A 66735-nucleotide genomic window follows, 5' to 3' on the forward strand; every position below is an offset into this window, starting at 1 on the left:
TTGCATACATTAGTTAGGACTGCTCTGATATGGGTATACCGTGAAGATTGGTAGAGCAGCTTAGTATATATTTTTTGCAAAAAACGTATCAACCAAATACCCTGTTATTTACATCTTTTACTAGCACTTGCGGATTACTGCAAACATTTTTTCAAACTGAGTGTTTTTGGTTTTACCATTCTCTTTTGTGTCTTCAGGTTTCTTGGTGGTGTGTGAACATGTTCTTACAGACTTGTTCACTGTGCAAGTAGCCCATGTGTTCCTGTTTCCATGATTGTTCTCTTGTGTCTACAAGACTGGGGAGTTCCACCACTCCTCTTGGGCTAGCTGCACAAAAGCTGTTCTGCCCTGTATGCACACATGGATTTTTCCTCTCTGAACCCTGTTCACACAGGTAATATACAGATGATCAGGTTTTTAAATACATCAGATAGGGATTGCATACATTAGTTAGGACTGCTCTGATATGGGTATACCGTGAAGATTGGTAGAGCAGCTTAGTATACATTTTTTGCAAAAAACGTATCAACCAAATACCCTGTTATTTACATCTTTTACTAGCACTTGCGGATTACTGCAAACATTTTTTCAAACTGAGTGTTTTTGGTTTTACCATTCTCTTTTGTGTCTTCAATTTACATCATAGGTAGACCTCAACTATGGGAGACAAACTGAGAAAAAAAAATCCAGAAAATCACATTGTCTGTTTTTTTATCATTTGATTTGCATATTATGGTGGAAAATAAGTATTTGGTCAGAAAAAAACAATCAAGATTTCTGGCTCTCACAGACCTGTAACTTCTTCTTTAAGAGTCTCCTCTTTCCTCCACTCATTACCTGTAGTAATGGCACCTGTTTAAACTTGTTATCAGTATAAAAAGACACCTGTGCACACCCTCAAACAGTCTGACTCCAAACTCCACTATGGTGAAGACCAAAGAGCTGTCAAAGGACACCAGAAACAAAATTGTAGCCCTGCACCAGGCTGGGAAGACTGAATCTGCAATAGCCAACCAGCTTGGAGTGAAGAAATCAACAGTGGGAGCAATAATTAGAAAATGAAAGACATACAAGACCACTGATAATCTCCCTCGATCTGGGGCTCCACGCAAAATCCCACCCCGTGGGGTCAGAATGATCACAAGAACGGTGAGCAAAAATCCCAGAACCACGCGGGGGGACCTAGTGAATGAACTGCAGAGAGCTGGGACCAATGTAACAAGGCCTACCATAAGTAACACACTACGCCACCATGGACTCAGATCCTGCAGTGCCAGACGTGTCCCATTGCTTAAGCCAGTACATGTCCGGGTCCGTCTGAAGTTTGCTAGAGAGCATTTGGATGATCCAGAGGAGTTTTGGGAGAATGTCCTATGGTCTGATAAAACCAAACTGGAACTGTTTGGTAAAAACACAACTTGTCGTGTTTGGAGGAAAAAGAATACTGAGTTGCATCCATCAAACACCATACCTACTGTAAAGCATAGTGGTGGAAACATCATGCTTTGGGGCTGTTTCTCTGCAAAGGGGCCAGGACGACTGATCTGGGTACATGAAAGAATGAATGGGGCCATGTATCGTGAGATTTTGAGTGCAAACCTCCTTCCATCAGCAAGGGCATTGAAGATGAAACGTGGCTGGGTCTTTCAACATGACAATGATCCAAAGCACACCGCCAGGGCAACGAAGGAGTGGCTTCGTAAGAAGCATTTCAAGGTCCTGGAGTGGCCTAGCCAGTTTCCAGATCTCAACCCTATAGAAAACCTTTGGAGGGAGTTGAAAGTCCGTGTTGCCAAGCGAAAAGCCAAAAACATCACTGCTCTAGAGGAGATCTGCATGGAGGAATGGGCCAACATACCAACAACAGTGTGTGGCAACCTTGTGAAGACTTACAGAAAACGTTTGACCTCTGTCATTGCCAACAAAGGATATATTACAAAGTATTGAGATGAATCTTTGTTTCTGACCAAATACTTATTGTCCACCATAATATGCAAATAAAATGTTAAAAAAACAGACAATGTGATTTTCTGGATTTTTTTTTCTCAGTTTGTCTCCCATAGTTGAGGTTTACCTATGATGTAAATTACAGACGCCTCTCATTTTTTTAAGTGGTGGAACTTGCACTATTGCTGACTGACTAAATACTTTTTTGCCCCACTGTATATACAAAATCTGTCCTATTTTTTGATAATCTCCTGCCGCTGCAACAATAACAGGACCAAAAATATATGGACTGGTCGATAATTAGCATAAACATGAGAAGGGGATGTGGAAACCACAAACATAAATGCGACCCAGTAAGTCCATTAATGCAAAAATAATACTTTATTATAACATCAAATTCAATACAGGTACGACAAGGACGGAAAACACACAATGCAGCCACTGTGAAATTCGTGCGGCTACTGTATTATAACGCAGATGCCTCAGCCCAAGTAGCAAACAGGCAAATATCAACGTGAATAATCTTAGAACTATGATATAAATCTAATTACAAGGAGCCACCACATACATTGCATTAACTTATCCAATCTTGGATGTATGTAGAAGTCTCAATTATTTTTGCCACATGGGCACAAATTATGGCTAACCGGAGCCAGATGGGATCACTTGTATGGAACACGGCAAGAAATAATGCCTAGGTATATATGCCGAATAATAGGTGCCAAGCTGTAAATAGTTACCTCAAGTGAGTGGCATAAAGTGTGCTACCAGTGCTGGCGCGTCGCCCCAACGCATATTTCAAATGTCCTTCATCAGGGTCAATGACAAATGAACACCACCGGAGATATAAATATCTTACCGGACTGGTTGTGGCAGGGCTGCAGACCAGAAGTGACGCATCCACTGCCATAGCAACCCGGGACTCAAGGCAGCATCGACGTCATGCATAGGAGGAGCCCAGTTTAGACACCATGGCAACTGCCCACACATATAGAAGCCAAAAGCAGCCCAGAGTCATGGGGCAGGGATGTGTGCAGACCCGCAGTGATGTCACAGGAAAAGCCAAGTATCACGGTCAGCTGCAGCCGCAGATGCGGCCCAGCCCATAGACGCCCCCAAGCCAACCAACCTCAGAAGGCATGGGGAGCGCGTCCCCCGGGGACACAATACGGACCCTTTGTACCGCTGAGGGGGACCTGGGCCTACCCGATCTAGGGGAGGGCAGAGACCGGGGTTCCGTGGCAGCTGAGCATGTGGACAAAGAAAGAGACACGTAAGACTTGATTACACCGCACAACTTCAGGTATAGAGAAAGTAAAGTTTACTAAAGTAAAGTCACACAGTACATAAACAAAACATGACAATGTCAGGCTCCCGATTCCACACCTCCAGATGGGTACCACCCAGTGGACCCCAAGGCACCAACGGATCACCGAGGCACACATAGGTGGGACATCAGGACCCAGGCAGGACATCAGGGTACAAACAGGACATCAGGATTCAGGAAAGACATCTGGGACACTGGCATGGCAGCCCAGGTCATCAGCTGGGACACTGGTGTTCATACATGCTCAGCTGAGTCCGATTTCAAGAGACTGAAAGTCACTTGGCGTGGGGCTCCAGATGCAGAGGGATTCCAGGAACATAATCACAGCAGACAGGTTCAGACAGGTTCAGGTACAGGACAGGTACAGGATCAAGGATTCGGGCCTGGATATACCGCCTCCAGGACAGGCGCCAGAACAAGACAAAACAGGAATCAAGGCAAGGACTTTGGTACCAAAACATAGACAGGACAGGTGCAAAAACACAAACACACATAGCAAAGTTCAGGAGCTTTGTGAGTAGCTCAGGCCCCGCCCATGGGGCAAGGGAACTTTATATAGGAGCTGCCCCTCAGCAATTGGCTGGGGACAGCATTTGAAGTACACATCCTCACCCTGATAAAAGCAGGGGAGGTGTGGCCGAACACGCCCTAAGCACAAACAGAAACCATTACAGCACAATCAGTGCAGGAACTTAGGCTAAGGGCACCTGGCTGTGACTGCAAGCACTGACCCACGTGGAAAGTCATGCACCAGCTGCAAATGACCTCACAACCCGCGGACAGCTTCTACAGCAGCAACCAAAGACCGCACATGCGGATGGTCAAGCAATAGAAAAGACCTAGCTACCCATATACAGCTGCGCAGCAGAGCAGGGAACTGAGAAGGCTCCATCCAGGTAACAGCCAACAGTATCCCAGCTCAAATTAAGAGGGAATAGAGTAAAGGGTTAAAGCAAACATATGCATTGTTATGCCGAAAACCAGAAACAGACAGAACGGCATGACACCAAGTCTTGTATGAGATATAGTATAACATTATGCTGTTATGGTGATCCTAACCAAGGTAGAAGTTACGTCTGCATCTTAAAATGAACATGGCAGTACGCTGACCATAAGTTCAGCCACATGTTGTAATATTTGCTGCCAAAGTAGCATCATATGATCGGCTATGTGTGGCAACAGCTGTTGATATAATGGATATGTACCACCAATTATTGGAGAACTGCATGTAATTTAGTATGCCTAACACAATGGTGTCCCCTATTGGCCACCATAACGGATAGGATCCTACTTCCAACTATAGCTACACATAAAAAGACTTCTATATACATCAAATGCCTGGCTACATTAACCAACTAAAACTAGATGCACATGATGTAGTTAGATAGTCACCTCGCCACCATTAGATAATTCTGTGACTATCAAACAAGAGGTTATAACAGTAATGGATTCCCATACATATAAAACATCACATTATATAAATATGCCTTGATTAACAATATTCATAAACTAACCATAATCACCCTTAACCCCTGGTATGTAAACGGCACCCAACCCACTCCCTAGATGGTACATATCTATATCTCTATAAAGACATTCGAGTATATCCTATATAACAATATAACATTGTGGGCTTAATGGAAGATCCTAATCAAAGTTACGGTAGCTCTTGAACTCGACATCCCAGTCCGGAGGAAATAATGGAATCAACAAACCCGAAATAGAAAACACGATTATAGATATACCTAAAATATAAAAGAAAAAATTAAGATTGTATTAAGAACTGGTTAAAATCAATGCAGCGTGAGTGCCAATGGGTGTATCTACACACAGCTGGCTGCAATCACAGAAATGAGGCAAAGTAGAAATTTTCGTTTAGGCCGTTTGGATGGACCGTGTTAAGAGTCCAAATCCAGCGTGCCTCCAATTGAGCCAGACGTTGGGTGTTCTTTCCACCACGTATCCCTTCTTCCAACATGCCGATGCCCTTAACCCTAAAACCCTTGCTATCCCTTTGATGGTGTAGTTTGAAGTGTTTGGGCATAGTTTTTAGTGTGGAAATGTCATCTTCTTTCGCTGCGGCCTGAATTCTCAGCACGTGCTCCCTGAACCGGACCTTCATTTGGCGTGTAGTGAGTCCTATATAGATCAGGGAGCACTGGCAAGTGGCAAAATAGATCACGTTTCTACAATGCTTTGCAAAAGTATTCGGCTCCCTAGAACTTTTCAACCTTTTCCCACATATCATGCTTTCAAACATAAAGATACCAAATGTAAATTTTTGGTGAAGAATCATCAACAAGTGGAACACAATTGTGAAGTTGAACGAAATTTATTGGATGTCTAAAATGTTTGTGGAAATTCAAAAAGTGAAAAGTGGGGCGTGCAATATTATTCGGCCCCTTTAACTTAATACTTTGTTGCGCCACCTTTTGCTGCGATTACAGCTGCAAGTCGCTTGGGGTATGTCTCTATCAGTTTTGTACATCTGAGTTCCAGTGAGCCGAATACTTTCGCAAGGCACTGTAGATGTACAAGTAATACATTTCCATATCTTATAGTTTTTAGTCCCTAGGGAATCCATAAATGAATCTCCCCGATCTATATTTGTACATGCCGCAAGTAGAACATCCACCCCTAATTTGCTTAATATTTAGGAATGTTAGTGGGGGGTCACTGACATAATGGCTCCGTGTTATATGTTCACAAAGGTTTAAAGAGCGAAGATAGGTCATGAGTGGCTTATCTGGTAGTAGTTTTGCAATAATGGGATCTGTCTTCAAAATTGGCCATGATTAACAGAGTGCCTTTCTCACCCTCTCTGCTTGAGAATGAAAGTTGGTAATAAATCTGATTAGTTCAGATTTATTCGTATTTGTATCAGTTTGATATAGCAACCTATTCCTAGGGCTATATTTGGCCTGATTGTATGCTTTTTTGATTGTCCGATGACTATATCCTCGCTCCAGAAACCTTTTCAAATCTTTGGCCTGTTCCCCATAGTCTTTATCCGTCGAACATATGCGACATAGACGAAGAAACTGGCCTGTTGGTACTGATCTTACCATGTGTAAGGTAGGAGGAGGAAGCATGCAGCAACATGTTCGTGGAAGTTGTTTTTCTATAAATCCCTGTCTGCACTACCCCCATGGAGTCTCTCTTTAAAGTAACGTCCAGAATCTCAATTTTGTTCTGGTCATATGTAAATGTCGGGCGTATGTTCTGGTCATTACTGTTCAATTCCTGCATGAAATTCTAAGGTGAATCAGAGGTGTCCTGCCAGATCATGAGGATGTCGTCTATGTCAGGGGTGTCAAACTGCATTCCTCGAGGGCTGCAAACAGGTCATGTTTTCAGGATTTCCTTGCATTGCACAGGTGATAATTTAATCACCTGCAGAGAATGATTCCAGCACCTTGTGCAATGCTAAGGAAATCCTGAAAACATGACCAGTTTGCAACCCTCGAGGAATGCAGTTTGACACCCCTGGTCTATGTACTGCGTCCAGAGTAGGATGCGGTCCATAGACCCCCGCACATCTGACAGGACGAGGTCCCTCTCCCACAGCCCCAGGAACAGATTGGCATAGGGGGTGCAAAGGCCGCTCCCATGGCTGTTCCCTGGAGCTGTAGGAGGAAGGTTCCCTTGAAAACAAAGACATTATGGGTCAATGTAAAATCTAATAGTTCTAGTATGAGAGCCCTCATACCTACAGAGATGTTAGATGTTCCCAGGAAGAACTCGATGGCCCGTAGGCCATCACAGTGTCTTATACTGGTGTACAGCGACTTGACGTCAGCTGTTACAAGCATAGTATCAGCATCAAGGGATAGACCATCCACTTTCTGCAATAATTGATTAGTATCCTTGAGGAAAGATGGCAATTCCTCAACCAAGGGTTGCAACATGGAGTCTATCCACCGGTTGACGTCCTCCAACTAACCCGAGATAATGGGGTGACCTGGTGGAATATTTGTATTTTTGTGAATCTTAGGGAGGAGGTAGAACGTGGGTGTCGTGGACAGTGTCTCCATTCAGTGATAACAAGGGCAACTATTTTGGCATTACTCATCCCCACATAGCACAAAATGTACCACAATTTTAGCAGTTACAGTACTTCTATTTGTTTGGCCTCTATTTCAACCAATAGCCAAGCCCTTGAGGGGCATCTCCTAATTTTCTAAATATATCAGAAACATTAAAAATCACTGGCTATTGTGCATGGACACTAGGCATTTGTCAAACAGAGCAGACTATGTAACCAAATGAACCCATGTCTAACATTTACCTTCTGATGTTAAAATACAGTCTTGACATTATCACTTAGGAGTGCACAGTTTTTCATATCTGGTTATCATGAACTTTGAGCACATCATCAACCATTCGAGATATGCCGTATATGATATGGGCTGGAAATGAGTGTTGACTAGTGTTGAGCGATACCTTCCGATATCGGAAAGTATCGGTATCGGTTTGGATCGGCCGATATTCAAAAAATATCGGATATCGCCGATACCGATACCCGATCCCAATGCAAGTCAATGGGACCAAAATATCGGAATTAAAATAAACCCTTTCTTTCCTTGTAGGTTCATTCTACATGAAGGAAAACAACTAAGAATAATGTAGGATGTATGGGGGAGGTGGCGGAGACATTAAAGGCAATGAGGATTAGTCCAATCAAATAGAATAGCATGATTTTTTTTTTTTTTAAAGACGTTCGGATTGAAAAAGATATTGACTATGTAAATTTTTTTTATTTTGTCAGATATTGATGTTTCACTATTCCACGACCTTCCCCTTCTTTTTTTTCCTTTTCCCACACTTTCATCTTCATCATCATCAGCATCTTTGACATCAACTTCTTCACCTTATTCATCTTCTTCTTCATCTTCTACCTATATTTTTTTTTTTATTACATTCTTCATATTCATTTTCTTCAACTATTATTATTCTTCCTATTCTACATATTCTTTTTATTCCACTGTTATTATTCTTCCTATTCTACTTCTTCATCATATTCTCATTTGTGACAGGCATTCCCGTAGTTGTTATCTATAAAAGTTGGAAGATTACACCTTCCGTTCTGCCAGTCACAAAAGTTACATTTGTCCGCGTTCAGTTTGGCCTGCAGCATCAGGCTTTATCCAGGGGCACCATGAGGAGGAACGGACTCACCCCCATACACTGCTTAGTCTTCTTCTGCATATAATTTAGATAATATCTTTTGCTCTGATATTAAGTCTTATGCTTAATGTTCTTCTGCTCTTTGTTCTGCAGCCTCTTGTTCTTCTGCTTCTCGGTCTTCCATGTTGTCGTCTCCAGGGTCGTCGTCTCCAGTGTCGTCATCTCCGCCGTCATCGTCTCAGCCGTCGTCGTCTCCGCCGTCGTCGTCTCCGCCGTCGTCGTCGTCGTCATCGGGGTGGTCTTCCGGGTCGTCGTCATCGGGGTGGTCTTCCGGAATCGTCGACGTTAGGGTCTTCAACTTGGAAATGTAGCAGAAGGTACAAGAAGGCTGAGAAAATGCCAAGAACCAGCTGATGGAACTGGAACTCGGATGGCTACCCGAAGGTTCAAGAGCCTATGGAACTACCGAGGACCAGCTGACGTTACTGGAACCCGGTTACTAAGCAGGAGGTACCCGTGCTAAAAAGCACTACCAAGGACCGCCTGACGTTGGCGAAACTCGGATACCCAGAAGGAGGCACCTAAGCCAAAGGCTCTGCCCGGAACCAGCTGACGTTACTGGAACCAGGATGGGGAGCAGAAGGTCCAAGAGCCAATGGAACTACCGAGGACCAGCTGACGTTACTGGAACCCGGTTACTAAGCAGGAGGTACCCGTGCCTGAAAGCACTACCAAGGACCACCTGACGTTGGTGGAACTTGGATACCCAGAAGGAGGCACCTAAGCCAAAGGCTCTGCCCGGAACCAGCTGACGGTACTGGAACCAGGATGGGTAGCCGAAGGTCCAAGAGCCAATGGAACTACCGAGGACCAGCTGACGTTACTGGAACCCGGTTACTAAGCAGGAGGTACCCGTGCCTGAAAGCACTACCAAGGACCACCTGACGTTGGTGGAACTTGGATACCCAGAAGGAGGCACCTAAGCCAAAGGCTCTGCCCGGAACCAGCTGACGGTACTGGAACCAGGATGGGTAGCCGAAGGTCCAAGAGCCAATGGAACTACCGAGGACCAGCTGACGTTACTGGAACCCGGTTACTAAGCAGGAGGTACCCGTGCCTGAAAGCACTACCAAGGACCACCTGACGTTGGTGGAACTTGGATACCCAGAAGGAGGCACCTAAGCCAAAGGCTCTGCCCGGAACCAGCTGACGGTACTGGAACCAGGATGGGGAGCAGAAGGTACAAGAGCAAAAGACACTGCCGAGAACCAGCTGACGGTGCTGGAACCAGGTGGTGGACCCGAAGGCCCACAGGAGAGGAGAGAACAGCTAGGCCGCGAGGCAGCCGCAGTTACCGAACCCCAACAGTCCTACAGGGGGAGCTGGGCCTACTGGCACTACAGAACCAGCCTTGACTACCAGTTCACGCAGCCCACATAGGAAGCTCCTAAACTGGAGGCACCCTGGAGTTGGCTAACCCGACCGCACCACGACGAGGCAAGCATAGGTGTCTCAGTGAGCTTGACACAACCCGGAAACAGCTGACGGTGCTGAAACCAGGTTTGGCACGAGGGAGTACCTGTGACAAAAACACTGCCGAGAACCAGCTGGCGGTGCTGGAACCCGGATGCGTTGCCCCAGTGTGCAAGAGCCAATGGCACGACCGAGGACTAGCTGACGGTGCTGGAACCCGGTTACTAAGCTGTAGGTGCCCGCGCTTAAAAGCACTACCAAGGACCGCCTGGCGTTGGCGGAACTCGGATACCCAGGAGGAGGCACCTAAGCCAAAGGCTCGGCCCGGAACCAGCTGACGGTGCTGGAACCAGGTGGTGGACCCGAAGGCCCACAGGAGAGGAGAGAACAGCTAGGCCGCGAGGCAGCCGCAGTTACCGAACCCCAACAGTCCTACAGGGGGAGCTGGGCCTACTGGCACTACAGAACCAGCCTTGACTACCAGTTCACGCAGCCCACATAGGAAGCTCCTAAACTGGAGGCACTCTGGAGTTGGCTAACCCGACCGCACCACGACGAGGCAAGCATAGGTGTCTCAGTGAGCTTGACACAACCCGGAAACAGCTGACGGTGCTGAAACCAGGTTTGGCACGAGGGAGTACCTGTGACAAAAACACTGCCGAGAACCAGCTGGCGGTGCTGGAACCCGGATGCGTTGCCCCAGTGTGCAAGAGCCAATGGCACGACCGAGGACTAGCTGACGGTGCTGGAACCCGGTTACTAAGCTGTAGGTGCCCGCGCTTAAAAGCACTACCAAGGACCGCCTGGCGTTGGCGGAACTCGGATACCCAGGAGGAGGCACCTAAGCCAAAGGCTCGGCCCGGAACCAGCTGACGGTGCTGGAACCAGGTGGTGGACCCCAAGGCCCACAGGAGAGGAGAGAACAGCTAGGCCGCGAGGCAGCCGCAGTTACCGAACCCCAACAGTCCTACAGGGGGAGCTGGGCCTACTGGCACTACAGAACCAGCCTTGACTACCAGTTCACGCAGCCCACATAGGAAGCTCCTAAACTGGAGGCACCCTGGAGTTGGCTAACCCGACCGCACCACGACGAGGCAAGCATAGGTGTCTCAGTGAGCTTGACACAACCCGGAAACAGCTGACGGTGCTGAAACCAGGTTTGGCACGAGGGAGTACCTGTGACAAAAACACTGCCGAGAACCAGCTGGCGGTGCTGGAACCCGGATGCGTTGCCCCAGTGTGCAAGAGCCAATGGCACGACCGAGGACTAGCTGACGGTGCTGGAACCCGGTTACTAAGCTGTAGGTGCCCGCGCTTAAAAGCACTACCAAGGACCGCCTGGCATTGGCGGAACTCGGATACCCAGGAGGAGGCACCTAAGCCAAAGGCTCGGCCCGGAACCAGCTGACGGTGCTGGAACCAGGTGGTGGACCCCAAGGCCCACAGGAGAGGAGAGAACAGCTAGGCCGCGAGGCAGCCGCAGTTACCGAACCCCAACAGTCCTACAGGGGGAGCTGGGCCTACTGGCACTACAGAACCAGCCTTGACTACCAGTTCACGCAGCCCACATAGGAAGCTCCTAAACTGGAGGCACCCTGGAGTTGGCTAACTCGACCGCACCACGACGGGGCAAGCATAGGCGTCTCAGTGAAGTTGACACAACCCGGAAACAGCTGACGGTGCTGAAACCAGGTTTGGCACGAGGGAGTACCTGTGACAAAAACACTGCCGAGAACCAGCTGGCGGTGCTGGAACCCGGATGCGTTGCCCCAGTGTGCAAGAGCCAATGGCACGACCGAGGACTAGCTGACGGTGCTGGAACCCGGTTACTAAGCTGTAGGTGCCCGCACTTAAAAGCACTACCAAGGACCGCCTGGCGTTGGCGGAACTCGGATACCCAGGAGGAGGCACCTAAGCCAAAGGCTCGGCCCGGAACCAGCTGACGGTGCTGGAACCAGGTGGTGGACCCCAAGGCCCACAGGAGAGGAGAGAACAGCTAGGCCGCGAGGCAGCCGCAGTTACCGAACCCCAACAGTCCTACAGGGGGAGCTGGGCCTACTGGCACTACAGAACCAGCCTTGACTACCAGTTCACGCAGCCCACATAGGAAGCTCCTAAACTGGAGGCACCCTGGAGTTGGCTAACTCGACCGCACCACGACGGGGCAAGCATAGGCGTCTCAGTGAAGTTGACACAACCCGGAAACAGCTGACGGTGCTGAAACCAGGCTTGGCACGAGGGAGTACCTGTGACAAGAACACTGCCGAGAACCAGCTGGCGGTGCTGGAACCCGGATGCGTTGCCTTGCCTATTAAAGATTGTCTTCCTAGAGCCCCAACTAGCGGTGTTGGAGCAAAGGGTAAGCAGGGGGAGATGAGTGTAGGCCGAAGCCTGCACTGGAGGCAGCTTTGTGTCTGCGTTGCGTTTGCAGGACACTTTGCCGGCTACACACTGGGGGAACAGCTGGCGTTGCTGAACCCCACTAACACAATGGCGTGTGTTTTTCTCTGTGCAGCTAGCACTTGCGGGCAAAAACTAGCGATGTTAGAGCCCGTGTTGAAGCAGGAGGAGGAGAGGAGCAGAGTGTAGGCCGAAGCCTAGTTGAACCAATTTCAAAGGAAACCTTTAACCCCCCCCTCAGGTGTTACAAAGTACAAGAGACACACCTTGTGCAGTATTAATGCTGCACAAGTTAAAGGTTGCTCTATTAATTTGTCTACTTGCACACGCTGAATGAAAGACATACACAATTTACCCCATTCTACAGTCAAACTGTAGTGGATGCGTGACTTGGTTTTTTGATGAGACGCAGCACAGGTGTCCAAAATAACGCCTTGGTGCTTGGCACAGCTTCCTGAGCGTTGTTATTTGCTGTACAGGAGTCTGCGCTCTTGTGTTATCCCTTGGCAATGCCCTGTTAGCGCTGCCCATCTTATGACATCATTTCATGTTGGCCGGTGCGGTTAACGATGGCCATAAATCCCAGACCCACAGTGTCTTTTCATAAAGCCACACTGCGGTGCTGGGATTCGTGGCCTTGAGCAGTAAATATTTTGGCCGCTCACACACGTCCTTACACCTGCTTCAGACTGGGCGGCCTCTGCTGATCCCTTCTCGCATGCCGCGGCCATGAGGCTGCACAGTCTGAAGAAGGCGGAAGGAGATGAGTTAAGACAGGCGAAGATATGCACTGCTCGTGCCCATCAATCACACCCTCGCAGTCAAACTAATTAAGACAACGAGGAGCATTTTATTCAGGCAGGGCGGACGAACAGGCGCAAGTAGCCAACCAATGATGTCAGAAGACGGGAAGCGCTACCAAGGGGGGTGCTGCGTATCATTAGAAAGGAAAGTCACACCTCAGGGACAGTGGAATGGTCTCAAAGAGACACATTTTGTACGTGTTGAGTTCCACGTGGGCAAGGAGAAAACATCAGCCACCTTGTACAAATGCAGCAGTACTGCTGTACAAGGTGGCTGTTATACATAGAAACACCTGTGGGTGGGGGGCAGGCTCCCTTCAATTTCAGTTCATGTGCCTGCGTGGCGTTTGCAGGTCACGTTGCAAGCTACACAGCAGGGGAACAGCTGGCGTTGCTGAACCCCACTAACACATTGGCTGGTGTTTTTCTCTGTGCAGCTAGCATTTCTGGGCAAAAACTAGCGGTGTTTGAGCCCAGGGTCAGCAGGAGGAGGAGGAGAGGAGCAAAGTGTAGGCCGAAGCCTGCACTGGTGGCAGCTTTTGGTCGGTTGTGCCAGCGTGGCTTGTGCTGGACACGATGCCGGCTACATAGCGGGGGAACAGCTGGCGTTGCTGAATCCCACTAACACATTGGCTGGTGTTTTTCTCTGTGCAGCTAGCATTTCCGGGCAAAAACTAGCGTTGTTAGAGCCCAGGGTCAGCAGGAGGAGGAGAGGAGCAGAGTGTAGGCCGAAGCCTAGTTGAACCAATTTCAAAGGTTACCTTTAACCCCCCCTCAGGTGTTACAAAGTACAAGAGCCACTCCTTCTGCAGCATTAATGCTGCACAAGTAAAAGGTTGCTCTATTAATTTGTCTACTTGCACAAGCTGAATGCAACACGTAGACTATTTAGCCCATTATACTGTTAATCAGTAGTGGAGGCGTGACTTGTCTTTTTAAAGAAAAGCAGCACAGGTGTCGAAAACAACACCTTTTTGCATGGGCGCAGCTTCCTGAGCGTTGTTAGTTGCTGTACAGGAGTCTGCGCTCTTGTGATCCTTTGGCCATGCGCTGTGAGCGCTTCCTGTCTTATGACCTCATTTCATGTTGGCCGTTGCGGTTAGCGATGGACATGAATCCCAGACCCACAGTGTGTTTTTAAAAAATCACACTGCGGTGCTGGGATTCGTGCCCTGGTGCACTAAATATGTTTGCCGCTCACACATGTCCTTACACCTGCTTCAGACTGGGCGGCCTCATCTGATCCCTTATCGCCTGCCGCGGCCATGAGGACACCCAGTCTGAAGAAGGCGGAAGGAGATGAGTGAACACAGGCAAACATATGCACTGCACATGCCCATCAATCACACCCTCGCTGTCCAAAAAAATAAGACACCGAGGGGCGTTGTTTCCAGCAGGGGAGATGCACAGGCGCAGCCAGCTAACCAATGATGTCAAAAGACGGGCAGCGCTAACAAGGGTGGTGCTGCGTGTCATTACAAAGGAAAGTCACACCTCAGGGACATTGTAATGGTCTCTAATGAGACACATTTTGTACGTGTTGAGTTCCACATGGGCAAGGAGAAAAAGTCAGCCACCTTGTACAAATGCAGCAGTACTGCTGTACAAGGTGGCTGTTATACATAGAAACACCTGGGGGTGGGGGGCAGGCTCCCTTCAATTTCAGTTCATGTGCCTGCGTGGCGTTTGCAGGTCACGTTGCAAGCTACACAACAGGGGAACAGCTGGCGTTGCTGAACCCCACTGACACATTGACTGGTGTTTTTCTCTGTGCAGATTGCATGTCCGGGCAAAAACTAGCGGTGTTAGAGCCCAGGGTCAGCAGGAGGAGGAGGAGAGGAGCAAAGTGTAGGCCGAAGCCTGCACTGGTGGCAGCTTTTGGTCGGTTGTGCCAGCGTGGCTTGTGCTGGACACGATGCCGGCTACACAGCGGGGGAACAGCTGGCGGTGCTGAACCCCACTAACACATTGGCTGGTGTTTTTCTCTGTGCAGCTAGCATTTCCGGGCAAAAACTAGCGGTGTTTGAGCCCAGGGTCAGCAGGAGGAGTAGAGGAGCAGAGTGTAGGCCGAAGCCTAGTTGAACCAATTTCAAAGGTTACCTTTAACCCCCCCCTCAGGTGTTGCAAGGTACAAGAGCCACACCTTGAACAGCATTAATGATGCACAAGTCAAAGGTTGCTCTATTTAATTTTGCTCCTTGCACACGCTGAATTAAACACGTACACTATTTAGCCCATTATACTGTCAAACAGTAGTGGAGGCGTGACTACTAGTCTTTTTAAGGAGACGCAGCACAGGTGTACAAATTTACACCTAGGTGCTGTGCGCAGATTCCTTACCGTTGTTATTTGCAGTACAGGAAACTGCGCTCTTGTGTTATCCCTTGGCAATACCCTGTTAGTGCAGGCCGTCTCATGACCTCATTTCATGTTGGCCGGTGCGGTTAACGATGGCCATAAATCCCAGACCCACAGTGGCTTTTCCTAAAGTCACACTGCGGTGCTGGGATTCGTGCCCTGGTGCACTAAATATGTTTGCCGCTCACACATGTCCTTACACCTGCTTCAGACTGGGCGGCCTCATCTGATCCCTTATCGCCTGCCGCGGCCATGAGGACACCCAGTCTGAAGAAGGCGGAAGGAGATGAGTGAACACAGGCAAACATATGCACTGCACATGCCCATCAATCACACCCTCGCTGTCCAAAAAAATAAGACACCGAGGGGCGTTGTTTCGAGCAGGGGAGATGCACAGGCGCAGCCAGCTAACCAATGATGTCAAAAGACGGGCAGCGCTAACAAGGGTGGTGCTGCGTGTCATTACAAAGGAAAGTCACACCTCAGGGACATTGTAATGGTCTCTAATGAGACACATTTTGTACGTGTTGAGTTCCACGTGGGCAAGGAGAAAAAGTCAGCCACCTTGTACAAATGCAGCAGTACTGCTGTACAAGGTGGCTGTTATACATAGAAACACCTGGGGGGGTGGGGGGCAGGCTCCCTTCAATTTCAGTTCATGTGCCTGCGTGGCGTTTGCAGGTCACGTTGCAAGCTACACAGCAGGGGAACAGCTGGCGTTGCTGAACCCCACTGACACATTGACTGGTGTTTTTCTCTGTGCAGATTGCATGTCCGGGCAAAAACTAGCGGTGTTAGAGCCCAGGGTCAGCAGGAGGAGGAGAGGAGCAAAGTGTAGGCCGAAGCCCGCACTGGTGGCAGCTTTTGGTCGGTTGTGCCAGCGTGGCTTGTGCTGGACACGATGCCGGCTACACAGCGGGGGAACAGCTGGCGGTGCTGAACCCCACTAACACATTGGCTGGTGTTTTTCTCTGTGCAGCTAGCATTTCCGGGCAAAAACTAGCGGTGTTTGAGCCCAGGGTCAGCAGGAGGAGTAGAGGAGCAGAGTGTAGGCCGAAGCCTAGTTGAACCAATTTCAAAGGTTACCTTTAACCCCCCCCTCAGGTGTTGCAAGGTACAAGAGCCACACCTTGAACAGCATTAATGATGCACAAGTCAAAGGTTGCTCTATTTAATTTTGCTCCTTGCACACGCTGAATTAAACACGTACACTATTTAGCCCATTATACTGTCAAACAGTAGTGGAGGCGTGACTACTAGTCTTTTTAAGGTGACGCAGCACAGGTGTACAAATTTACACCTAGGTGCTGTGCGCAGATTCCTTACCGTTGTTATTTGCAGTACAGGAAACTGCGCTCTTGTGTTATCCCTTGGCAATACCCTGTTAGTGCAGGCCGTCTCATGACCTCATTTCATGTTGGCCGGTGCGGTTAACGATGGCCATAAATCCCAGACCCACAGTGGCTTTTCCTAAAGTCACACTGCGGTGCTGGGATTCGTGGCCTTGTGCAGTAAATATGTTCGCCGCTCACACATGTCCTTACACCTGCTTCAGACTGGGCGGCCTCAGCTGATCCCTTATCGCATGCCGCGGCCATGAGGCCGCACAGTCAGAAGAAGGCGGAAGGAGGGGAGTGAAGACAGGGGAACATATGCACTGCTCGTGCCCATCAATCACACCCTCGCAGTCAAAATATATGAGACAACGGGGGGCGTTGTGTCGGGCAGGGGGGACGCACAGGCACAGCCAGCCAACCAATGATGTCAGGAGACGGGCAGCGCTAACAATGGGGGTGCTGCGTGTCATTAAAAAGGAAAGTCACACCTCAGGGACATTGTAATGGTCTGTAATGAGACACATTTTGTACTTGTTGAGTTCCACGTGTGCAAGGAGAAAAAGTCAGCCACCTTGTACAAATGCAGCAGTACTGCTGTACAAGGTGGCTGTTATACATAGAAACACCTGGGGGGGTGGGGGGCAGGCTCCCTTCAATTTCAGTTCATGTGCCTGCGTGGCGTTTGCAGGACACGTTGCCAGCTACACAGCAGGGGAACAGCTGGCGGTGCTGAACCCCACTAACACATTGGCTGGTGTTTTTCTCTGTGCAGCTAGCATGTCCGGGCAGAAACTGGCGTTGTTTGAGCCCAGGGTCAGCAGGAGGAGGAGAGGAGCAAAGTGTAGGCCGAAGCCTGCACTGGTGGCAGCTTTTGGTCAGTTGTGCCAGCGTGGCTTGTGCTGGACACGATGCCGACTACACAGCAGAGGAACAGCTGGCGGTGCTGAACCCCACTAACACATTGGCTGGTGTTTTTCTCTGTGCAGCTAGCATGTCCGGGCAGAAACTGGCGTTGTTTGAGCCCAGGGTCAGCAGGAGGAGGAGAGGAGCAAAGTGTAGGCCGAAGCCTGCACTGGTGGCAGCTTTTGTTCTGTTGTGCCAGCGTGGCTTGTGCTGGACACGTTGCCGACTACACAGCAGGGGAACAGCTGGCGTTGCTGAACCCCACTAACACATTGGCTGGTGTTTTTCTCTGTGCAGCTAGCAGTTCCGGGCAAAAACTAGCGGTGTTTGAGCCCAGGGTCAGCAGGAGGAGTAGAGGAGCAGAGTGTAGGCCGAAGCCTAGTTGAACCAATTTCAAAGGTTACCTTTAACCCCCCCCTCAGGTGTTGCAAGGTACAAGAGCCACACCTTGAACAGCATTAATGATGCACAAGTCAAAGGTTGCTCTATTTAATTTTGCTCCTTGCACACGCTGAATTAAACACGTACACTATTTAGCCCATTATACTGTCAAACAGTAGTGGAGGCGTGACTACTAGTCTTTTTAAGGAGACGCAGCACAGGTGTACAAATTTACACCTAGGTGCTGTGCGCAGATTCCTTACCGTTATTTGCAGTACAGGAAACTGCGCTCTTGTGTTATCCCTTGGCAATACCCTGTTAGTGCAGGCCGTCTCATGACCTCATTTCATGTTGGCCGGTGCGGTTAACGATGGCCATAAATCCCAGACCCACAGTGGCTTTTCCTAAAGTCACACTGCGGTGCTGGGATTCGTGGCCTTGTGCAGTAAATATGTTCGCCGCTCACACATGTCCTTACACCTGCTTCAGACTGGGCGGCCTCAGCTGATCCGTTATCGCATGCCGCGGCCATGAGGCCGCACAGTCAGAAGAAGGCGGAAGGAGGGGTGTGAAGACAGGGGAACATATGCACTGCTCGTGCCCATCAATCACACCCTCGCAGTCAAAATATATGAGACAACGGGGGGCGTTGTGTCGGGCAGGGGGGACGCACAGGCACAGCCAGCCAACCAATGATGTCAGGAGACGGGCAGCGCTAACAATGGGGGTGCTGCGTGTCATTAAAAAGGAAAGTCACACCTCAGGGACTTTGTAATGGTCTGTAATGAGACACATTTTGTACTTGTTGAGTTCCACGTGTGCAAGGAGAAAAAGTCAGCCACCTTGTACAAATGCAGCAGTACTGCTGTACAAGGTGGCTGTTATACATAGAAACACCTGGGGGAGTGGGGGGCAGGCTCCCTTCAATTTCAGTTCATGTGCCTGCGTGGCGTTTGCAGGACACGTTGCCAGCTACACAGCAGGGGAACAGCTGGCGGTGCTGAACCCCACTAACACATTGGCTGGTGTTTTTCTCCGTGCAGCTAGCATGTCCGGGCAGAAACTGGCGTTGTTTGAGCCCAGGGTCATCAGGAGGAGGAGAGGAGCAAAGTGTAGGCCGAAGCCTGCACTGGTGGCAGCTTTTGGTCAGTTGTGCCAGCGTGGCTTGTGCTGGACACGATGCCGACTACACAGCAGAGGAACAGCTGGCGGTGCTGAACCCCACTAACACATTGGCTGGTGTTTTTCTCTGTGCAGCTAGCATGTCCGGGCAGAAACTGGCGTTGTTTGAGCCCAGGGTCAGCAGGAGGAGGAGAGGAGCAAAGTGTAGGCCGAAGCCTGCACTGGTGGCAGCTTTTGTTCTGTTGTGCCAGCGTGGCTTGTGCTGGACACGATGCCGGCTACACAGCGGGGGAACAGCTGGCGGTGCTGAACCCCACTAACACATTGGCTGGTGTTTTTCTCTGTGCAGCTAGCATTTCCGGGCAAAAACTAGCGGTGTTTGAGCCCAGGGTCAGCAGGAGGAGTAGAGGAGCAGAGTGTAGGCCGAAGCCTAGTTGAACCAATTTCAAAGGTTACCTTTAACCCCCCCTCAGGTGTTGCAAGGTACAAGAGCCACACCTTGAACAGCATTAATGATGCACAAGTCAAAGGTTGCTCTATTTAATTTTGCTCCTTGCACACGCTGAATTAAACACGTACACTATTTAGCCCATTATACTGTCAAACAGTAGTGGAGGCGTGACTACTAGTCTTTTTAAGGTGACGCAGCACAGGTGTACAAATTTACACCTAGGTGCTGTGCGCAGATTCCTTACCGTTGTTATTTGCAGTACAGGAAACTGCGCTCTTGTGTTATCCCTTGGCAATACCCTGTTAGTGCAGGCCGTCTCATGACCTCATTTCATGTTGGCCGGTGCGGTTAACGATGGCCATAAATCCCAGACCCACAGTGGCTTTTCCTAAAGTCACACTGCGGTGCTGGGATTCGTGGCCTTGTGCAGTAAATATGTTCGCCGCTCACACATGTCCTTACACCTGCTTCAGACTGGGCGGCCTCAGCTGATCCCTTATCGCATGCCGCGGCCATGAGGCCGCACAGTCAGAAGAAGGCGGAAGGAGGGGAGTGAAGACAGGGGAACATATGCACTGCTCGTGCCCATCAATCACACCCTCGCAGTCAAAATATATGAGACAACGGGGGGCGTTGTGTCGGGCAGGGGGGACGCACAGGCACAGCCAGCCAACCAATGATGTCAGGAGACGGGCAGCGCTAACAATGGGGGTGCTGCGTGTCATTAAAAAGGAAAGTCACACCTCAGGGACATTGTAATGGTCTGTAATGAGACACATTTTGTACTTGTTGAGTTCCACGTGTGCAAGGAGAAAAAGTCAGCCACCTTGTACAAATGCAGCAGTACTGCTGTACAAGGTGGCTGTTATACATAGAAACACCTGGGGGGGTGGGGGGCAGGCTCCCTTCAATTTCAGTTCATGTGCCTGCGTGGCGTTTGCAGGACACGTTGCCAGCTACACAGCAGGGGAACAGCTGGCGGTGCTGAACCCCACTAACACATTGGCTGGTGTTTTTCTCTGTGCAGCTAGCATGTCCGGGCAGAAACTGGCGTTGTTTGAGCCCAGGGTCAACAGGAGGAGGAGAGGAGCAAAGTGTAGGCCGAAGCCTGCACTGGTGGCAGCTTTTGGTCAGTTGTGCCAGCGTGGCTTGTGCTGGACACGATGCCGACTACACAGCAGAGGAACAGCTGGCGGTGCTGAACCCCACTAACACATTGGCTGGTGTTTTTCTCTGTGCAGCTAGCATGTCCGGGCAGAAACTGGCGTTGTTTGAGCCCAGGGTCAGCAGGAGGAGGAGAGGAGCAAAGTGTAGGCCGAAGCCTGCACTGGTGGCAGCTTTTGTTCTGTTGTGCCAGCGTGGCTTGTGCTGGACACGTTGCCGACTACACAGCAGGGGAACAGCTGGCGTTGCTGAACCCCACTAACACATTGGCTGGTGTTTTTCTCTGTGCAGCTAGCAGTTCCGGGCAAAAACTAGCGGTGTTTGAGCCCAGGGTCAGCAGGAGGAGTAGAGGAGCAGAGTGTAGGCCGAAGCCTAGTTAAACCAATTTCAAAGGTTACATTTAACCCCCCCCCCTCAGGTGTTGCAAGGTAAAAGAGCCACACCTTGAACAGCATTAATGATGCACAAGTCAAAGGTTGCTCTATTTAATTTTGCTCCTTGCACACGCTGAATTAAACACGTACACTATTTAGCCCATTATACTGTCAAACAGTAGTGGAGGCGTGACTACTAGTCTTTTTAAGGAGACGCAGCACAGGTGTACAAATTTACACCTAGGTGCTGTGCGCAGATTCCTTACCGTTGTTATTTGCAGTACAGGAAACTGCGCTCTTGTGTTATCCCTTGGCAATACCCTGTTAGTGCAGGCCGTCTCATGACCTCATTTCATGTTGGCCGGTGCGGTTAACGATGGCCATAAATCCCAGACCCACAGTGGCTTTTCCTAAAGTCACACTGCGGTGCTGGGATTCGTGGCCTTGTGCAGTAAATATGTTCGCCGCTCACACATGTCCTTACACCTGCTTCAGACTGGGCGGCCTCAGCTGATCCGTTATCGCATGCCGCGGCCATGAGGCCGCACAGTCAGAAGAAGGCGGAAGGAGGGGTGTGAAGACAGGGGAACATATGCACTGCTCGTGCCCATCAATCACACCCTCGCAGTCAAAATATATGAGACAACGGGGGGCGTTGTGTCGGGCAGGGGGGACGCACAGGCACAGCCAGCCAACCAATGATGTCAGGAGACGGGCAGCGCTAACAATGGGGGTGCTGCGTGTCATTAAAAAGGAAAGTCACACCTCAGGGACATTGTAATGGTCTGTAATGAGACACATTTTGTACTTGTTGAGTTCCACGTGTGCAAGGAGAAAAAGTCAGCCACCTTGTACAAATGCAGCAGTACTGCTGTACAAGGTGGCTGTTATACATAGAAACACCTGGGGGAGTGGCTGGCAGGCTCCCTTCAATTTCAGTTCATGTGCCTGCGTGGCGTTTGCAGGACACGTTGCCAGCTACACAGCAGGGGAACAGCTGGCGGTGCTGAACCCCACTAACACATTGGCTGGTGTTTTTCTCTGTGCAGCTAGCATGTCCGGGCAGAAACTGGCGTTGTTTGAGCCCAGGGTCATCAGGAGGAGGAGAGGAGCAAAGTGTAGGCCGAAGCCTGCACTGGTGGCAGCTTTTGGTCAGTTGTGCCAGCGTGGCTTGTGCTGGACACGATGCCGACTACACAGCAGAGGAACAGCTGGCGGTGCTGAACCCCACTAACACATTGGCTGGTGTTTTTCTCTGTGCAGCTAGCATGTCCGGGCAGAAACTGGCGTTGTTTGAGCCCAGGGTCAGCAGGAGGAGGAGAGGAGCAAAGTGTAGGCCGAAGCCTGCACTGGTGGCAGCTTTTGTTCTGTTGTGCCAGCGTGGCTTGTGCTGGACACGATGCCGGCTACACAGCGGGGGAACAGCTGGCGGTGCTGAACCCCACTAACACATTGGCTGGTGTTTTTCTCTGTGCAGCTAGCATTTCCGGGCAAAAACTAGCGGTGTTTGAGCCCAGGGTCAGCAGGAGGAGTAGAGGAGCAGAGTGTAGGCCGAAGCCTAGTTGAACCAATTTCAAAGGTTACCTTTAACCCCCCCTCAGGTGTTGCAAGGTACAAGAGCCACACCTTGAACAGCATTAATGATGCACAAGTCAAAGGTTGCTCTATTTAATTTTGCTCCTTGCACACGCTGAATTAAACACGTACACTATTTAGCCCATTATACTGTCAAACAGTAGTGGAGGCGTGACTACTAGTCTTTTTAAGGTGACGCAGCACAGGTGTACAAATTTACACCTAGGTGCTGTGCGCAGATTCCTTACCGTTGTTATTTGCAGTACAGGAAACTGCGCTCTTGTGTTATCCCTTGGCAATACCCTGTTAGTGCAGGCCGTCTCATGACCTCATTTCATGTTGGCCGGTGCGGTTAACGATGGCCATAAATCCCAGACCCACAGTGGCTTTTCCTAAAGTCACACTGCGGTGCTGGGATTCGTGGCCTTGTGCAGTAAATATGTTCGCCGCTCACACATGTCCTTACACCTGCTTCAGACTGGGCGGCCTCAGCTGATCCGTTATCGCATGCCGCGGCCATGAGGCCGCACAGTCAGAAGAAGGCGGAAGGAGGGGTGTGAAGACAGGGGAACATATGCACTGCTCGTGCCCATCAATCACACCCTCGCAGTCAAAATATATGAGACAACGGGGGGCGTTGTGTCGGGCAGGGGGGACGCACAGGCACAGCCAGCCAACCAATGATGTCAGGAGACGGGCAGCGCTAACAATGGGGGTGCTGCGTGTCATTAAAAAGGAAAGTCACACCTCAGGGACATTGTAATGGTCTGTAATGAGACACATTTTGTACTTGTTGAGTTCCACGTGTGCAAGGAGAAAAAGTCAGCCACCTTGTACAAATGCAGCAGTACTGCTGTACAAGGTGGCTGTTATACATAGAAACACCTGGGGGAGTGGCTGGCAGGCTCCCTTCAATTTCAGTTCATGTGCCTGCGTGGCGTTTGCAGGACACGTTGCCAGCTACACAGCAGGGGAACAGCTGGCGGTGCTGAACCCCACTAACACATTGGCTGGTGTTTTTCTCTGTGCAGCTAGCATGTCCGGGCAGAAACTGGCGTTGTTTGAGCCCAGGGTCATCAGGAGGAGGAGAGGAGCAAAGTGTAGGCCGAAGCCTGCACTGGTGGCAGCTTTTGGTCAGTTGTGCCAGCGTGGCTTGTGCTGGACACGATGCCGACTACACAGCAGAGGAACAGCTGGCGGTGCTGAACCCCACTAACACATTGGCTGGTGTTTTTCTCTGTGCAGCTAGCATGTCCGGGCAGAAACTGGCGTTGTTTGAGCCCAGGGTCAGCAGGAGGAGGAGAGGAGCAAAGTGTAGGCCGAAGCCTGCACTGGTGGCAGCTTTTGTTCTGTTGTGCCAGCGTGGCTTGTGCTGGACACGATGCCGGCTACACAGCGGGGGAACAGCTGGCGGTGCTGAACCCCACTAACACATTGGCTGGTGTTTTTCTCTGTGCAGCTAGCATTTCCGGGCAAAAACTAGCGGTGTTTGAGCCCAGGGTCAGCAGGAGGAGTAGAGGAGCAGAGTGTAGGCCGAAGCCTAGTTGAACCAATTTCAAAGGTTACCTTTAACCCCCCCTCAGGTGTTGCAAGGTACAAGAGCCACACCTTGAACAGCATTAATGATGCACAAGTCAAAGGTTGCTCTATTTAATTTTGCTCCTTGCACACGCTGAATTAAACACGTACACTATTTAGCCCATTATACTGTCAAACAGTAGTGGAGGCGTGACTACTAGTCTTTTTAAGGTGACGCAGCACAGGTGTACAAATTTACACCTAGGTGCTGTGCGCAGATTCCTTACCGTTGTTATTTGCAGTACAGGAAACTGCGCTCTTGTGTTATCCCTTGGCAATACCCTGTTAGTGCAGGCCGTCTCATGACCTCATTTCATGTTGGCCGGTGCGGTTAACGATGGCCATAAATCCCAGACCCACAGTGGCTTTTCCTAAAGTCACACTGCGGTGCTGGGATTCGTGGCCTTGTGCAGTAAATATGTTCGCCGCTCACACATGTCCTTACACCTGCTTCAGACTGGGCGGCCTCAGCTGATCCGTTATCGCATGCCGCGGCCATGAGGCCGCACAGTCAGAAGAAGGCGGAATGAGGGGTGTGAAGACAGGGGAACATATGCACTGCTCGTGCCCATCAATCACACCCTCGCAGTCAAAATATATGAGACAACGGGGGGCGTTGTGTCGGGCAGGGGGGACGCACAGGCACAGCCAGCCAACCAATGATGTCAGGAGACGGGCAGCGCTAACAATGGGGGTGCTGCGTGTCATTAAAAAGGAAAGTCACACCTCAGGGACATTGTAATGGTCTGTAATGAGACACATTTTGTACTTGTTGAGTTCCACGTGTGCAAGGAGAAAAAGTCAGCCACCTTGTACAAATGCAGCAGTACTGCTGTACAAGGTGGCTGTTATACATAGAAACACCTGGGGGAGTGGGGGGCAGGCTCCCTTCAATTTCAGTTCATGTGCCTGCGTGGCGTTTGCAGGACACGTTGCCAGCTACACAGCAGGGGAACAGCTGGCGGTGCTGAACCCCACTAACACATTGGCTGGTGTTTTTCTCTGTGCAGCTAGCATGTCCGGGCAGAAACTGGCGTTGTTTGAGCCCAGGGTCATCAGGAGGAGGAGAGGAGCAAAGTGTAGGCCGAAGCCTGCACTGGTGGCAGCTTTTGGTCAGTTGTGCCAGCGTGGCTTGTGCTGGACACGATGCCGACTACACAGCAGAGGAACAGCTGGCGGTGCTGAACCCCACTAACACATTGGCTGGTGTTTTTCTCTGTGCAGCTAGCATGTCCGGGCAGAAACTGGCGTTGTTTGAGCCCAGGGTCAGCAGGAGGAGGAGAGGAGCAAAGTGTAGGCCGAAGCCTGCACTGGTGGCAGCTTTTGTTCTGTTGTGCCAGCGTGGCTTGTGCTGGACACGTTGCCGACTACACAGCAGGGGAACAGCTGGCGTTGCTGAACCCCACTAACACATTGGCTGGTGTTTTTCTCTGTGCAGCTAGCAGTTCCGGGCAAAAACTAGCGGTGTTTGAGCCCAGGGTCAGCAGGAGGAGTAGAGGAGCAGAGTGTAGGCCGAAGCCTAGTTGAACCAATTTCAAAGGTTACCTTTAACCCCCCTCAGGTGTTGCAAGGTACAAGAGCCACACCTTGTGCAGCATTAATGCTGCACAAGTAAAAGGTTGCTCTATTTGTTTTGCTCCTTGCACATGCTGACTAAAACACGTACACTATTTAGCCCATTATACTGTCAAACAGTTGTGGAGGCGTGACTTGTCTTTTTAACGAGACGCAGCACAGGTGTCAAAATTTGCACCTAGGTACTGGGCGCAGATTCCTGAGCGTTGTTATTTGCTGTACAGGAGTCTGCGCTATTGTGATCCCTTGGCCATGCGCTGTGAGCGCTTCCTGTCTTCTGACCTCATTTCATGTCGGCCGTTGCGGTTAGCGATGGACATGAATCCCAGACACACAGTGTGTTTTCAAAAAATCACACTGCGTGGCTGGGATTCGTGGCCTTGTGCAGTAAATAGGTTTGCCGCTTACACATGTCCTTACACCTGCTCCAGACTGGGCGGCCTCAGCTGATCCCTTATCGCCTACCACGGCCAGGAGGCCACACAGTCTGAAGAAGGCGGAAGGAGATGAGTTAAGACAGGCGAACATATGCACTGCTCGTGCCCATAAACCACACCCTCGCTGACAAAATAAATATGACAACGAGGGGCGTTGTTTCTAGCAGGGCGGATGCACAGGCGCAGCCAGCTAACCATGATGACAAAAGACGGGAAACGCTACCAAGGGGGGTGCTGCGTATCATTAGAAAGGAAAGTCACACCTCAGGGACAGTGGAATGGTCTCAATGAGACACATTTTGTACGTGTTGAGTTCCACGTGGGCAAGGAGAAAAAGTCAGCCACCTTGTACAAATGCAGCAGTACTGCTGTACTAGGTGGCTGTTATACATAGAAACACCTGGGGGGGGTGGGGCCAGGTTCCCTTTAATTTCAGTTCCTGTGCCTGCATGGCGTTTGCAGGTCACGTTGCCGGCTACACAGCAGGGGAACAGCTGGCGTTGCTGAACCCCACTAACACATTGGCTGGTGTTTTTCTCTGTGCAGCTAGCACTTCCGGGCAAAAACTAGCGGTGTTTGAGCCCAGGGTCAGCAGGAGGAGGAGAGGAGCAGAGTGTAGGCCGAAGCCTGCACTGGTGGCAGCTTTTGTTCTGTTGTGCCAGCGTGGCTTGTGCTGGACACGTTGCCGACTACACAGCAGGGGAACAGCTGGCGGTGCTGAACCCCACTGACACATCACCTAGTGTTTTTTCTGTGTAGACAACACTTCCAGGTGGCAACTGACAGTGTTGAAACCCAGGGAATCAAAGAGGAGCAGAGTGTAGGCCGAAGCCTGCAGTGGAGCAAGTTGAAAGGGAACCTTTAACCCCCCCCCCCCCAGGCATTTGTTGCTGAAAGAGCCATCTTGTACAGCAGTAATACTGCACATGGAAAATGGTGGCTCCGAAAATTATGCTCCTTGCAAACGCTGAAGTACACACTCATATAATGTGTCCCCTCACACCGTCAAACCATCCCGGAAGTGGGACTTTCCTTTGTAATGTGACACAGCACAGCCGTCATTCCAACCCCCTTGGTGCCGGGCGCCACCTCCTCAACGTTGTTTGGTTCTGTCACGGAGCCCGCGCTGTAATGTTATCCCTTGGCCATGCACAGTTAGCGGTGCCCGTCTTCTGACATCATGTAGGTGTCAGCCTGGCAGTGCCTGTGCGTCCAAGCTGCCCGAGATCCAACCTTGCAGTGTCATCTAATGTAGTCCCACTGCGGGCCAGGGATCCATGGGCATGCGCAGTGCATATCATCGCCTCTCACTCACCTCCTTCCTGCTTCTTCAGACTGTGCGGCGTCACGGCCGTGGCATGCTATTAGGGATCAGCTGACGCCGCCTAGTCTGAAGAAGCGTGAAGAAGGGGAGTGAGAGGCTAGTATATGCACTGCGCATGGCCATGGATACCAGGCCCACTGTGGGATCACATTAGACGACACTGCGAGGTGTGATTTCGGGCAGCGTGGACGCACAGGCGCAGCCAGGACGACAACAAATGATGTCAGAGGACGGGCAGCGCAAACTGTGCATGGCCAAGGGATAACATAACAGCGCAGGGTCCATGACGGAATCAAACAACGCTAAGGAGGCAGCGCACGGTGCCAAGGGGGTAGCAATGACGGCTGTGCTGCGTCACATTACAAAGGAAAGTCCCACCTCCGGGACGGTTGGACGGTGTGAGGGGACACATTACATGAGTGTGTAGTTCAGCGTTTGCAAGGAGCATAATTTCAAGAGCGACCTTTCCCTTGTGCAGTATTAGTGCTGCACATGGTGGCTCTTTCAGTAACAAACGCCTGGGGGGGGGGGGGGACAGGTCCCCTTACATTTTAGTTGTGCCAGCGTGGCGGTCGCATGACACATTGCCGGATACACAGCTGGGGATCAGCTGACGTTACTGAACCCCAATAACAGAGGGGCGACTGTTGACTGTGCACACAGCACTTCCAGGCACCAACTGGCGGTGTTAGAGCCCAGGGACAGCAGGAGGAGCAGAGGAACAGAGTGTAGGCCGAAGCCTGATTGGAGCAAGTTGAAAGGAAACCTTTAACCCCCCCCCCCAAGACGTTTGTAGCTGAAAGAGCCATGTTGTGCAGCACTAAGGATGCAAAAGGAAAAGGTTGCTCTTTTAATTATGCTCCTTGCAAACACCGAAGTAAACACTAAAAATGTGTCCCTTTATACCGTTAAACCGTTCCGGAGGTGCGAATTTCCTTCGTAATGGGACACAGCACAGCTGTCATTCCTATCCCCTTGATGCCGTGCGCTGCCTCCTCAGCGTTGTTTTAAGCTGTCACGGAGCCTGCGCTGTTCTGTTAGCCCTTGGCCATGCCCAATTAGCGCTGCCTGTCTTCTGACATAATTTGGTGTCAGGCTGTCAGTGCCTGTGCGTCCACGCTGCTCCAGATCCCACCTCGCAGTCTCATCTAACGTAATCCCACTGCGGGCCTTGGAACCATGGGCATGCACAGTGCATAACCTCGACTCTCACTCCCCTCCTTCCCTCTTCTTCAGACTGTGCGGTGTCACGGCCGTGGCATGCTAGGGATCAGCTGACGGCGCACAGTCTAAAGAAGGCGGAGGGAAATGAGCGAGAGCCCGAGGGGAAGATATGCACTGCGCATGCCCATGGATCCCAGGCCCGCAGTGTGACTCAATCAGAAGACACTGCGAGGCGGGATCTCGGGCACCGCGGCCGCACAGGCGCAGCCAGCCTGACACCAAATTATGTCAGAAGACAGGCAGCGCAAATAGGGCATGCCCAAGGGATAACAGAACAGCGCAGGCTCCGTGACAGCTTAAAACAACGCTGAGGAGGCAGCGCATGGCACCAAGGGGGTAGGAATGATGGCTGTGCTGCGTCACATTACGAAGGAAAGTCCCAGCTCCGGGACGGTATAACGGTATCAGTGAACACATTTTATAAGTGTTAAGTTCTGCGTGTGCAAAGAGCTAAAAAAAAAGAGCTACCTTTTCCTTGTGCAGCATTACTGCTGCACAAGATGGCTCTTTCAGTAACAAACGACGGGGGGGGGGGACAGGTTCCCTTACATTTAGGTTGTTGTGCCAGCGTGGCGGTCGCAGGACACATTGCCGGCTACACAGCTGGGGATCAGCTGACGTTACTGAAACCCAATAACACTGGGTCGTATGTTTTTACTGTGCAGCCTGCACTTCTGAGCCGCAACTGGCGGTGTTGGAGCCCAGGAATAGCAGTTCAGGTGGTAGAAAGATGAACACAGCAGGAGACCTGGATGACACCCAATTACTTAATCAGGCAGAGGAGTGGCAAATTCCTGCGAGATCCAGGCCTGGTTCATTTTCAGGAAAGTAAGCCGGTCAACGTTATCGGAGGATAGTCGCATGCGACGGTCTGTTAGTACACCACCTGCGGCACTAAAGACACGTTCCGATAAGACACTAGCCGCAGGGCAAGCCAGCACCTCCAATGCATACTGGCTTAGCTCTGGCCATGTATTCAGCTTAGAGACCCAAAACTTGAACGGGGAAGAGCCGTCTGGGAGTACAGTAAGAGGGCAAGCCATGTAGTCTGTCACCATCTGACGGAACCGTTGCCTCCTGCTGACTGGAGCCGCTGGTGATGGTGTAGACATTTGGGGCGGGCACACAAAAGTGTGCCAGAGTTGTGCCATACTGGGCTTGCCTTGGGCAGAGGCACTGCTTCTGCTCCCTCTTTGGGCAGAGCCTCCCCCACTGCCTCGACGCACTGAGCTGCTTTGTAAAGCACTAGCAGCACTCCTCTCAGTTGGACAGGAGAAGATGATGGAATTCACCAGTGTGTCGTGGTACTCCCGCAATTTACGCTCCCGGGTCAACGCAGGGATGAGGTTTTGGACGTTGTCCCGGTAGCGAGGATCGAGGAGGGTGAACACCCAATAATCAGGCATGTTGAGAATGTGGTCGATGCGGCGGTCGTTTCTCAGGCACTGCAGCATGAAATCCACCATGTGCTGCAGAGTGCCAACTGGCCCAGAAACGCTGTCCCCTGCTTGAGACATGATCTCTGCCCGCTCGTCATCACCCCACCCTCGCTGTACACACTGACCACTAGACAATTGTGTCGCTCCCTCCTCTGGACGGAGCTCTTCCTCGTCCATTGACTCCTCCTCATCCTCCTCACAAATTGGCCCCTGCGTACCCCTTTGTGAGGAACCACGTGGCGCTGACTCTCCAGAAGCTGATGGAAAAGGTGACTCCTCATCCTCCACCTCTTCCACCACATCATCCCTTAACCCTTGCAAAGTTTGCTGAAGCAGGCAGATAAGGGGGACAGTCATGCTGACTAGTGCATCATCTGCACTTGCCATCCGCGTGGAATAATCAAAAGGACGCAAAACCTGGCAGACGTCCTTCAGAGTGGCCCACTCTGTGGTTGTGAAGTCTGATCGGCGCTGACTGCGACTTCTTTGCGCCTGATGCAGCTGGTACTCCATAACTGCTTGCTGCTGCTCACACAACCGCTCCAACATATGTAACGTGGAATTCCACCGGGTAGGTAGGTCACATATGATGCGGTGTTCCGGAAGGCGGAATCTGCGCTGCAGAGCAGCAATGCGGGATCTGGCCAAGCTGGAACGCCGCAAGTGAGCACACTCTAGGCGGACCTTGTGCAGCAGGGCATCAAGATCCGGATAGTCCCTCAGAAAACTCTGCACAACCAAATTGAGCACATGTGCCAGACATGGGATGTGAGTGAGGTTGCCAAGGGCCAAAGCTGCCACCAGATTTCGGCCATTGTCACACACTACCATGCCTGGCTGGAGATTCGCTGGCAGTAACCACACATCGCTCTCCTGCTTGATGGCATTCCAGAGCTCCTGCGCTGTGTGGCTTCGATGCCCCAATGAAACTAGTTTCAAGACGGCCTGCTGACGTTTGGCCACGGCTGTGCTCATGTCGGTCATAGGTAAACGTTCACGGGTCCATGTGGGGGTGGACTGTGACGGATCCTGCAGAGAGGAATCAGAGGAACTGGTGTAAGAGGAGGAGTCGATGCGTACAGACTGGATTCCTGCAATCCTTGGAGTGGGCAGGACACGTCCTGCGCCACTCGCACGATCTGTACCTGGCTCAACAACATTAACCCAATGGGCAATGAGGGAAACATATCGCCCCTGTCCATGCTGACTGGTCCACGCATCGGTGGTGAGGTGGACCTTGCTACTGACGGCGTTCAGTAGCGCATGTTTTATGTTTGCCTCAACATGCCTGTGCAGGGCAGGGACAGCCTGCCTGCTGAAGTAAAAGCGGCTGGGCACCTTGTACTGTGGGACTGCCAATGCCATCAAGTCACGGAAGCTGTCAGTCTCCACCAGCCTGAACGAGAGCATTTCCAGGGACAACAGTTTGGCAATGCCTGCATTCAGAGCCTGTGCTCGGGGGTGGTTGGCCGAGAATGCCCGCCTTTTCTCCCATGCCTGTACTACCGATGGCTGTAGAGTAGACTGGGAGTGTGAGGATGACTGGGAAGGTGGTGCTGTGGGTGGAATTACACAAGGTCTCTGGGAGGAAGCCAAACCAGCTGTGCGTGAGCTGGAGGAAGAGGCAACACGAGCTGAAGAGGTGGTAGCTGCCGCTGTTGGTTGGCCTACATCTTCAGTGTGTTTCTGTAACTCCACCGCGTGCCTGGTCCGCACATGTTTCCACATATTTGTGGTATTGAGGTTGCTGACATTTTTCCCTCTTTTTACTTTATGATGACACAGCTTGCATTTGACAAAACAAATGTCATCTGCAACTGTGTCAAAAAAGGACCAGGCACTGCAAGTCTTGGGAGCGCCCTTTTTGGCTTTGGAAAGAGACAGGCTCCTAACGGGTGCCAAAGTGGAGGCTACAGGCTCCGCAGTCTTCCCCCTCCCTCTCCCTGTTTGGCCCGTAAGAGGAAGCTCTTCCTCTGAGCTGCTCCCACCACCTTCCTGTTCCTCACGCCACGATGGGTCAAGGACCTCATCATCTCCACTACCCTCTGCCACCAACTGCTCCTCCTGGGTAGTCTCAGCAGCACAGTACGCACGAGAAAGCGGCACCTGAGTTTCATCATCAGATGCGTACTGCGCTGTGGTCACCGGAGGCACTGGCCCACCTGCCTCTTCAGAGTCAGAGAGAAAAAGGTGTTGGGCATCACTGCACACTGCCTCTTCTTCCATTTCTCCAATGCTGCTTGGCTGGCCCCCTGTTTCCAAGCCAAGAGATTCAGAGAACAGAAGTAGAGACGGCTCCTGTCCTGGGCTCTCTGACTGCCTGGCCAATTTGGCAGGTGGTGAAGAGACAGATGGCTGCTCTCCAGTGCTCTGTGCCTGAGAGGATGTGGCACTAACTGAAGTCGATGCCGAGGCGTTAGCTGCCATCCACCCGACAACGGCTTCAATTTGGTCTTCACGCAGTAGCGGTGCACGGCGCTCTCCGACAAAGCTGCGCATGAAGGACTGTTCCCTGCTGAAACTGAGTGACGACGAGTCACCGGCGCCCGCAGCAGGCACAGAATCACCACGTCCTCTCCCTGCTCCTCTCCCTGCTCCGCGCCCACGCCCACGTGCCTTACTCCCTGCCCTCTTCATCTTGGTTGACAGATAAAGATAAGCAGAAAAGTACTAAGGCCTTAGTGTGCTTATTCCTGTAATGCTCCTCCTAACAGGTGTAAGAAACACTAATGTTGTAAATTGTGGACTAAACTTTATTATTTTTCAAATGTGGCCTACACAAGTGTTAAGTTGTGTTTGGTGAACTTAACTTTTTTTTGGTGCAGATCGGGCTACAGAGCTAGTTTAAATCACACGGAGACCGTGCAGACAGCCGTAAACGGCGCTGCAAGGCCAAAAAACCCTCCTCTAGGTTATCCTATATAGTGTTTTTCCACTATTTAGCTGGATACAAGTGGAAAGACACTAATAGGAATTTTTTTTTTCAAATTTTAAACTGGCTGCACTATTTGAAAAAAAGGAAATTGTTTTTCAAGGTATGAGGCAGTAACGCACCCTGAGCTGAATCCAACCGGCTATGGCTGCACACAGACTACAGGGCGAGCTGCGCTCACACAGAGACCGTGCAGACAGCCGTAAACGGCGCTGCAAGGCCCCAAAAAAACCCTCTAGGTTATCCTATGTAGTGTTTTTCCACAATTGAGCTGGAGACTGGTGGAAAGACACTAATAGGAATTTTTTTTTTTTCAAATTTTAAACAGGCTGCACTATTTGAAAAAAAGGAAAATTTTTCTCAAGGTATGAGCCAGTAACGAACCCTGAGCTGAATCCAACCGGCTATGGCTGCACACAGACTACAGGGCGAGCTGGGCTCACACGGAGACCGTGCAGACAGCCGTAAACGGCGCTGCAAGGCCAAAAAACCCTCCTCTAGGTTATCCTATATAGTGTTTTTCCACTATTTAGCTGGATACGAGTGGAAAGACACTTATAGGATTTTTTTTGGTCAAATTTTAAACAGGCTGCACTATTTGAAAAAAAAAGGAAAATTTTTCGCAAGGTATGAGCCAGTAACGAACCCTGAGCTGAATCCAACCGGCTATAGCTGCACACAGACTACAGGGCGAGCTGGGCTCACACGGAGACCGTGCAGACAGCCGTAAACGGCGCTGCAAGGCCAAAAAACCCTCCTCTAGGTTATCCTATATAGTGTTTTTCCACTATTTAGCTGGATACGAGTGGAAAGACACTAATAGGATTTTTTTTTTTCAAATTTTAAACAGGCTGCACTATTTGAAAAAAAGGAAAATTTTTCTCAAGGTATGAGCCAGTAACGAACCCTGAGCTGAATCCAACCGGCTATGGCTGCACACAGACTACAGGGCGAGCTGGGCTCACACGGAGACCGTGCAGACAGCCGTAAACGGCGCTGCAAGGCCCAAAAACCCCCCTCTAGGTTATCCTATGTAGTGTTTTTCCACAATAGAGCTGGAGACTGGTGGAAAAACACTAATAGGAAATTTGAGAAAAAATGTGCAGCAGGCTGCACTAAGAGCAAAAAAGAACAACTGTGTGAGGCAGTGTGAACCCCCCCTGAGCTGAATACAACCGGGTATATGGCTGCACACAGACTACAGAGTGAGCTGCACACACACACACACACAGAGACCTTGCAGAACGCTGTTAAAACAGCGCTGCAAGGCAAGAGCAAGGTGAACAGTGAAGAACTCACAGCGTTTTGCTAAATTAGCCTTTGGAAAGGAAAATAAAGCAATTAGCAAGCTCAACTGGCCCTCAGTTAGAACACAGCGTCCTGTCCCTAACTGAAATCACAGCAGAGTGAGCGCAAAATGGCGGCAGCGCTTTTCTATAGTGCAGAGTGACATCATTTCAGCAGCCAATCCCAGCCTTGCCAGTACTTACATGCCCACCATGCTAAACAGGATGTGCCCACACTTTCATTCATTCCTCATTGGCTGCTGCGTTCAATTTGAATTCTGGGAACTTCCGATTCCGGTATCCGATACGCGGGAAGTATCGGAATTCAGTATCGGAATTCCGATACCGCAAATATCGGCCGATACCCGATACTTGCGGTATCGGAATGCTCAACACTAGTGTTGACACATTTGACCTTTACACATTTGAATTATGATTTTCCTCTATAGAAACCTTTAGGGTATGTGCACAGGTAAGAATTTCTTGCAGAAAATTCCTGAAGAACACCGGACATTTTCTGCAAGAAATCCACATGCGTTTTTTTCGTGTTTTTAGCACGTTTTTTTTCGTGTTTTTTCCCGGAGCTGCAGAAGGTCTCAGCAATTTGCTTTGCAGACTTCTTCCTGATCCTTCTGACTCTAGGACCCAGTGGCAACCCTCTTTCAACTCTAATTGACACACTTGGACCCAGGTGTTTATAACTCCTAGCTTGTTGCTGGGAGTTGCCGGTGATATTTCCATTTCCCTATTGGAGCTATAGCAGTCGGCTATTTTCCTCTTTGGTGTTGAAGGATGTCTATGTTTCTCTCTGAGTCTACTCAAGCTAAGTGTTCCCGTTGTTTGTCTATGCCATTTGTCTTAAGTTGTTGTGGGGATCGACCAGTGGCTACCCATCCATCCTTAAGCAGGACTTACTGTGAGGGTCAGTCAAGATATCCTGCTCGGCGATAGGAGTGGAACCTATTTAGGGTCGCTTAGGGCAGATAGGGTGATGTTAGATCTGCCTAGTGGTCTGCACCCCCTGCTTCCCCAGTGTTAGACTCCCTTCCCCTTATCCCTTCGTGTTTCAATTTATTCTTTTCTACACTGTGCGTGACACCACTACCTCCTCACACAGAATATTCAAAGTGTGCTCCAGCATGTAGATGACTGGAATAATGATGCTGTTGATGGAATTGTCATCGCTAAGCATCCTAGTAGCCATTTCTAAACTGTGCAGAATGGTGCAGAGGTCCTTCGTCTGTGCCCACTCCGCAAGCGTGATTTGTACCACGTCTGGAATGCGTTGGCCAAGGCTATGCAAAAGGACATACTGCACCAGGGCTTGTAGCTGCTGCCACAGTCACTGAAACATGTGCAGAGTGGAATTCCACCATGTCGGAACCTCGCAAAACAAACGGTTAATCCATTGGCTGAAAGACCTCTGTAGCGATGACCTGTGAGGTGCGATCATCAGAAGTAAGCACACAGCGGCCTTACTTTCTGCAGCAGCACATCCATGCTGGGATAGTGGCAGATAAATTTCTGTACTACCAGGTTGAGGATGTGAGCCATACAAGGCACTTGTGTGAGGTTGCCCCGGCGTAGGTCTGGCAACAGGTTTGCACCATTATCACACACGGCCTTCCAGGTTCAGTGGAGACAGCCATTGCTCTAACTCAGCCTGGATAGCTGTCCACAATTCTTGAGCTGGGTGACTGCGATCTCCAAAGCATATTAATTTGAACACTGCCTGAGTGCAGTGAGCCATGGCTGCGCAGTATGGAGGTGGGGGAAATTCTATCTGCACTGTTGGATCACATGTCTGATTAAGGGAGAGGTTGAAGGCATAGTTGGAGGCCCTAGAAGAAGTGGAGGAGCCAGAAGCAGTGGAGAAAGTGCTGGATGCAGAGGTTTGTCCCACAAGCCTTGGGAATTCCAAGACTTGTGGAACAGTCCCTTGAGTGCCATCAGGCTTACCCAGTGCCCAGTCATTGAGATGTATCTCTTCTACCCATGTTTGCTCGTCCAGGTGTTAGGTGATGGGCTCTCAAAAAGTGAAGTTTCTGAGGACAGAGACCTGTGTGAGAACACTTGGCACGGTAACGGAGGAGGAAGAAGCAGCAGATGTAATTGATGGGTCTGCAGGTGGTTGGTGAGGCCCGCTAGTCGGCATTTTAGGGCAGTAAGATTTCCACACTATGGCATGTTGATCGCGCATGTACTGGTTCATCAAATTATTGCAATTTTTCCCTCTATTGAGTTTTTTTTTGTGCAAATTTGGCAATTAATGTCAGATGAGTCATCCTTTGCAATCTCAAAAAAGGCCCAGTCTAGACAACCCGTAACGCCCCTGTGAACTGCACAATTGCGATTAGTACTGGCCACAGCCAGAGTTGGGGCTGAGGATGCAGTGCTTGTCGTGTTTCCACACTCGTTGTGTGTGGGAAGCCGCAACTTAACCTCCTCGTCTTCCTCCTCCTCCATATCTTCTGCTGAGCTACTCGGCTGCATACCTCTGGGTTCACACCAAGTGGGATCTACAGCCTCATCGTCATCCTCTCTGTTCTCACATTCCTCACCCTCAGAGTAATTTTTCTCCACTTCGTGCCCTGACACCATAATACAGGCCGCATGCGCCTCTGGTATCTGTGTCTCATCAGGATCACCTCCACTCCTGGTGGTTAACATCTGGTGATGAGAGTTTCGATACTGCTCAGACCCTACTTCGTCCGGCCCCAGAACTAACATGAAAAGATTTTGTGCATTGGTGAAAATACTTTTGTAAGCAGGTTGTGGGATGCAGTGACAGATAGAAGGCAGGGCAATGTTTTAACAAATATAATAGTTTTAATTTAACAGGGGGTTATCTCCTCGCAGGGAGGGGCAGGGTTAAATGGGGAGAGCAGACAAGGCTGCAGCACAATCAGGGTCTCCCGTGGGTGGGAAGGTATATGCTGGTAAGGTGAGTTGCAAAAGTCAGTCCAGTACTCGGTTCTCTCTTTGTGGCACGTGCACTGTACTCACGGTCACGAAGCACATGGCACCTCGCTCTCTGCAGCTACTGGGCACTTCTCTCCCTATCCTGCACGCTGCCTGTTCCCACCAAGTCTGTAGCACCGACAAAGCTGGTGCAATGTTTCTCCAAAAAGGTCCTGCAGATCAAGGTCCGACAACAAGGGCTGCAGCAAACAGTCCTGAACTGTGCCCTGGCTCTTAGGCTGGCATGCGGCGCTTAGCTGAACAGGGCTCCTGGCTCTTTCCTTATTACTGTGGTGGAATTCGGCAGCGTCCCAGCATCAGATCGGCCACGTGTCGCTGCGGCCCGGCTGCGCAGCCCTTGGAGCCTGCTGCCCACGCACCTTGCCTCTGTCACTGCAGGTGGGAAACTGCACGACGCTGTGAGCATTTTCACTTATAACCGCGCCCCCAGCTTTTGGGTCAGGGAACCTGTCTGGCCCTTTTTGCCTCCCCCCGGACAACATGGGATACAGCCTCATCAGTTCCGGACCCAGTCTGGCACAGTTACTCGCAATCCAGTCTTCCTCCTTACACTCCCCCTCTCCTTTAGCTCTCCATTCCACGGGCGAGGACTGTTTGTGTGCCTTTATGTTCTTCGGAGGTGGGCCAGATGCCCACAGCTTTTGCACCCATTTCTGCCTCTCTTGCACTTCATTTTGCCAAAGAAGGTTGTTCTGCGTATATTGCATGGGTGGAACACCAGCGTGGTCACACTGAGCACTTTGAGGTACCTCTTGAACTTTCTTATCAGGAGTACTCAGAACTTCAGGGATCTCATACAGAATTTCGACATTGGGCTCTTCTCCATGGCATTCCATGTCCTCCTCCACTAAGTCATCTGACTGCACTTCATCATCAGGCCGCAGCTCTCGGTTTTCTCCAGCCTCACAGCCATCCAGAACATGGAGTGACACCCACATACTCGATACCTCCTTCAGCAGTGTTAGTGTGCTGTCCCCAACACCTGACAGTGCAATAGGTGTGAGTTCTTCCTTCGCCTCTTCACTGGGGCCACCATAATTTTAAACTATCATGCTCTTGGGTAATGCAGAAATCTTGCTGCAAGCAAATGACACCATCTCCCTCTCTTCTCGGCGTCCGACGCCCTGGCTCTGCCTTCCTCCGGGTGAAGCTCCCCATTGCTCACCATATCATTTCTTCCAGGTGCAGAGTTCATACCAATGAGGAATACTCCCTCTGTGATTGCCCTTCATCCCAGGATATAGGATTAGATTCTGGGGCTGCTGCTGGAGTTTCTCTTACACTCCATGTCTCTCCTCTAACTTCTCTCATCTCTTGCTCCTGCTTTCGCGTGTGTGCTTCTGCCCCAATTTCCAGGAATGACATGTGTGGATTGGCCCACAAGCAAAACTTGTTTAAGCAGCTCATCTCTAAAGCCTGCCACTAGATGGTCTCTCAGAATTATATCAGGAGGCGCTAGGCCTACATCATCCCGCTTAGAGATGGCAGCGTGAATCTCCTGCAGTTCATTTATGTATTGGGTCACCGACTCCCCCTCCCTTTGGACATGGCTAAACAGGTGCATGTGCAATTCCCCAACATCTGTGGGATTTCCGTGCATCTCCTCCAATATTTGTAACACCCTGTCAAAGGTATCTCGCTCTTGAGGAGGCCGGAACATGATAGAGCTTCTCTCTCCAGGAAAAGCAAAAGCTGACAGCACTCTCTGTACTGGGGCGCCCGTTCCACATCCAGGGAACCGTCCCGGATATAACCAGACCAATAAATAAAGAATGAACAGCGCTCCACCCAGGTGTAGAAATCTTCAATAATACGCCTTTATTCAGCCATGGTACAGCAGCAACGTTTCGACCACCATCTGGTCTTTGTCAAGCAAAGACCAGATGGTGGTCGAAACGTTGCTGCTGTACCATGGCTGAATAAAGGCGTATTATTGAAGATTTCTACACCTGGGTGGAGCGCTGTTCATTCTTTATTTAGAGCTTCTCTCTCCGTCCAGGGCTATCACGGCAAACTCTGCCTCCATCACAGAAGTCATGGGGCGCATCCTCAACATACCCCTGACTTGCTCAGCCCAGTCCCACAGCAGAGCATTGCTCCCTGTAAACTTTGGGAGGTTCTTCATTGTCCCCAGCGGTATACTGGCTCTTGGGTCACCCTCGGCCTCTTGGTCTGTCACTTCTGAACCTGTAGACTACATCCTGCCGACTATGCCATGTGTAAGCAGGTTGCGGGATGCAGTGACAGACAGAAGGCAGAGCAAGGGTTAACAAATATAACAGTTTTAATTGCACAGGGGGTTATCTCCTCACAGGGAGGTGCAGGGCTAAATGGGGAGAATAACAGTCCAATTGTAAAGGATATGCAGAGTTAAGGTACCGTCACATTAAGCGACGCTGCAGCGATATAGACAATGATGCCGATCGCTGCAGCGTCGCTGTGTGGTCGCTGGAGAGCTGTCACACAGACAGCTCTCCAGCGACCAACGATGCCGAGGTCCCCGGGTAACCAGGGTAACCATTGGGTTACTAAGCGCGGCCCTGCGCTTAGTAACCCGATGTTTACCCTTGTTACCAGTGAAGACATCGCTGAATCGGCGTCACACACGCCGATTCAGCGATGTCAGCAGGTGATCCAGCGATGAAATAAAGTTCTGGCCTTCTAGCTCCGACCAGCGATCTCACAGCAGGATCCTGAACGCTGCTGCGTGTCAAACACAACGATATCGCTATCCAGGACGCTGCAACGTCACGGATCGCTATCGTTATCATTCTAAAATCGCTCAGTGTGAAGGTACCTTAAAGGAACAATGAATCAGATAACAGCAGTTCATGTGAATCACTTAATGTGGCAATAGTTCCCCAGACTGTGAATTCTGCTGGGAAGTCAATAGCGCCAACAATGGCTGGCGCAGTGCTTGTACAAGAAGGTTCAGCTGGCAACGGTTGTCCGTCTTCTGAGTCCCTAGTCCATGACCATATGCGGCCGAAGCAAACAAGGCCGCATCACAATCAGGGTCTTCTGTGGGCGGGAATGTACAGTATATGCTGGTAAGGTGGGTTGCAAAAGTGTGTCCAGTACTCGGTTCTCTCTTTGCGGCACGCGTGCTGTACTCACGGTCACGAAGCACACGACACCTTACTCTCTGCCAGCTACTGGGCACTTCTCTCTCTATGCTGCATACTGAGTGCTCCTACCAAGTCTGTGGCGCCGACAACAGCTGGCGCAGTGTTTCTCCACAAAGGTCCTGCAGACCACAATCCGACAACGAGGGGAACAGCGAACAGTCCTGAACTCTGCCCTGGCTTTTAGGCTGGCATGTGGTGCTTACCTGAACAGTGCTCTCGGCTCTTTCCTTATTACTGCGGTGGGCTCCATCAGCATCCCGTCATCAGATCGGCCACCTCTCATTGCAGCCCAGCTGCACACCCCTCAGAGCGCGCTGCGCAAGCACCTTGCCTTTGTCATTGCCGGCGGGAAACTGCACGATGCTGGGCGCACTTTCACTTATAACCGCGCTGTGATGGTGGGATATGGTATGTGGATATAATTTTATTTGTATTAATATTTTACTATTTTACTGATTATCATGGTGTTCTCTTGTAGGATTACTTATTTGCTAATTGATCAATGGTTGTGGTTGCCATCTGATATCAGCCCCCACCGTGCTGTATTGTTGTCTTCTCACAGGGTCAGTGAATAATCATATTTGCTAATCTGCTAATAACATATTGAACTAGCTTGTTGAAACAATGAGCCCCTGCGACCTTCCCCCTCCTGACCTGTGAATGAGGAGGGGGACTTTAAAAATATCAGGGAGGTGAGACACAGATCAGATCCTGTGTGGAACTATGATGTGATCACAGCACCTCAGAGGGAAAGAAGAGTATATGGACTATGTTATCCTCTGTCTGCTGGATTGTTGGACTCTCATCTCCCAGGGCTTTTATCCTCTTACTGAACTGCATTTGGCTTCTGGACTATCTTATCATTTGTGTGGTGGATTGTATATCGACCTTTTATATTTTTGCCTAAATAAAGGTCTTGGAATTGTTCACTATTCTCTTGCGCTGTTGATTGTGTGATACCGGAGAAGGACCCAGTGACAACTGGTGGCAGCAGTGGGATCAACAGAGCGTAACCAAATGGAGAACCACACACATAGTGAAAACAGAAATTGGACTGTATCCAGTTTACAGGAGAGAGCCAGAGACCTGGGCCTGAACTAGCATGGACTAAAGAGTCCTTAATTGATCTACTGGTTGGTGCTAGCCAGACCACCTACTCTCATACAGTATGTCTGAAGGACAAGCCCAGGAGACGAGGACCCCCACCTCAAAAAGCCAGTGGGTGGTGTGGTACGAAGAAGAGATGGCAGTTCTGGGTCCAGGTTTCTCTCAGGAGAACAAGGAGGAGGCTACTCGCCGAGCACAGCTGAGACAAGAAGAGATGGAAATAGAAAGAGGGAGTAATGCGATGTGGAGTGCAAACCCCACGATCCGATAGCCTGTAAGGATCACCTGGACAGACTTCAAGCCATTTGATGAGGCTTCCAGAGATGTGGAGGGGTTCTTCAAGGACTTTGAGCAGCAGTGTGCTGTGATGGAGGTGTCCCACTCTGGCTGGATGCGTTTGTTAGTGGGACTCCTGAACGGTAGCATGGCGGAGGCTTACCGAACCATTGACTCATGGCGGAATCGGGATTATAACATTGTAAAGTGGACTATCCTGGATTACCAAGCTATCACCCTAGACTTATAAAGGGCCAAGTTCCGAAACCTCCCATGCACCATGGGGGGATCGTTTAGCATGTATGCACATAAGATGTCCCAGGCATGTTGGAGATGGCTGGAAGCAGAAAACGCCTTTACTGTGGAAGATGTTATACAGGCGTTCCTTATAGAACAATTTCTTGCCAAGTGCCCCACAGAGGTACGGGAATGGGTCCCAGAGCGCAGGCTGTGTACCGTGGATAGAGCTGCAGCCCTGGCTGATGAGGCCCTTACTATCCGACCACAATGGAGGAGGTATCTGGACAATAAACCACAGCCTTCTCTCGCACCTCGGCCCCCTGAGATTATATCTGCCCCTCCACCCAGCCACAGGACGATGAAAATCACGCCTCCAAATCCTGGGCCCCAACAGTTCCGACCACGACCTGGGGGTATCACCGAGAGGAGATTATATGGGTTTGGCAACCTGGGCATTTGAAATTCAGCTGTCCCTCAAGGATTTGGAGGGACATGCATCCCCAACTCGTACAGTGCATTTTGTGCACTCCATCCCGCCTGAGGAAGAGTTACCACCACCCCCACCTGAGAGGACCACCGACCCAGGTATCATTGATACCTCTCATGGAGTGTACGGATTCTGGCCTTTGTCCCTCAGAAATATAGAGCAATGGCATCACCTCCTGCAGATGGATGGATATAAAGTGTCGGAATTTAGAGACACAAGGGCATTCCTGACTATCGCTGACCCCTGTGTGGTTTGACCTGAGGCAATTCACCAAGGCTCGGAAATTCCCATTGTCCTGGGGGGTGTCCGCAAATATACACAGCGAGCTTTGGTATGTTTGGATTATGATTTTGGAGAAAAACTGTTGGATTGGAGTTATGGGAGGACTTCCTGCAGATATCCTCCTTGGAAATAACATTGGGGAGTTACAGTATCATTTTGTGGGAGCAGTCACCCGACTATAGGCCCTTCAAGCACCACGACATCCAGACCTCACTGGAGAGCAATCTGTTTGGCCAGAAGGTCCGTGGGCCTCTCACTCTTCTGAAAGAACAATTAGAGGGAGATATCGCAGGTACCGGAATGCCCATCATTCCCTACACTCTAGAGTTCAGAGATTGTCTCGCCCAGTTAGCTAGCTTGGCTAATGAACATCAGCGAATGGCCCAGTCCAGTCAAAAAACCTGCTATGACCATAAAGCCAGGACCCGGAAATTTATGAACAAGTGCTCATGATTATTGCAAACCCTGCCACTGTACAAGGAACTATAAACAGTGGAGCAATGTGGACTAAAGTGAGCAGGCCAGAGGTCTGTGTAGACGTCATGGCATGCTCAGTTATTAAGAGAGGGGAGAGGTTGTGATTGTGGGATATGGTATCTGGATATCATTTTATTTTGTATTAATATTTTACAAATTATCATGGTGTTCTCTTGTTGGATGACTTATTTGCTAATTGATGAATGGCTGTGGTTGCCATCTAATATCAGCCCCCAGAGTGCTGTTTTGTTGTATTCTCACAGGGTCAGTGAATAATCATATTTGCTAATATGCTAATAACATATTGAACTAGCTTGTTGAAACAATGAGCCCCTGCGACCTTCCCCATCCTGACCTGTGAATGAGGAGGGGGACTTTAAAAATATCAGGGAGGTGAGACACAGATCAGATCCTGTGTGGAACTATGATGTGATCACAGCACCTCAGAGGGAAAGAAGAGTATATGGACTATGTTATCCTCTGTCTGCTGGATTGTTGGACTCTCATCTCCCAGGGTTTTTATCCTCTTACTGAACTGCATTTGGCTTCTGGACTATCTTACCCTTTATGTGGTGGATTGTATATGGACCTTTCGTATTTTTGCCGAAATAAAGGTCTTGGAATTGTTCACTATTCTCTTGCTCTGTTGATTGTGTGATACCGAAGAAGGACCATGTGACACGCGCCCCCAGCTTCCAGGTCAGGGAACCTGTCTGGGCCTTTTTGCCTTCGCCCGGACAACATGAGACGCAGCCTCATCAGTTCTGGACCCAGTCTGGCACAGGTACTTGCAGTCTGGTCTTCCTCCTTACACTTTCCTCTTCTGGATTCTTAAATCTTTGGAGCAGACTTCTTAGGCCGGCGTCACACTTGCGAGTTTTACGGACGTAAGAGCGCAGAATCTACGTCCGTAAAACTCGCAAAAAATACGGCACAATTATTCTCTATGCCCCTGCTCCTATTTGCCGTATTTTACTGATCAGTATTATACGGCTTTCTACGGCCGTACAAAATCGCAGCATGCTGCGTTTGTCACCGTACTGCGCAAGAAATACGCCAATGAAAGTCTATGGAAGCGTGAAAAATACGGATTACACACGGACAAGCAGTGTGACTTGCGAGAAATACGCAGCGCTGTTAGAGAGAAAAGCCGGCAATTCAGTGCGGTGTACAGTAAAATCACACTGACAGCTTACAGTAGAATAGGTAGAATAAATGTGTACACGTAGAATAGGTATATATATATATATATATATATATATGTATGTCAGTGAGACACATATATGCCAGGGAGCCAGGGAGCTTTCTAGGTAATTTCCCACGATCTATGAACAGCCAGCAGAGGGCGCCTCACCGCAAATGAAGCTAAATATAGATCATTGATCTATTTTTAGCCTCATTCCCTGGGGTTTTGCAGCGAGGAGCAGCCTGCATTAGCACAGCTCCTTGCTGCAAAATGTTTTAACCCCTTCAGAAGGATTTACATCATTGGACGTTACAGATCTGCGGAGGGTAAGTATATTGTTGGTTTATTATGTTTTTTTACTCACAGAACGAGGGTCTTCAGTGACTGGATTGGGCGTTGAATAAAATACTGCAACAACCATTGTTTTTATTTCATTAAAATAATTTTAAATAATGTGTTTGTGTTTTATTTAACCCTTCACTACAATTGGATTAATAATGGATAGGTGTCATAATTGACGCCTCTCCATTATTAATTAGGCTTAATGTCACCTTACAATAGCAAGGTGGCATTAACCCTTCATTACCCCATATCCCACCGCTACACGGGAATGGGAAGAGAGTGGCCAAGTGCCAGAATAGGCGCATCTTCCAGATGTGCCTTTTCTGGGGTGGCTGGGGGCAGATATTTTTAGCCAGGGGGGGGCCAATAACCGTGGACCCTCTCCAGGCTATTAATATCTGCCCTCAGTCACTGGCTTTACTACTCTGGCGGAGAAAATTGCGCGGGAGCCCACGCCAATTTTTTCCGCCATTTAACCCTTTATTTTAAGAGCTAGAACGGCCAAATTTTGCAGATACACACTACTGACATTAGTAGTGTGGAATCTGCAAAAAAAATGGAGAGAAGACATGGTTTACTGTATGTAAACCATGTCTCAAATCATGTCGGGTTTTAGGAAGGAGAAAGAAAAAGCCGGTAATTGAATTACCGGCTTTCAAGCTGTATAGCGCTGGAAAAAATATTAATATATATACATATATGTGTCTCACTGACATATATATATATATATATATATATATATATATACCTATTCTACGTGTACACATTTATTCTACCTATTCTACTGTAAGCTGTCAGTGTGATTTTACTGTACACCGCACTGAATTACCGGCTTTTCTCTCTAATATATGTGTCTACTGACATATATATATATATATATATATATATATATATATATATAGACAGTATATATATATATTTTCTTTTCTTTTTGGGACACATGGATCACTTCTATAGCGGTATGTTGGTTTTGCTAGCCTGCGAGAAAACCACGCAGTACGGATGCCATACGGATTACATACGGAGGATGCCATGCGCAAAAAACGCTGACACACCCTGCCTACGGAGGAGCTACGGACCACTTTTTTTGGGACTTTTCAGCGTATTACGGCCGTAATATACGGACCGTATTGTTTTACGCTGTGTGTGACGCCGGCCTAATACCCATAGAATTAAATGTATGAACAGCTCTGCTGAGTAGCCCAGCTGTGGTTCCCCACTGTGAGTTGGGCGTTTGGAAATTTGTGATGCAGGGGGAAACAAGGGTGATTGGAGTGCCACTTCTAAGGCTGTACTGTCTGTGATATTAAGGTGGAGGAAGAGGAGGAGAAGCCACTTGATGCAGCGCTTGCCATCCACTGGAGCATATGCTCTTTCGAAGCCTTTTTACAAGGCGTACCGCTCTGCGGCTGCCAAAGAAAGGGAGTCGAGTAGCCCATCCACTAACAAATGTTGTCAGTGATCTTTGGATCGGACATGACGGCATTTGCTCAGTTGAGCTTTCATTAACATTAACACCTAACCTACAAACACATCGAACACCAAGCCTATTTCCCCTTCCATCACAAGCTTGCTTTTTCCCACTCATGTTGTATGTACCCTTCCCCTCTCTTAACCTGCTGTTTCACAACCTTAGGCCCACACCTGTCAGTCATCTGTCATTAAATGAAAAATCACTATTTGTTTTCTTAGTGTGCCTGAACAACACTCTTATACCTAATGATTTTCATGAGTAAATGTGGCCTCCTGATTCCTCACTGCAATACAGTTTTATCACAAACTGTTTGGATTAGCAAATAGGGCCTCAAGACTTAACCCCTATATTAGGCTTAGTGATTTGGAAGTGGAAATCTGGCCTTCTGATTTCTCACTGAAACACCTTTTTATCACAAACTGTTTGGATTAGCAGTTAGTCTCCTGGCTGCACCCCAATATTAGACCTAAAGATTTTTAAGTGGAAATTTGGCCTTCTGATTTTTCACTGAAACACAGCTATATCCCAATTGATTTGGATTAGCAAATGGGGCCTTTTGAGACTGCAACACAGTATTTGGACAATCTAGTTAGATGCAGGAAGATTGATTTCACATAGGAGAGGATCCTATCTAGCTAACTGACAAGTTCACTTGCAGCACTAAGGCTAGTTTCACATTTGCGGTAGGATCCGCAGCGTTTAATCAGCATCCGCAAGTGCAGGAAAAAACACATAGAAACACATACAAATGCGGCATTTTTTAGACGCATGCGGGGATTTTTTAGACGCATGCGCCGCATTTGTACGTGTTTCTATGCGTTTTTTTCTGCGTTTTTGCGTTTTTGGTGCGCATGGTGAAAAATTTAACAGGAGAAAAATCTAGATAGCCAGACAGCGCCAATGGGACTACAGAGGGCGTGTATTATGGGATCTCTATATATAGACCCTTGAACAGCTGAAATCTTCAGATTTTGCTCCTGTATGCTGTGTCATAATGGATCTTCGCATGGAGAGCTTTTATTTCAACCTGGATTTAAGCATCAAGCTGTTTATTGCCTGTGCGTTTGCTTGGGAGCAAGACAGAAATTGCGAAAGATTGAGAAGGAGACGGTGTAGGCGTTTTTGGAGACACCCCATTATTGAATTACATGTGAGTCATGGGGCCAACCACACGCTGTATGGCGAGCTTAATGCCAACCAGGAGAAATTCCATGAATATACAAGGATGTCGCAAGACTTCCGGGATTTGCTTGCTCGTATCCAAGGAACCATACAGAGACAGGACACCCAGCTCCGTAGAGCGATTCCACCAGAGGAACGTCTGCTGGTTACATTAAGGTATGTTCCAAATCCAAAAAAATTACAGTCCAAATTTTGGATGTTCTGACATGTATTTTTGGGGTATTTTCCTTTCTGTCTTTAGCGTAACCACACCATAAATAGAATAGATTGTAAATTTTTTTTTTCTTACAGATTTCTGGCAACCGGAGAGAGTTTATCATGCCTCTACTTCCAATACCGGCTTGGAATTTCCACCCTGTCTGGAATAGTTGCGGACACCTGTCGGGCTTTGTGGAATGTTCTCCGGGATGAGTTTATACCCCTACCCACCTTGGACATGTGGCTTGAAATTGCGGAAAAATTCTGGAGTGTGTGTGATTTCCCCAACTGTTTGGGAGCAGTTAATGGAAAGCACATCCTGTCATACAAAACAGATCTATACTCATCAAGTCAGGTGTCAGAAATAATGAATTCATGATGCACATACTGTATAACAGCCTCATAAATTCACTATTTCTGGCACATGTACAGGTGAGCATAGATATGCCGCGTTTATGATCACCATCGTCCCTTCACTTTGTGTGGAATATTACGTACACAGACGAGAAAATGGAGGTTATACAAGGCAGTTCTCTACTCACCAGGTCAGGTGTCCTAACTAATGAGTTTTTGGACACCTGACCTGTTGAGTATAGTTCTGCATTGTATTTCCGACATTTTCTCTTCTGTCTGCAACACTAGTCACAGACTAAAGGAAGAGATTATGGAGATAATACATGAATTATTTTTTTGGCCCACCTCATATCTCTATACTAAAGACACACAAAGCTGCAGTCATTTATTTGTTAACTACTGGAGCTATGATGTGGCCAAAAAATTAAGTGTTCGGCGCACGGTGTATGTTGACGGCGGCGAAAGACACAATAAACCACACATAATTGGGGGCAAAACAACATTATTTATTTTTTTTACACAAACTTTTAATTTAACTGCGCCTGCTTGGGGTAGAATGATGTAAACGGGGGGTGTGAAGCAGTGAGGCCTGGCTAACAGTGGACGATGCAGGGGTGGCAGGAGAAGGGGCAATGAGGGGGTCTGGTAGTTCGGGGATAGGACTTGACACATGAGAGGCATGAGATGCACTGGATGGGTGAGACAAACCTGACATTACAGACACACTGGGAGGTGAAAGGGGAGGAATACTAAGAGTCCGCTGCTTTTTTTTTTTTCTTTCTGGGATTGCCGGGTTCTGGGAAGCCTCAGAGGACTCATTTGTCGTGGCATGGTCATGGTGGGTGACCTGTTAGGGACCAGTTGCACTGTGCCAGAGTCCATAGTGTTCGTAGAGCATGCAGCTGTCACAGGGCTACCGCGACAGAGAGGTTCCAGAGAACCGCAGCGCTCTGGGCCTCGTTCACACACAGTGAACAGAAGCTCTTCACCTGTATTCTGACCTGGCTGCTTTGTGCCAGCAGTGCAGGAGTTAACCTTATTGCTGAGTTGCTGAGAGCTGGGTCTCATTCAGCTGAAGTGGATTTTGTAATCTGATCCTCTATATAGACCCAGTCTTGACTTCAGCTATTGTCAGTGACCAGTTCTACTGCCTGGCTTGGTGGTTGAAGGAGCGTAGTGTTGGTGTTGGAGGTTTATTTACAGAGATTGGTGTCTGTAGTTTTGGTTGCATGTTAAACCTGTTTTCCTTCCTAAGTTTATTCCTTCTCTTCCCTTCTCTGTGTTTCCTCTGTGGTTGTGTGAGGATTTCGTGAGTTTGAGACTTTTAGTTACCTTGTCTGTATACCCTGTTATCTGTTGTATTATTACACTGGTGCACTCCACCTCCTTTGGGGGGAGAGGGGGCCCCTGATAGGGCCTGCACAGGAGACAGGGATATGCTGGCGGCTTGGGCCTCCTAACCATCATAGGTACCCCCGAGATAAGGGAAAGCCAGGGCCCCATTTAAGTGGTAGGGACAGGTGCAGGTCCCAGTACGCCGTCGTGCCCCTTTATCGCCGTTTACGGCGTGACAGCAGCCATGCGGGAGTCCATAATGCTCATACAGTGTGCAGCCATGCCAGAGTCCATAGTGCTCCTAGAGCGTGCAGCCATGCCAGATTCCATAGTGCTCGTAGAGGTTGCAGCCATGCCAGAGTCCATAGTGCTTGTAGAGCGTGCAGCCATGCCAGAGTCCATAGTGCTCATAGAGCGTGCAGCCATGCCAGAGTCCATAGTGCTTGTAGAGCGTGCAGCCATGCCAGAGTCCATAGTGCTCCTAGAGCGTGCAGCCATGCCAGAGTCCATAGTGCTTGTAGAGCGGAAGGCCATGCCAGAGTCCATAGTGCTCGTAGAGCGTGCAGCCATGCCAGAGTCCATAGTGCTTGTAAAGCGGAAGGCCATGCCAGGATCCTGCTGCATCGTGGTGGTGGCGGTACGGAAGGCCATGCCAGGGCCCTGCTGCATCGTGGTGGTTGCAGTACAGAAGGCCATGTGTTGTGAATTCTGCTCCTGGGCTCCCTCCGGTGGTTGTAAGTGGCACTTTTGTGAGTTCTGCTCTTGGGCTCCCTCTTGTGGTTTCAAGTGGTATGGCTGCTCCTTGGAGTTAGCTGTATTCAGCTGCCTCCACTTATCGTCTCATCTCTCGCCTATTTAAGCCTGGCTGTTCCTTCAGCTAATGCCACTTGTAAATGGTTCCTGGTTGGATTCACATCTCTTTGGAGTTCCCTGTTATCCTGACCAGTTCAGCAAAGCTAAGTTTTTGCTTACTTTTTCTGTCCATAGTTTGTGGACTTATCCATTCTGTGCTTTCTTTGTTTGTCCAGCATTTTCAGTTTGAATTATTTTCTGTCTTGCTGGAAGCTCTGGGAAGCAGAGTGACCCTCCACACCTTTAGTCAGGTGTGGAGATTTTTTGTTTACTCTGCGTGGATTTTTGTAGTGTTTTATACTGACCGCACAGTGTTCCATCCTGTCCTATCTATCAAGCTAGACTGGCCTCCTGTGCTTATCCTGGTTTCATTCTGTGTATGTCTTTTTCCTCTCCACTCACAGTCATTATTTGTGGGGGACTAATCTATCCTTTGGGGATTTTCTCTGAGGCAAGATAGCTTTCCTGCTTCTATCTTTAGGGGTAGTTAGCTCTTAGGCTGTGACGAGGTGCCTAGGGAGAGTTAGGAGCATTCCACGGCTGCTTCTAGTGTTGTGTTGAGCTTAGGGTCTGCGGTCAGTACAGTTACCACTTCCTTCAGAGCTCGTTCCATGTTGCTCCTTGACCACCGCATCATAACAGCCATGCCAGGGTTCTGCTGCATCGTGGCGGTACGGAAGGCCATGCCAGGGTCCTGCTGAATCGTGGTGGTGGCGGTACGGAAGGCCATGCCAGGGTCCTGCTGCATCGTGGTGTCAGTGTTCTACTTTGGAAGGCCCAGGACGTTGCTCCTCATCAGAAGAAGAAGACATTCTGATGCATGCAGAAAGAAAGAAATGGCAAAAATTAGGACATGTAGAGACAGAAAATAGAAAATAAAGGCATTGGCTAGGATATACTCACATTGTTCAGAGGCTTGTTTTCTCAAAGATGCTGTGGTCTGTATGCTCTGCTTGGCTGTCTGCTGTGGTCCGTCTGTTCTGCTTGGCTGTCTGCTGAGTAGTGACCTGCAAATGTCCACTACCTCCCTTTATCACCTGGTATGTGGGGGGTGGCTTATCAGTGTCTAGACATGTTTTTCTCTGGTGCAACGCATGCTTTTACGAAAGCAAGCAAACGCATGTGCTTGTGAACGCATGCATTTTTTTGGCGCATTCCATACGCAATCGACCGCATACGTTTATAGGCGGCAAATTGACGCCTCTAAAAATTACTACATGTTGCATTTCCGCACAAAACCGCAGACGACGAAACGACGCATGCGTCATCAAACGCGGCCAAAAGCAAACGATCGCAGACGCATGCGTCCCTAATGTTAAATATAGGAATACACAACGTATGCGGATATATGCGGAAGAAACGCTGCGGACACAAACGCAAATGTGAAACTGGCCTAACAGGAGTGGCTTCTTTGCACTGTCACACTGTGAAAATGGTGCCAGCAAAACAAGATGTTGGGTTTTATATTGCCAGGGACATGTGACTTAGGCAGCCAATCACAGAAGACCTTGGGTCATGACGTGCTAGATGGTTTCTGTGCCCTGATTGGCTGCCAGAATGTTCACACATTAAGTTATTAAGGAAAAAAAATAAAAAAAAACAATACTCAGCAGCTCCTCTGACCTAGACACACTCCCTCATCAAACACGTCCCTCCGCCCCCCTAACCCCGCTCATCATACAGCACCACTATGCCAGCCAAAGTGATAACAAAAGCATTAATGGAAACGTGACTATTTACCGAACTGTAACAGAATTTTGCCGACTGAGTAAATGGAGCGCCCGCTAGGGCCCTGGGGTACTCGGGCTGGGTCCGGTGGTTGTTAAAAGGGTGGTCACGATAGCAACCTGGTCATGGCCCTGGGCGTCCAAGTAAAAGGAAAGGACTTTAAAGGGATTATTTGAATAAAGAGTGTTCGTGACGCCACCTGTAGTATTTAGTCAGGGATAACCGACGCTGCTTCAAGGGGTCCTCTGGGGGTGATGGCACTGCAGCAAGGATGGTATGGCTTCCCATAGGCTCCCAGTGTAATAGACAAAGATGGCGTGATGCCAGAAAGAATCAGAGGACACAAGGTTGCAGTCTCTTTACCTGTTTACTGGTGGTTTACGGCCACAGTCCAGGGTACTGGTAACAGATGATGGTGAGGTCCAGGCAGCCTGGAAATGATTAGGGATCCCCTTAGTCAGGTGGGATTAGGAGCCTTCCTTGCTGCGCTGTAAGGTGCGTCCCTTGCTGGCTATGGCTTCTTAAAAGGTCCTCTCTCTTTCTCTCTCTGTGTCCTAGGACAGTACCCGCATGGCAGGCAGCACAAGCCTTTTTATAGGTGTCTCTAATTACTGTGACTCCGGGCTCTGTATGCTGCTGTGTCTTCGGGTGTAGTTGTGGGCAAGTAACTTTCAATCTCCTGCTCTCTGGTTTCTGCTGTGGGGCATACAGTCCCACACAGCCTCAGTCTCCGGGTATTCGGTTCCTGCAGTCCAGCGTGGAGGGAGCCCAGTCACAGCTCCCCTCCAGCTCCTCACTTCTCCTCTGCTCACTCCTCCTTCACTGTCTGCTACAGACTACCTAACTCCTCCTCCAAGCCAGAACATATATCTAGGGCAGCTCCCTTGAAACCGGGTTCAGAGCTCCCCCTTCTGGCTTGGAGTTAGAACATGTTGCATGTACAGATAACCTGTTAAAGAGATCCTCCTCATTTCCAGGCATGGCAACACCCTCCCCAAAAGGAAGGCAATATCACTGTGGTACCCAAACTCCTAGGGTTCCACATAAAAATGCATGTGAAACCGAACACGAATCCGAGTGTGCTATGTTCGCGCCAAATTTGAGATTGCCGAACGTTTTCCAAACAAGTTCACACATCTCTATTCCTTTATTACTGTTACTTATGTACACAGATTATGAGGTTACAGTGTTACCAGACTGATAACTTAGCAGCTTAACACAATCATTGCTTTGTTACCTTAGACTTTTTTGCTTTACTTTAACAGCTTGACACAAAATTATCTTATATCTTAATCATTAGGTAAGCAGGAACTTATAAATACTGCATCTATTACTATTAAAAGCTAAGTCTACGCTCTCACGGTAAGTATTTGGTGAGTTTTTGATGTTGCAGATTTTCTGCAGCATTTCTGCACCTATTAACTCCATTGCGATACTTGTTTATTCATTGCATTGTTTCATTGCGTTTTTATCATGTTTTTAACCCTGCAGTTTTTGTCTCTTGTTGGTATGTTTTTTTTTAGACAAAGCTGCTTTGTTTTTGATACTTCCTGTTATTTGGCTTTGACTAAACTTTATTGACACAGTCATGTGTTTTTAGTATACTAAAAACTCACATGCGTTTTTTTCCTGCGAATTTTCTGCATCTAATGCAATTCTATGAGGAAAATCTGAATACAAAACTCAATGTACAGTTCTCATATGTGAAATTAACCTGTTGCAGACTATAAACATTTGCACAGATACTTGAATAAGTCCTATGACAATGTGTGTTTGGCATGGCAAAAATATAAAGAATCAAAAACTCACTAAAAAGTCACTTAACCTAATAAAGAGGCTTTTGTGGTGGAAACTCTACCTAAACCCAAATTTGATAGCAACTAAAATATTTTTGAAAAGCTATAAAAAGAACGAGAAGACAGGAGAACATCCAATATTGCAATAGAAAATGAATGCACTGTAGGTAAATCCCTTATGTACACCACCAGGCAGGGTTGGACTGGCCCATCGGAGAACGGGAGGATTCTCCAGTGGGCCCAGGCACTGACACCTGCTGGCATATTGGCCAGCAGCTGCCTAGGGCCCCCACTGCTCCAGGGGCCCCTCAGCCAGTGGAGTGTCACTAATAGCGGCACACCCAGCTGCTATGGGGCCCCTGAGTCAAGGGGGGCCCTTCTGGTGCCAGAGAGCAGCAGATGGACAGGAGCCTGTCCCCACTGCTAAAGAGAAATGAATATTCACACTTCCCCACGCCCCCATGGGTGTGGAGAGGCGTGAATACCATTTCACTTTAATGGCGGGCAGCGTTACCCGCAGGCTGAGGCTAACACTGGCCGCTGCTGCTGCTGAATGGGGGGCTCCGGAGGTGGGCACCTATAGGGCAGCGATCCTTGATTGCGATCCCTGCAGCTTGGGACCAGGGTGGAGCTGCAGGGATCCACACAGTCCTCCTTCCTGCCCGGCACTTCCTGTCTGAATCAGTGTGGCTGGATGACGTCATCATTCAGCGCAGCTGTTTCAGACAGAAAGTTGCCGGGATGTGCTGCGGCTGCAGGGAACGTGCGGAGAGGTGAGTGGGTGCTGTGTGTGTGTGTGCGACTGTGTGTGTGTGCGTGTGCGAGTATGCCTGCGTGTGTGCAGCTGTGTGTGTCTGTGTGCCTGCGGTTGTGTGTGTTTCTGTGTGTGCGTCTCTGCCTGCCTGCGTGTGTGTCCCTGCCTCCGTGTGTGCAGCTGTGTGTGTGGGGAGAGGCAATGATGATGGTGCTGGAGGCCATGATGATGGTGCTGGAGGCAATGGTGCTGGAGGCAATGATGATGATGGTGGGGGCAACGATGGTGCTGGAGGCAATGATGATGGTGCTGGAGGCAATGATGATGGTGCTGGAGGCAATGATGATGGTGTTGGGGGCAATGATGATGGTGGTGAGGGCAATGATGATGGTGCTGGAGGCAATGATAATAGTGGTGGGGGCAATGATGATGGTGGTAGGGGCAATGATGATGGTGATGGGGAAGCAATGATGATGGTGGTGGGGCAATGATGATGATGGTGGTGGGGGAGGCAATGATGATGGTGGGGAAGCAAAGCAATGATGGTTGTGGTGTAAAGGACAAACATGGTAGTGGTGGAAAGGACAATGGTGGTGGGTATGGAGGTGGTAATGAGTACAATGGTGGAGGGGGAGAACAATGATGGTGGAGGGGGCTGCATTATACCCTTTCAGGGGGGCTGCATTATACCCTATGAGGGGGCTAAATTATAATTCTGTGGGGGCTGCATTATTCTCTGAGGGGGCTACATCATACTATATGAGGGGAGCTGCATTATGCCCTATGAGGGGCTACAGTATATTCTATGGGGGGCTGCCTTATGAGGGGGTGACATTATACTCTGAGGGGGCTACATTATATTCTGTGGAGGGGCTGCATTATTCTCTGAGGTGGCTACATCATACTATATGAACGGAGCTGCATTATGCCCTATGAGGGGGCTACAGTATATTCTATGGGGGCTGCCTTATGAGGGGGTTGCATTATACTCTGAGGGGCTACATTATATTCTGTGGAGTGGCTGCATTATGCCATATGAGGGAGCTACATTATATTCTATGGGGGGGCTGCATTATACCTTATGAGGGGGTTGCATTATATTTTGTGGGGTGCTTTATTATACCCTATGAGGGGGGCTGCATTATATTCCATGAGGGAGGCTACATTATATTCTATGAGGGATCTGTATTATATTCTGTGGGAGGCTACATTATATTCTATGAGGGGGGCTACTTTATATTCTATGAGGGGGCTACCCCAACCCCTGCTACATAATTAAGATGTGTACTACCTTATATTATGCCCAGATATAAGCATATTTTACCGCACAATTGATGGTCTTGAATGTACTTCTATGTAGCTACATAGTGGGCCCCACGAATGATTTTCTCTGGTGGGCCCAAGGTGCTCCAGTCCGACGCTGCCACCAGGGTTCTGAAATATCAAATTAATCCATTTGAGTACTTCTCAGCAATACCAAATCGAGGTTGTTTTTACTGCTATGATAGAACTACAAACAATGAGAAACCTGTGGTGAGTCTTAAAAGGAACGTGTCGCAAAGTGTTTTATTATTGTTTTTATTGTTTTTTATTGGGGGGTTTTCCAGCCACAGGGGGTTGCTATTTGTATTTGCAAATGTGTAATGTGTCAATGCAGACAGCAAGAGCAGCACAGGATGGGCATGGGCGACTAGGGTTAGTTTCTGTGAAGGAAAAATATGATTGTAGGGGAATATATAACAGCAGTAGTTACATTTAGCAGACAAAGGACAAACTGGATTTACCAGTATTGCAGGAACTCTGGAAGAATAATGAGAAATGTTAATTGTGCACCTTGGTCTAGTGAGCCAAGCTTCACAGTCTAGGCAGATGGTGATTATAACCAAGCTGAATATTTACTATGTACTAATAGATGTGCCTTTTCTGGGCAGCTGTGGGCTGCTATTAGCTTTAGCAAGGCTGATTGTAAAAAATGGTGGGGACCCCACGCCATTTTTAAAAATTATTTATTTAAATTTTTTTTTTTAAAAAAGCGTGAGGACCCCTCTATTCTTCATAACCAACTTGCTGAAGCTGACAGCTGAGGGTTGCAGCCCCCAGCTGTGAGTCTTGTCTGGCTGGTTATCAAAAGTAGGGGGGTACCCATGCCGATTTTTTTTCAAGTGATTTATTTATAGCGCAGGAGCTGCAGATGAATACTCCCATCCGCTGCTCCTGCTCTCGCTGTCATTAGCGGTAGCAGGTGCCGGATGATGGGATCAGTTGTCCCATCAGCTGACACCAGTGACCGGAGGTAAACTTTATATCTCCGATCACAGCTGAGCGTGGGAACCGTGGCTCTCTGACCGGCAGGGATGATTTCCCCGCCGATCAGAAGCAGTATTTGCCACGCTGTCATGCATATGACAGCATGTCAAACACTCTATTGTCAGGCCCCCCATTCAAGTGAATGGGGTTCAGGTCTGCTCTGCTAGATGACAGGCTGCATGGACGCATAATGCAGCCTGCCATCTAGATGTAGCAGAGCAGAGTGGGAGGTCACATCCGGCTGTCATTGACTTTTGTGCAGCAAATACGCTGCAAAAAAGTCAACCTGCGTATTTGCATATTTGCAGTGTTTTTTCACCATCCATTCAAGTCAATGGGTGAAAAATGCTGAAAGTAGCGACATGCCCTATGTCAAAATAACAATGCAAAGCACAAAATCCTGATGACAAAAAAAAACAATATGTGTATGAGATTTCTTTTTACAGTACTAGGCTTTGCTAGTACTGTAAAAAGCAGCTGAAAATTAGCATAAAAAAGCAGCAAAAACGCCCAGTATGAACAAACCTTTAGTGGTGTGCACTGCCCATTTCACAACAGAAGGAGAAGACTGCTGCCATTATTTTGTAGCCCATTGCTATACGCTGAGATGCAGCCTCTGGAGGACAGGTCCTGTAAGCAGAGAAAATTTTGAGAGCGTCTACTTCTACCTATACGATCTCCACTGAAGCATAGAGGGATTTTGTTATAGAAGAGTGTCAGAAATCTCACCGCGCTGCCACCAATATGTCACGGTTCACGGGGAGGATACCTTGATGATCTCCACAGTTCACACCAATTTGTCATGAACTGGGGTTGCTTGGGTGCCCCTGTTTTTTTCTGAAGGTGTTTTATCTATATCCCACTTCCCAGTTCCGGTTTGGAACTTGCAGCTCTCTGGTGCCCCCCTTACCCTCAGGTCAGTCAGGGTACTGCAACTAGGGTAATTAGACACCAGAAAGGCTGCCTGCTATGTACTGGCTATTGGGCATGCTGCAGCGAGGGCAGGGCTGCCACTAGAAATTTTGGGGCCCCATACTGGCAAAATTTTCGGGGCCCCCTTGAGACTCCGCCCAGGCTCCACCCCAGCCCCGCCTCCACCCCAGCTCCGCCTCCACGCTCCACCCCTCGAACTGTCCACAATCCCACCGCTCTCTCTTGGAAAAACTACACTTCTCACCTATCACACATTGACAGTTCCCATCACTAGATCACACATATAGCTGCAGCTTTTGTTTTGGCCAAAAGATTTTTTAAGCCGCCACCATAACACGGTAGACACTTTTGGCCGGGCCCTACTCTACTGTAACCTATTAAATATTTGTTAAAATATGCAATACAATTTAGGTATATTTTAATTTATTTTTCAATTTTTTAAATGACCAATAATATCACATACAAAGAACAAATACCGCTACACCATGACCAGATGACATATTACCACCACAGTGATCGAATAATATCACATACAAAGAACAAATACCGCTACACCATGACCAGACCGCATATTACCACCATATAGTGACTGAATACTACAATTCTGATCAGTAATAAAAAAAAAGCACCATACTATCACCATAAGTGCCATTATACACAGGAGAACTGTACTTAGTATGCAGTGTCTGTGTACAGATAATACAGTGATCACTAGTGAAATTATACACAGGAGCTCTGTATGCAGTGTATAGTGTCAGTGTATAGGTAACACACTGACTCACCAGTGACGTCTCTAGGTGAAGTCCTTTATCTTTCATCCAGCACAGACCGCCATCATTTCATCTAGCCAGGACTCGTTTCTGCAGGAAACAACAGTTATCTCGAGCTTTGCTTGTAGAATACATTACTTAATTTTTCCAACTTTTACATTACACCACATGAAGAAAAAGAGGCAACATGGTATCACTCTACACAGTAACAGGACCGCCCCCTCATTTAAAACAGTATCCTCAAAAAATAAAATAAATACATCACTGCAGTAATAATATCCCTAAATTAGTCCCTATGGTAATAATATTCCCCATCCTGGCCAATGTGTGTCTCATTCCTGGCGTCAGCCATATGTTCTCCCATCCTGCCCTCATGAAAATCCATTCTGCCCCATATGATCTCCCCATCCTGACCCATTTGTCTCCATCATATCCATCCTGCCCCATGATCCTGCAAGATCTGTCTCTAATTCTGCCCCCAGTGTCTCCAATCATGCCCCCATGTCTCCAATCATGCCTCCTGTGTCTCCATTCTGCCCCATCTGTCTCCAATCCTTCCCCCATCTGTCTCCAGTCATGCCCCCATGTCTTTCATCATACCCCGTATCTCCATTCTGCCCGTGTCCAGCATTCTGCCCCTGTGTCCAGCATTCTGCCCCTGTGTCCAGCATTCTGCCCCTGTGTCCAGCATTCTGCCCCAGCGTGTCCAGCATTCTGCCCCAGCGTGTCCAGCATTCTGCCCCAGCGTGTCCAGCATTCTGCCCCTGTGTCCAGCATTCTGCCCATGTCCAGCATAATGCCCCTGTGTCCAGCATAATGCCCGTGTCCAGAATACTGCCCCTGTGTCCAGCATAATGCCCCTGTGTCCAGAATACTGTCCCTGTGTCCAGCATAATGTTCCTGTGTCCAGCATAATGCCCCTGTGTCCAGCATAATGCCCCTGTCTGTGTCCAGCTTTCTGCCCCTTTGTCCAGCATTCTGCCCCCGTGTCCAGCATCATGCCCCTGTGTCCAGCATACTGCCCCTGTGTCCAGCATACTGCCCCTGTGTCCAGCATAATGCCCCTGTGTCCAGCATAATGCCCCTGTGTCCAGCATAATGCCCCTGTGTCCAGCATTCTGCCCCTGTGTCCAGCATAATGCCTCTGTGTCCAGCTTTCTGCCCCTTTGTCCAGCATAATGCCCCTGTGTCCAGAATACTGCCCCTTTGTCCAGCATTCTGCCCGTGTCCAGCATAATGCCCCTGTGTCCAGCATTCTGCCCCTGTGTCCAGCATAATGCCCCTGTCTGTGTCCAGCTTTCTTCCCCATTGTCCAGCATTCTGCCCCCGTGTCCAGCATCTCCTCTGCCCCTGTGTCCAGCTTTCTGCCCCTTTGTCCAGCATTTTGCCCCTGTGTCCAGCATCTCCTCTGCCCCCTGCGTGCCCAGCATTCTGCCCCCGTGCCCAGCATAGTACCCCAGGCCCCCTCCCCTGGATCGCCGCTACCAAAAAAAAAAAAATACTTCTTACCTGGCTGTGTGCTCCTGCGGCCGCTCAAGTCAGCTGCCAGCCTCCGACTGGCTGGCGGCGACTGTTAACTATTGACGTGCAGGCACGGGCCCGCACGTCTATAGTGTGCCGCACACGGGCGTAGCTAGAGCTTTTGCCACCCGGGGCTGTTCCCGAGTTTGGCGCCCTGTATTTTATGTGTGGCACAGTGTGAGTACAGAGCTGGTGACGTGTGTAATAGAAGATCATTCTGAAACTTGTATTCTTATTTGTTCTGGAATTCCTCTGTAATGCCTCTGTAATGTTTATGATCTCTGTTTGCTGTCAGTGACCTGGAGCCTTCCCGGTGTAATGGTAATCACAGCAAAGAGATTAGTACAATTCTATCTACCTTGTACTGTCCATTGTGTGCGGAATACTGCTGTGCTTCTTAAAAGCCGCACCTCGCCAGATATAAGACAAGCCCGCGGGGCGCGGACATTGGCGACAATCCACATTTCAGCAGAGCCACTAACATAAAACCTCACAAGTTTGGTGTCGCCGCCATCGATCCGTTATTTCTACAGCACAAAGAGGAACGTAACGAAACAAGGGAGGAGACATTGCTTTTTCACCAATTCATCGCTCGCACTTGGGAATTTTATGCATATTATACGGGAAAGTGCAAGGAAAAAAAAACACAAATTATCCCTCAAAAACAAAAGTCTCCATTGTTTTGGAAGAAAAGGACAACTGCAAGAGCAAAACTAGCCTCTGTCCTTAAAGATCCTGCATAACCCCTAGTGCAACAAGTCACATGCAGCGCCGGGCCGGCTCCTCACCTGGATCGCCCGGTACAGCCCGTAAGTCATGGCCTCATTGAAGCTCTCGGTGTGAGCCCTGGTCAGGTCCTGCAGCGGCGGGTGCTGCTGACGTCCAGGCTTTCCATAGCTGGGGTCAGTCAGCTTCTTCAGACTGGGCTGGCTGGGCAGTGTGAGCCACTTCTGGGCCGCCTCCATAGCGTGCAGTGATGGCGCTGTACAGCCCGGACTACAGGCAGCACATGTGCAGGAAGATGGGGGACAGTATTCACAGGTGCGCCCTGTGCTTCCACTAGAGGCGGCAATGTCATCACTTCCGCCTCCCGGAGCTGCGGCCATTTTGTTGGAGACCCGGATGACTGGTGGAGGGCTGCACAGCACTTACACCCGGCTTCTTCCTGATGCCCTGCAGTCTGTCACTCTGTGACCCACCCCCCGCATTGTGCCGCCCGGGGCGGCCCGCCCCCCGGCCCGCCCCCCCCTTCCTACACCACTGGTGCCGCAGCGCCTGCAGGGGGGCCCGGTGAGCAGATGAGACTGTCTGCCCTGATGGCGGCCCTGAGCGAGGGTGATATAACTAGTGCCACTCAGGCGGGAACAATCATTTTCAACGCCACCGTCGATACAAAGACTCCCAATTGCACAGGACAAATTCTGCTGCCACCAGCTCCGATTTCTTAATTATTAATGGGTCCGGAGCCAACCCAGATTAGTAACGTAATTCACTTCAGAGGACGTGACAGTATGTTATAGAACAATGTGAGACAAGCTAGTAATTTTATATTTTACTCCAAAAAAGGTAGGCAGTGTTTACAGAGGTACAAAAAGATATTATAAAGATGACAAATATCATATGTACAATACAATTACAAATAAAATGGGATAAAAAGTTGAAAAACACTTACATTTCGTTATGTCATATCAATTCATGGCTAACCATGTGCTCTAGGGGAAAGATGAGCATATATCCAGATGCATCACCCCTGTCTCTCAGCAGCTAGACCCCAGACAAAGACACGTGAAGACTGCTGCTTCACTCACTTCATTTCCTAGCCTAAAACCCAGACACTCCCCCTGTGGTGACCTCCCTTAGAGGCTGAAACCTCCCCTTTACTTAGAGTTATGGCACCCATTTTTATGCCTAGCTCACTGTATGAACCTCGTATATGAAAGACCCAATGATCAGGAGGTGCACTATGTCGGGGCGATTCTTTTAAGTGTAAACACAGTGTAACTACATGACCTGCTTACGGAGAAACCCGCTCTTTGCACTCGTTGGGTTTAGCTTCTAGCAATTTCAGGCAGTTATAGGTCCCTCGATGGACATCTGGAATATATAATTCTTATATATTTAGCACTGATCTGTGCCAATAGGCATAACCTTCAGAGAACAATAGAATCTCATGCTTTCAGTACCAGTTTTAACCAGTATCAGGCGGGAGGGGGGAATGAGGGATTTTCACAGAGTCTGACTGCATAGCGTAAAGCCATATAAATTCTTGAGGGGGGGAAGAAGTATAGGATTTCACACACAGGCAGAGGGAGAAGAGAGGGGTCGGAAAGGCCCATAGCGTGTGTCTGATAGGCCATGGAACTTTTAGGTAGATACTCAAACAGGGCATATTCATATTATCGTGACAAAGAGTTGTTGCAGTGGATTTGTGTCAGTGATGAGGTTACATGCTTAATATAACCCATGGGCCACATTGAAACACTGATGCTGTGGATGATTTATACTACAAAGTCTGTGACCAGATCAACGCAGCTGTGAACATATCTTACCCTTTTACAATCTGTGGGCTGTGGCAATGAGCAGATCCATCCAGTAGTCTGTAAGTAGTTTATGGGGGCCCGTAATGACCTACAGAGTAGACAGAGTGCAGGATCTCATCACCATCATGGCACTTTGTAGTGTAAACCATCGATCTTATCAGTTCTCCGTCATGTACCATGTTTCAATGAGCTGCTTCAGTATGCCAATCTGAAGATGATCAATACTTTACAATACAAGTCAGTGGGAAAGCTCAATAGAGTGTTTTGCCATTGATTTTGCTTGTAAATCCATTATCGGGTTCTTCATATTTTAATGGCGTAAATAAAACAACCATCAAAAGACCATTACAAAAACCCCACAAAAATTTAAGGAAAAAAACACTAAAGAACTGCGTTTAAAAAATAAAGGCTCTCAAAATAAATAAAAAAGCTACAAAATTAATCAGAAAAAAAGTGCCAATGTTTTCTGTGGAGTTTTTCATCTTGAAATACTCAGTGGCTTTTCATGTCTGAAAAATTTGTCATGTACAGTACAGACCAAAAGTTTGGACACACCTTCTCATTTAAAGATTTTTCTGTATTTTCATGACTATGAAAATTGTACATTCACATTAAAGGCATCAAAACTATGAATTAACACATGTGGAATTATATACTTAACAAAAAAGTGTGAAACAACTGAAATTATGTTTTATAGTCTAAGTTCTTCAAAGTAGCCACCTTTTGCTTTAATGACTGCTTTGCAGGGGAATAAATAATAAATTACTGATAGGGGTTTGTTATAAGTCTCCAAAAATAATGGAAGCAACAGAGAATATCCTCATAAAGCAAATAGATGAAGCTGCGACTCAAGGAGAAGTCATTATTATGGGGGACTTCAACTACCCTGAAATAGATTGGGGAACGGAAATCTGCAGTTCCAGGAAAGGTAATCACTTTTTGACAACTATGAGAGACAATTACCTTTCACAGTTGGTTCAGGACCCAACAAGAAGGGGGGCACTGCTAGACCTTATATTAACCAACAGGCCAGACCGCATATCACATATAAGGGTTGGGGGTCACTTGGGGAATAGTGATCACAAAACACTAAGTTTTCATGTATCCTTTAATAAGATGTGTAGTAGAGGGGTTACAAGGACACTAAACTTCAGGAGGGCATATTTCCAACAGATGAGAGAGGATCTTGGTGCAATTAACTGGGACGATGTCCTGAGATATAAAAATACACAAAGAAAATGGGAGACGTTTATTAGCATCCTGGATAGGACCTGTGCACAGTATATACCATATTGGAATAAACATACTAGGAATAGGAGGAAACCAATATGGCTAATAAGAGCTGTAAGGGGCGCAATAAGGGACAAAAAAAAGCATTTAGAGAATTAAAGGAAGTAGGTAGTGAGGAGGCATTAAACAAATACAGAAAATTAAATAAATTCTGTAAAAAGCAAATCAAGGCAGCAAAGATTGAGATAGAGAGACTCATTGCCAGAGAGAGTAAAAATAATCTCAAAATATTCTTTAACTACGTAAATAGTAAGAAACTAAAAAATGATTGTGTTGGCCCCCTTAAAACTAGTCTGGGTGAAATGGTGGATGAGGATGAGGAAAAAGCCCATATACTAAATGACTTTTTCTCATCAGTATTTACACAAGCAAATCCCATGGCAGACAATATGATCAGTGATAACAAAAATTCCCCATTAAATGTCACATGCTTAACCCAGCAGGAAGTACAACAGCGTCTAAAAATCACTAAAATTTACAAATCTCTGGGCCCGGATGGGATTCACCCCCGAGTACTGCAGGAATTAAGTACAGTAATTGATAGACCATTATTTTTAATCTTTAAAGACTCCATAATAACAGGGTCTGTACCACAGGACTGGCGTATAGCAAATGTGGTGCCAATATTCAAAAAGGGGATAAAAACTGAACTCTGAAATTATAGACCAGTAAGCTTTTCCTCTACTGTGGGTAAAATCCTGGAGGGCATTCTAAGGGATGCTATTCTGGAGTCTCTGGAGAGGAATAACCTCATGACCCAATATCAACATGGGTTTACTAGGGACCATTCCTGTCAGACTAATCTGATCAATTTCTATGAAGAGGTAAGTTCCGGACTGGACCAAGGGAACCCAGTGGACGTAGCGTATATGGACTTTTCAAAAGCTTTTGATACGGTGCTACACAAAAGGTTGATACATAGAATGAGAATAATGGGGATAGGGGAAAATATGTGTAAGTGGGTTGAGAGCCGGCTCAGGGATAGGAAGCAAAGGGTGGTTATTAATGGAACACACTCGGACTGGGTCGTGGTTAGCAGTGGGGTACCACAGGGGTCAGTATTGAGCCCTCTTCTTTTTAACATATTTATTAATGACCTTGTAGGGGGCATACAGAGCAGAATTTCAATATTTGCAGATGACACTAAACTTTGCAGGGTAATCAATACAGAGGAGGACAATTTTATATTACAGGATGATTTATGTAAACTAGAAGCTTGGGCTGACAAATGGCAAATGAGCATTAATGGGGATAAATGTTAAGGTACCGTCTCACAGTGGCACTTTGGTCGCTACGACGGCACGATCCGTGACGCTCCAGCATCGCACCATTATCGCTCCAGCGTCGTAGACTGCGGTCACACTTCGCAATGCACGACGCTGGAGCGATAATTTAATGACGTGTTTGCGATGTAGAAGCTGTTGGTTACTATGCGTACATCGTATACAATATCGTGCACACCTTTGTTACACGATGCGATCATGCCGCCACAGCGGGACACTTGACGACGAAAGAAAGTTTCAAACAATCTGCTACGACGTACAATTCTCAGCGGGGTCCCTGATCGCAGTAGAGTGTCAGACACAGCGAGATCGTAAGTATATCGCTGGAACGTCACGAATTGTGCCGTCGTAGCGATCAAAATGCCACTGTGTGACGGTACCCTAAGGTCATGCACTTGGGTAGGAGTAACAAGATGTATAACTATGTGCTTAATTCTCTGGGCAAAACCGTCAATGAAAAAGACCTGGGAGTATGGGTGGATGACAAAGTCACATTTAGCGGCCAGTGTCATGTAGCTGCTACAAAGGTAAATAAAATAGAGGGATGCATTAAAAGAGGCATAGATGCTCATGAGGAGAACATAATTTTACCTCTATACAAGTCACTAGTTCAACCAGACTTAGAATACTGTGTACAGTTCTGGTCTCCGGTGTATAAGAAAGACATAACTGAACTAGAGCGGATGCAGAGAAGAGCGACCAAGGTTATTAGAGGACTGGGGGGGTCTGCAATACCAAGATAGGTTACTACAATTGGGGCTATTTAGTTTGGAAAAACGAAGGCTAAGGGGGATCTTATTTTAATGTATAAATATATGAGGGGACAGTACAAAGACCTTTCAGATGATCTTTTTAATCATAGACCTGAGACAGGGACAAGGGAGCATCCTCTACGTCTGGAAGAAAGAAGGTTTAAGCATAACAACAGACGCGGGTTCTTTACTGTAAAAGCAGTGAGACTATGGAACTCTCTGCCGTATGATGTTGTAATGAGTGATTCATTACTTAAATTTAAGAGGGGACTGTATGCCTTTCTTGAAAAGTATAATGTTACAGGTTATATATACTAGATTCCTTGATAAGGCGTTGATCCAGGGAACTAGTCTGATTGCCGTATGTGGAGTCCGGAAGGAATTTTTCCCCAATGTGGAGCTTACTCTTTGCCACATGGGTTTTTTTTTGCCTTCCTCTGGATCAACATGTTAGGGCATGTTAGGTAGGCTATGGGTTGAACTAGATGCACTTAAAGTCTTCCTTCAACCTTAATAACTATGTTACTATGTTACTACTAGATGGTGGCCCGATTCTAATGCTTAGTGTATTCTAGAATATGCATGTCCACGTAGTATATTGCACAGCCCATGTAGTATATTG

The 66735-nt window shown here is 48.7% G+C and overlaps 1 long non-coding RNA gene across 1 annotated transcript; it reads right to left on the reverse strand.

Annotated features, from left to right (window-relative positions):
* Positions 1-2309: 2309 nt before the first annotated feature.
* On the reverse strand, positions 2310-60371 carry LOC138670860 (uncharacterized). Its single transcript, XR_011319384.1, has 5 exons — positions 60237-60371; positions 58740-58817; positions 57550-57654; positions 56042-56151; positions 2310-5019 (listed from the first exon to the last, which is right to left on the reverse strand). It is a non-coding gene; the product is annotated as an uncharacterized lncRNA (long non-coding RNA).
* Positions 60372-66735: the final 6364 nt, after the last annotated feature.

The sequence above is a fragment of the Ranitomeya imitator genome, chromosome 3 (assembly GCF_032444005.1).
Source record: "Ranitomeya imitator isolate aRanImi1 chromosome 3, aRanImi1.pri, whole genome shotgun sequence".
NCBI lineage: Eukaryota > Metazoa > Chordata > Amphibia > Anura > Dendrobatidae > Ranitomeya > Ranitomeya imitator.